Source organism: Castanea sativa, chromosome 6 (assembly GCF_040712315.1).
Source record: "Castanea sativa cultivar Marrone di Chiusa Pesio chromosome 6, ASM4071231v1".
Lineage (NCBI taxonomy): Eukaryota > Viridiplantae > Streptophyta > Magnoliopsida > Fagales > Fagaceae > Castanea > Castanea sativa.
The window spans coordinates 31,751,660-31,823,748 of record NC_134018.1 but is presented as its reverse complement, the minus strand read 5'-3'; the positions used below and the strand labels follow the sequence as shown (position 1 = coordinate 31,823,748).

Here is a 72,089-nt window from a genome sequence, read left to right as displayed (position 1 = left end):
GCAGGAGGAGGTGGAGGCGGTGGACTTGGTGGTGGTTCAGGGCATGGTGGAGGCTTTGGAGCTGGAGGTGGACTAGGTGGTGGTATTGGTGGAGGTGCAGGAGGAGGAGGTGGTGGTGGTGGTGGAGGTGGAGGTGGAGGTATTGGTGGAGGATGGGGCCATGGTGGTGGGTTTGGTGCAGGTGTTGGTGTAGGAGGTGGAGCTGATGGGGGTGTTGGAGGTGGATGAGGAGCTGGAGGGGGTGGTGGTGGAGGCATAGGTGGTGGGTTTGGTGTAGGTGGGGGTGTTGGAGGTGGTGCTGGTGGAGGCATAGGTGGAGGTGGTGGTGCAGGTGGCGGTGGTGGTGGTGGTGGACGTTAGAACTTAAAAGAGAACTCTATGTGATGAACTTATTTGTGAAGCTTCAATCCTTGCATTAAAATCGTCTTATTATTAATATATAGTATCTTAAACTGTGAAACTGTCATCTGTGAAACGAGAAATGTCATAATATTATAAATTCCCTCCTCCCCTTTTTTTTTCTTTACAAATACCAATATTCAGTGTCTAATTGCTCTCGTTAGTCTTCAATTACAAGTCTTACAAATACAAACGCAGTAAGGAATATGCAGCATGTAAATATTCATGTAAGACATATCCTACAACAAAAGAAAAAACAATCTCAGTCCCTAAATTCTTCTTGTGCTCTTTCTTCTGTCCAAAAATGAAATTGGATCTTTGTACTTCACATTCAGTCCATCATCATCTTTCTCATAAATTTGAAAGAAGGCCATTGTAACTTTACGTTAATGATTATCATCAGGATTTCCAAGACTGATATTGTTATACGTCAAAATTCATTTCCAGTGCCACCTTTATTTTATAATTGCAAAATCTATTCAAAAGATTATCATTCCTTCAAATAGTGTAAAAACTATGATAGTTGGAAAGCATATAATGTCATTTCCAATCTCATTTGAAAAGATTTACAACAGAAACTAACTAACATCTGGGCAACCATTCAAATGATCATATATGTTCAATCGAATAATACTAATACCACAATTTTTGTCATAACTTGCTTATGTGGCAAGTGGAGTTGTGAACCTATATTAACCCACCACTTTTATTTCATCACTCACAACTTGCAAGTTGTAACAAAAGTTATGATCTATGTTGAATATAGCCATTGAGAGTGTCAGATTGACCAGTGTTCTTGTGTTTCTCAAACTTGAATCTTACTTATTTTCCATAATAGGATAGATATTTCAGGCAGGAATTGAAAGCTTCATGTACCATTGAGAAGTACTTGTACATAATTCATTCTTTCAACATGCACGTCTGGTATTTATCAATTGTTAATACCGTCAGGAGTAGTCGGTGAAATATTGCATCCCCCGTATGAAGGGAGAGCCTTCCAAATAACTAAAATTGACTTGAAGGGCATGTTTTGGATTACATTTTTCATTTGGATAAATTATATAAACTTTCCTATAAAGTACTTATAAATTTTTTTTTTGAGAAGAAAAGTACTTCTAAACTAACATGAAAACCTTCTTTTAAAAAAAAAAAAAAAAAACCTAACATGAAAAGAATATGAATAATGTCACATTTATAACACAATATATAAATGTGTTAAAGTTTTTTTATTTATTTATTTCTAAAAAAAAGTATTTTATTTATTTATTTTGTATTTTAAAATTTATACATCGGTTTTGAAAGGTGCATGCAGTAATTAAAATTATTTTTAGTATCACTTTTTCTGCTTTACATAACATTCCAGGTTGTCATAAAGATCAGCCATGCTGCGATAATTAATGATGGGTATTATGTTTGAATGCCCAACTATAAAATTAAAACTTGTATAAAAAAAAAAACTATAAAATTAAAACTAAAACCCCATTTTATATTGATCGTTATCTATAAGATCGTGACCTAATTGCTAATTGGCGAGGAAAAGTCTCTGTGATAATCAAACATGAGAATTAATCTCTCCAGTCACCACAACCTAGATTTGTAATCAAGTCAAGCCTATTTTTCATGTTTTCTTGATTTCTATTCTAGATTGTTGTATGCCCCTCTAATGCAATCTTACACCTACATGAGGAGGTGTACACCAACATTCCCTCATTTATTTTCATAGGAGAGTGTCTGTTACATTCCCTCATTTATAAAAAAGGAGAGTGTCTATTACGCACATAAATTAACTTGCACACATAATACACACTCCTTAAAATCCTAGTCGCTTTAGTTGGATTAGGATAAGGATGATTTTGCCCGCCTAAGACTTTCCCCAAAATGCTCTCTAGGTCCTAGCCACCATAAAAAGAAAAAGAAAATCATTACTTTTTTCAATTGTTCTGGCAATAAGAAAGTTCTCTAAGATATTTATGTTGGTTTTCTTAAAGTATTAGAAACCTATTTTCTAGAGTTACGTTATGGTTCTTGAGGTCAAGCGTTCCCTTTGTTCGAGTCGATTATAAGAGCTTGGTTAAAAGTTATGAAGTACTCCGCTCTAAGAGTGGTTGCAATATAGTCATGTTTGGCGGGCCTAGCGTGAAAGCTGTTTTTGCCTATTTTTCATGGCACTAGAACTTTGTAGACTTGGATGCAAACGCATCCTGTGCTGTATGCCTAGTCATCCAAAGAGTTTAGAAATTAACTTGCGAATTTCAATTGGAAGCATAATTTTAGGTCACGTATGTAACATATGTAGCAACTAGATACCATAATTGTTAACGTGTATAGTGTTATGGGCTTTAGACTCAACTAGATTACTTGTATAGCACACATTCTTGTACTATACTTTTACTTGTACTGGACTCCTATGCCTCCTTTGCCTCCTATATAAAGGCACTCGTGTATATTCTTTTATTGAGGAATACAATACAATTATTTAGTATTTCTAACATGGTATCAGAGTTATTGCTCTAACTTTCTTGTGTCTTGAAGTCTTGTCTTCGTTGGTATTTTTCATTGCCTTGACTTCTTCGGTCGATAAACCTATTCTGTGCTCTTTCTTGACTGCTCCACCGCTGTCAGAGGTGCCCAAGGTTGAATCTTCACCGCCAGAAGCTCAATCACCGCCACCAAGATCACTGCCTCCATCGGATCTTCCATATAAGACCTCCGATTAGGACATAAGACATATCACCGTGTATATTTTCAACTCATCTACACAACGCCGCCGGAATCAGCATCATCTAACCCTCCACGCGTCGCCACACGCAGGTCAAAGATTCGGCAGTTTGTTCCATGCGTTTCACGCGCCTTCAGTATTGCTCCAATCATCTTACCACCGCCGTTATCTGAATCGTCTTTCTCCGATCTACATCATTGAAAAAGAATTGGCCTCATCAGACTGTCCACGTGCCCTTACATGCCGCTGAAGAATTCTTCCACATTGTCTACACGCCGTTGAAGAATTCTGCTACATTGTTTACGCGCCTCACGAGCTACACGCGCCGCCGTCCTTACTGCTGCTGACGTTATCTGTGACGTCACTCTACCACGTCAGCCCTAGTTAACGTCATCTTTCAGGTTGTTGATGACATCATCCTGACATCATCTGCTGACATCATCCTGACATCATCTGCTGACGTCATCCGTTGACTTTGACCGTTGACTTTTTGCAGTCTAGGTGCTCCTTATCCAGTTTTTCGCATAGATATCATTTTTGTAGTCCATTTTTGCATATTTTACTTCTAAATAAAGAATAAAGATAGGTGTTCTTCTTGTTGCAATAATCGTCACCGACAATCCAACAAACGTTTTGGCTACAATATTGAGACTTGCTATCATCGCAACAAATTAGCTGTTTTAATTTCTGCTGCTACTGTTGTTAACACTGATAGTGTCCAACTAATAGCTCCCATCTCTGCATAGTCTAAGTCTTTAGGATGCACTTTCACCATGTCTACAGATGACCTTAAAAACATTATTGCCAATGTTATTAGTATGGTTGGTAATGCATCTTATTCCTCTTCTCTCTTAGCTTTATCTGGTGTATCTCGTTCCTCTTGGCTTATGGTTTCCGCTTGTTGCAATCACATGACACCTCACTCGTCCTTATTTTCTGAACTCAAACCTGCACCACACCCTCTTAATATTCGCACAGCAAATGGTTCCACAATGTCTAGTCATAATATAGGTTCTGTTTCAACCTCTAACCTCTCGGTTCCTAAGGTCTTTAAGGTTCCTGACCTTTTTTACAAATTATTTTTTGTGGGACAATTAGCTGAGTTAGGTTATCGCATTATCTTTGATTATTCTAGGTGTATTGTGCAAGATTCGAGGATGGGACAGGAGCTTTAGACCGGTCCCAGAGTTGGGCGTATGTTTCCTGTGGACAACCTTCATCTTCCACTTGTTGCTCCTATTTTTATTGCTGTAGTTGCTGTTGTTTCTTCTATTCCTTCCCTTGCACTTTGGCATGCTCGACTTGGTCACGCATATTCTTCTCGAGTACAACAATTGGCTTCTAGAGGTTTGTTAGGTTCAGTGTCTATAAAAAATTTTGATTGTGTTTTATGTCAGTTAGGAAAACAACCAACTTTTCCTTTCAATACTAGTGAATCAATATCCACTGATATCTTTGACCTTATTCATTCTAATGTTTGGGGTCCTTCCTCTGTCTCTAGTATTGGTGGATCTCGATATTTTGTTGTCTTTGTTAATAATTATTCTCGCTATAGCTGGATTTTTAATATGAAACATTGTTCTAAATTATTGTAAGTATATTCTAATTTTGCAAAAATGGTTGAAACTTAATTTTCCAAATGTATCAAAATTTTTCGATTTGATAATGCTTTTGAGTACACTCAATATGCTTTCCAAGCTGTTTTGCATTCCTATGACACTATTCATCAACTAACTTGTCCAGGTACCTTTCAGCAAAATGGTAAAGCCGAACAAAAACTTTGTCATATTCTTGACATTGTTCGTGCTCTCCTTTTCTCTGCCAAAGTTCCTGCTCCTTTTGGGGGTGAAGCTGCTCTTCATACTGCTCATGCTATTAATCGCATTCGTAGTCCTGTTATCCAAAATCAAACTCCATATGAGCGCCTTTTTGGGTCACCTCCAGACTATCACCACCTTCGCTCCTTCGGTTTTGCTTGTTTTGTTCTTCTTCAGCCACATAAGCATAACAAACTTGAGCCTCGGTCAAGGTTTTGTTGTTTTCTTGGCTATGGCGAAACTCAAAAGGGGTATCGGTGTTATGATCCTATTTCTCATCGTCTTCGTATCTCTCATAATGTTGTCTTTTGGGAACATCACCTCTTTGTCGAGCTCTCTCACTTCCGTGCTTCCCTATCTTCCTCCTTTGGCTTAGATCTATTTCTAGATGAGGCACATATTCCTTCTGTAGCTGCTCCTGATCTTCCTGTAGACTTCTTTGTCTAACCACCAGATATCCTTGATCCCTTTCCTAGTTCACCCTTTAATGAACAGGTTGAAGATGAACAAGTCGAAGACGAGCTACCCAACCCTGAGCTTAGGTCCCCTGCTCTTGCTCCGCCTGAAGATCTTGCATAAGACATTCCACCTCGTCACTCAACTCGGGTAAGATCCATTCTTGCACATTTACTTGATTATTCTTGTTACACTGCTCTTGTTACACTGCACTTGCTACACTGCACGAGCCTCACACCTATCGTGAGGCTTCCACTAACCCTTTATGACAGATTGCAATGAAAGAGGAACTTGATGCATTATCTAAAAACCATACTTGGGATTTGGTCACTCTTCCCTCTAGGAAATCTGTGGTTGGTTGTAAGTGGATCTATAAGATTAAGACTCGCTTTGATGGGTCCATTGAGCGCTACAAAGCTCGTCTTATTGCAAAAGATTTTATACAGGAGTATGGGATTGATTATGAAGAGACATTTGCTTTGGTTGCTCGTATCTCATCTGTTCGTGCCCTCTTAACTGTTGCTACTGCCAGTAAATGGGATATTTTCCAAATAGATGTTAAAAATGCATTCTTTAATGGGGATTTAAGTGAAGAAGTTTATATGTAACCTCCTTCTGGTTTCTTTGTTGAATCAAACAAGGTTTGTCACTTTCGACATGCACTTTATGGCCTTAAATAAGTTCTACGAGCTTGGTTTGCCAAATTCAACTTTACTATCTCTTGCTTGGGTTACATGGCCAGTCATTATGATTCTGCCTTATTTCTTTGTCGCATTGACAAATGCACTATTTTACTTCTCGTGTATGTGGATGATATGATCATAACTAGTAATGACCTCAGTGGCATTCAAGAACTCTAGAATTTTCTCAGTCAGCAGTTTGAGATGAAAGATCTTGGACATCTCAGCTACTTCTTGGGTCTTGAAATCACTCATTCTACAGATGGACTTTACATTACTCAAGCCAAGTATGCCTCTAAACTCTTGTCTCGAGCTAGACTCACTGATAGCAAGACTGTTGATACTCCAGTTGAGCTTAATGCGCATCTGACTCCCTTAGGGGGGAAACCATTGTCTAATCCCTCTCTTTACAGACGCTTGGTTGGCAACCTAATTTATCTCACTGTTACTCGTCCAGACATTTCCTATGTTATTCACTAGGTGAGCCAGTATCTATCTACTCCACGATCGACTTACTATACTGTTGTTCTGCGCATTCTTCAAAACCTAAAGGGCACTCTCCTCCATGGTCTTTTCTACTCTACTCAGTCTCCTTTTATTCTCCATGCATTTTCTGACGCTGATTGGATAGGAGATTCCACTGATCACAGGTCCACCACTGGTTATTGCTTTCTTCTTGGTTCTTCTTTGATTTTTTGGCGAAGTAAGAAACAAACTCATGTGGCCCGCTCCAATACTGAAGCAGAATATCATGCCCTTGGTGATACCACATCTGAACTCCTTTGGCTACGATGACTTCTCAGAGACTTAGGTGTGTCTACATCTTCTGTTACTCCTCTTTATTGTGATAACAAGAGTGTCATTCGTATTGCTCACAATGATGTCTTCCATTAAGATCTATTGTCATTTTATTCATTATAATCTTGTCCATGGTGCTCTTAAGCTGATCTCAGTCTCCTCTACAAATCAACTTGCAGATATCTTCACCAAGTCACATCCTAAGGGACACCTTCGTACTTTGGTTGACAATCTCAAGTTGGTCTCACATCCACCTTGAGTTTGAGGAGGGCTATTAACGTGTATAGTGTTATGAGCTTTAGACCCAACTAGATTACTTGTATGGAACACATTCTTGTACTACACTCTTACTTGTACTAGACTCCTATGCCTCCTATATAAAGGCACTCATGTATATTCTTTCATTGAAAAATACAATACAATTATTCAGTATTTCTAACAATAATAATGGCCACCAAAATGGCCAAGTTTCAAAGAATGCTCTCACACAAGTCGCATAGGATTGTGAGAACCACGTACCAAAAATGGCCGAACAATCGAGTCTTTAAGGTTGTTACTCAACCAACAATGTCATATTTAGCTCCTAGATTGAATATTTTACAAATAGAGTTGTTACTCAATGTTAAATTAAGCATTATCCAAAAAATTTAAGTTATTGAAATATGATAAATTTAATAATTTAACCACATATTTCTAATACATAATTTAATTAAAAGAGGAAAATTGAGAAAATATCATTAACTTCTTTATTGCATGAAAATGAAATTTGCGTTATTGTTCAAGAAATTAACCAAAATAAAAATAACATGGATTTTCATCCTTGTCACCTTCTAAAAATGAAATATTACTTTGTTTTCCCAATTAAAATATAAAAATAAAAACTACATAACAATGACCCTTAATATAGAGGACCGGTTGCTGGAAATTTTCACCTATGATCTAATAATTAAAAACTCATGAATTGTAACAGGTAAAATTGGTACTCCGATCGCGCACAAGGTTACTTGCTTCCTTTTGCTAACAAGAATTAATGATAGAGAACGTAATAACGAATTGCAGGGTCAGAACTAACTTTAGCCAAGTCCTACATACAACTTGTTGAGTCTTCTTCTTTGACTTCCATTTCATATTCATTGTTCCCGCCAATCTCCCAACGGTTCCAACGCGTCACATTACATGCATCCATTAATGACTGTATAGTGGATTAGCGTAGAATTATTGGGTATGACTAGTCACCAGTGGGTGAATGAAGCCTAGCTATATGAGGAGAGCTTTCATGCAAAAGATGTATACACAGAAAAGTTAACTATATAAGCGCAATATCAAAGATCTAGCAATGGCTGTTTCTCCGAAATGGCTTTCTTTTAGCCTTCTTGTCCTATGCATTGCCCTCCGTTTGAGTGCAATGAGTACTCTTGGAGATGACAAGCTTGACAAAACTAGATTCCATGATGATGACGATTGTCCATTTGGAGGCCGCCAAAGATGTGGTGGCAAGTGGGGTGGTCGTGGAGGTGGAGGTGATTTAGGTGAAGGTAGAGGTGGTGGCATTGGAGGTGGGGGTGGTGTTGGTGGTAGTGTAGGTGGTGGAGATAGCTTTGGTGGTGGAGGAGGTGGAGGTGGTGGACTTGGTGGTGGTTTAGGGCATGGTAAAGGCTTTGGAGTTAGAGGTGGTGTTGATGGGGGTGCAGGAGGAGGTGGAGGTGGAGGAAGAGGTGGTGTTGGCAGAGGATCCAACCATGGTGGTGGGTTTGGTGAAGGTGGTGGTGTAGGAGGTGGAGTTAGTGGAAGTATTGGAGGAAGGAGGAGGAGCTGGAGGTGGTGGTGGTGGAGGAATTGGAATTGGAATTGGCATTGGCATAAGAGTTGGTGCTGGTGCTGGTGCTAGCTAAGGATCTGGTAGTGGGTCTGGCAGTAGTGGTGGAGGTGGGCGTTAGAACTTGAAAGAAAACTCATTCTCTCAAAACTTGTCTTTGGCATTGTTTAACTTGTCTTGCAAGTTGCAACACATAGAGAGTAAGGAAATTCTATACATCATGTAAATGTAGCCTTTTTTTTTTGTTGGTAAAATGGAAACTTCATTAAACAAAGAAACTAAGGGGGAGAAGAGAGCACAGAGAGCAGCTTGTTATGGTACAAGCCAATAGCATCCGAGCTTATAAGCTTTTCAAGATCCACAGGCGGATCGCTAAACAAAATAAATTCCCTAATCTGAACAAATCCCATTTTGGCCAAAAAAATCCGCACAAAAGTTTGCTTCACGGTAATAGTGGCCTATCCGGACTTGGGGAATCTGAGAAATTTACTGCCTACAGTCATCAATGATAGGCATGACAAAACTATTAGAATAAAAAGGCTTAGAAAGCAGACCCATAATAGTTTTTGCATCAATCTGAATATCAACAACACTATAGTTAAGATTATGGCAAAGACTAAGTCCATCACGGAAAGCCCACAATTCTGCCATAAAGCTGGTTGATAGCCCAATATTTCTTGAGAAACCCGCTATCCAACGCCCTTGATCATCCTGAAGAATGCCGCCCCTTCCAGCTCTGCCAGGATTCCCAGCTGCTGACCCATCAGTGTTAAGCCAAACCCACCTAACCTGAGGCTTCTCCTAACTCTCACCACGGTCTTGCTACCCAAACGATTTGCATTAAGGATGCAATGCTGAAATTTCGATGCTCTAAAAATAATGTCATGGTGGATCTTTGATTGAACAGACTTGTTTCGAAACACAAAATTGTTTCTGCCCTTCTAGATGCACCAAATGGCAAAGGGAAAAACAATCTTCCAAGGAGGGTGGTGCCGCACCTTGTGAGAGCCATCTTTTTACAGTTCATCTCCAGCCAAAGCAAAAGGTTATCCTCATAAAACCTGTTTGAAGGATTAATGCCCAGCTTAAACCATATATCCCTCGAGGCGGAGCAATCTCTAAGCCTATGAATGATTGTTTCAGGCTCTCTATTACACATGGGGCAGACATCGGAATCTTTGAGGCATCTCTGAACTAAACACTCTCCAACTCCAATACTATAGTGCATGCATTGCCATAAAAAAGTTTTTATTCTCGGTAAGTCTCAACTTTCCATATCCACCCCCAATAAATTTATCAACTTCATCCTTGAAACCCATGGCCAAATTGTATGCTGATTTGAGATCAAAATCACCCTTATTCTCACCATTCTAGACTAACCTATCACCCACATTCGGTGTAGTAATGGAGTAAGGGATAGCTCGAATCTCCATGAGGATTACCTTAGGAATTTGCAGAGAAATATCAGACCAATCCCACCCATCTGTCCAAAGCACATCTCTAACCTGTAACTGCTCTTCTTCAGCCGCAAAGGGCCTTGGATAAGAGACCTTAAGGGGCCTTTGCTTGTCCAATTGTCATGCCAAAGGCTGAGCTCACTGTTTTCGTTTGGAATCCACCAGATACCTTTCTTGAACACCTCCATTTCCATTCTCATAGCTTTCCAAAATCTAGAACACGGAAGCTTATCCTTATCCTTGGCACCTAATCTGCGTTGAGAGTAATATTTGCTTCTAAGGACTTTGCTCCAAATAGCATCTTTCTCCATATGGAATCGCCAATTGTGTTTGGCTAACAGGGCTATATTTTTCCCTTTGGTAGCTTGTATGCCCAACCCACCATTTGCTTTAGATTTTGTAACTTTATGCCACCCTACCCAATGAGTTTTCTTTGAAGTTTCCATAGATCCCCAAAGAAAATTCCGATTAACTCTGTCTATATTGTTGAGAGCGCCGTGCATTGATAACATAAGTAGGGATTGTGGATGTGGAGGCTTGAATGAGGACAGCCCTGCTTGCCAGCGACAATAGGTTGGCTTTCCATCCAGCTAATTTCTGCTTGACCCTATCCAAAATAAAGGTTAGGTCGTGATTGTTAGCTCCCCAATGCTTTATAAGAAAGCCAAGGTATCTTCCAAGATTGGGGGTAGACCGGAACGTTAACATATGCCACCACACACCGCCAAATTTGCTATTGTTACTATTATCCTATCTACTATCTCACTCTGCACAACAAAAACATAATATGCTATATATGGTTTGATTGGGGTTTGAGCATATGATTTTCCTATGGGTTTGAAGGGATTTTTGAGTTTGATGGTGTAGATAGTTTGGTGTATAGCATGATGTAAAGTTGTGATTTACAACTATGTTTTATGTTAGCTTTATTCCATGACAAAAAATGTTGTATTTGCTTTAAATTTATTCCTTGTAATTTGTGAGATTTTATTATATTGGGTTTAGTATTAATCTGGTGAAGAACGAAGCATGAAATGAAGAATCAGTGCAATTTCGCGACTATCTCGCGAGAAGAGTATCCCACGAAAAGGGCACGTGAGAAGCACATACTGGAAGCTGAAAAGTCATGCCAAACTATCAATTTCGCGAGTGTCTCGTGGGTAAGGCTTTTCCGCGAGATACTCGCGAAACATTCTGTTTAATGTTCATAAATTTGGATTTTTAAAAAAAATTAATAAATAAAAAATCATTGCTATACCCCTCTTTTAGTCCATTAAACCCACCAATTGGTGCCATATGGATAATAAACATTATAAAAAGCTTTTAGACGACTTTTGTTTTTACTAGTAAAAAACTAAAATAGAAGTATCAACAAAAATTAAGATAAAATAAATAAAGACAAAATTAAGGGTTTTTTTTTTCATTTAGTTTCTCATATTTTTTGGTATCTTATTTATTGATGTGAGAAAAAAGATAAATTTTACATTTTAACAAAAAAGAAAAGGTTAATTTTATTGTTTTCATAGGAAAATTTGAGGTAACAATGTTTTTTTTTTTTTTTGGAAAGAAGTTAGACAAAAAAAAAAAAAAAACAGATACCTTTGAAAAAAGATAAAAGTTACTTTTTTTTTTAACACTATATTTATTGTTTTTAAAGGAAAATGTAAGAGAAAAAAATGTTTTTTTGGGAAGAAATTTGACAAAGAGCAAAATGGACATCTTGGAATAAGTATTAAATACGTTACCTATAAGGCACTTTAGAAACCCCATAAATCAATAGTATGGTAGATGGAACTTTAAAACCTTCAAATTTATGATATGTCTTTCAGTGCAATTTCACGACTATCTCGCGAGAAGAGTATCCCACGAAAAGGGCACGTGAGAAGCACATACTGGAAGCTGAAAAGTCATGCCAGACTGTCAATTTCGCGAGTGTCTCGTGGGTAAGGCTTTTCCGCGAGATACTCGCGAAACATTCTGTTTAATGTTCATAAATTTGGATTTTTTTTAAAAATTAATAAATAAAAAATCATTGCTATACCCCTCTTTTAGTCCATTAAACCCACCAATTGGTGCCATATGGATAATAAACATTATAAAAAGCTTTTAGATGACTTTTGTTTTTACTAGTAAAAAACTAAAATAGAAGTATCAACAAAAATTAAGATAAAATAAATAAAGACAAAATTAAGGGTTTTTTTTTTCATTTAGTTTCTCATATTTTTTGGTATCTTATTTATTGATGTGAGAAAAAAAGATAAATTTTACATTTTAACAAAAAAGAAAAGGTTAATTTTATTGTTTTCATAGGAAAATTTGAGGTAACAATGTTTTTTTTTTTTTTTGGAAAGAAGTTAGACAAAAAAAAAAAAAAAAAAAACAGATACCTTTGAAAAAAGATAAAAGTTACTTTTTTTTTTTAACACTATATTTATTTTTTTTAAAGGAAAATGTAAGAGAAAAAAATGTTTTTTTGGGAAGAAATTTGACAAAGAGCAAAATGGACATCTTGGAATAAGTATTAAATACGTTACCTATAAGGCACTTTAGAAACCCCATAAATCAATAGTATGGTAGATGGAACTTAAAAACCTTCAAATTTATGATATGTCTTTCAATACCATTAAATCCATTACCGGGTGCCAAAGGGAAATACATTTTGTGGGGATAAAAGGCCTAAGATGCGTTTTTGGGCCATAGGCTGTGTCCGAGGATGCTTACCTGTTCGAGGACAGATTGATCGTAATAAGGATGTCAAACTTAAAGACCCACGAGCAAACTGTTGCGAAAAAGGTTAGTGGAAATAGTCCTAAGAGGGGTATCTCCTCGGCTAAGTCAAATGGTATGCCATGTTGACTAGAATGATATTTTAAAAGGTCTTGTGGATGAAGATATGTTTCACAAGGGCACAAAGAGGAAGAGCGGATGGGAAATATCTTAGAGAAAGCTGCTACCACCGCATTGAAAATGCTCTGTACCTAAGTCTCTAGCCGCATTAATGAGGAAGTGATATCTGAACAATGATTTTCAGTCTTACAACTATTACCTAAAGATTTCATAAAGGTACTGATGGGACAAGTATCCATGTTAGCCGCCTAGATCTACATGTGGAGAGCAAGAATGAAAGGAAGGAGGTATAAGAAGGAGGGAGGTCCCGGAGAAAAGGGGATCGAAGGAGAAGAAGAGAAAACACTGTAGACTGGATATTTGTAATCAATCTTTAATAGAGGAGAAAGATAAGAATCTGGTCCTCGGCTTGAGTCCGAGGATAAGTTTCAACATATAAACTCATCCATCTTTATCATTTTGTAATCTTGGGCCACTATTGTTACCGTTTAAGCTCATTAGAAGCAAGATTTCTGACCTACACTCTATAAATTTATTGTATTGGGCTCTTTGAGCCTATACCTTTCCTTTTGTTTGGGCTTAGGTTCAAATTACGACCTTACAATTGGCGCCGTTTGTGGGAATCTTTGGTTTTCAGTGAGTCTGAGGTTTGGTTATGGCGAATTCAGGTCCACACCAGGTGGAGTCCAGAAGGTCCCAGGGTCAAGATGATTTTCTCAATCTTGAATGAGGTAGAGACCGGGAGGGAAGTGTACATACCTCCCATACTAGTAGGGTTCAATCACAGGGTGGAAGCAGAGTATCCCATGAGGAGAATGCCTGAGCCATGCAGTTGGAAATTGACCGTTTAAATAGATAGTTACATCACTAGCGATGGAGTCGAGTTTCGCCCATTTCTGACTCTTCTTTTGGTGAGAATGAGGAGGGCAGCTATAGGCCTAGGTCAAGAACTCCTCTAGTGAGTCTTACACGTACGAAGAGCGTAACCCCCATAATCGTAGGAATGGGAGCTCATCCAATAAAGGCCTGAGAACTGATGCTATGAACAGGACACTGAATCAAATTTCTAAATCACCCTTCACACATAAAATTGAAAAGGGAAAACTTCCTCGACGTTTCACTCAGCCAACATTCACCATGTATAATGGTCGAACCGACCTTGTGAAGCATGTAAGCCATTTCAACCAGAGGATGGTTGTACACTCGAAGAATGAGACTTTGATGTGCAAGGTCTTCCCATCCAGCTTGGGGCCCACTGCAATGAGGTGGTTTGATGGCCTGGAATCAGGATCTATTAATTCCTTTAAGGAAGGGCGTTTGAGTCTCGTTTCATTACATGCAGTAGAGTCCTTCGGCTTTTGGACTCTTTGTTGCCTATGACCATGCAGGAGAGTGAAACCTTAAAAATGCACACAGATAGATATTGGGAGATGTTCAATGAGATTGATGGGGATTTTGATGATGTGGCCATTAGAACTTTCAAGGTCGGCTTACTAGCCGAGCATGGTTTGAGGAAGTCCTTAACTGGGAAACCAGCTAGTAGTGTGCGCTAGCTTATGGACCAGATTGATAAGTATAAGCGAGTTGAGGAGGACTAGCAATTAGGTATAGGAAAGGCGAATGTGGTCTCTCAAGATAGGAGGGACTTCAGGTTGGACAAATATAATGATAATCGTCCTCAGCGAGATTTCACCAGGTAGACTGAGGCTGGTATTGTGCCACAAGCTGTCAACACAGTGTTCCGAGAGCCAGTTCATTAGGTTCTGGAGAAGATTAAGAACGAACCATACTTCAAATGGCTTAACAAAATGAGTGGAGACCCCGCCAGACGTAACCACAATCTTCATTGTCAATATCACTAGGAGCGAGGACACACCACCGAGAATTGCAGAAACTTCTTGTATCATTTAGAGGAATTGGTTAGAGATGGAAGGTTGAAACAGTTCTTATATAGGCCCAATGGGCAAACTGGTCATACGAGCCCTAGCACTTAAGAGAACATCTCTCCATTGGGTACCATTAATGTCATTTTCGTGGCTCCTAGGAGGATGGGTTCGTGTCCCTCTTAGGTAATGACTGTGGTTCGGCCACTACTCGAGGACTCTAATCATGAGTCGAAGAGGGCTAAGGTTGCACTACAACTGGCATTGAGTTTTTTGGAGAAGGATAAGTTTGGAACTATACAACCACACGATGATGCTCTGATGGTCACGCTCAGGATAGGGGGCTATGACGTGAGGCGTGTAATGGTGGATCAAGGTAGTGGGACAAAAATTACGTACCCCAACTTGTGTAAAGGCTTAGGGTTAAAACCAGAGGATTTGTCTAGTTATGATTCACCTCTAGTAAGTTTCGATGGGAAAATGGTTATACCAATAGAAGTCAACTTCATAGTGGTGGATGCATATTCTCCATACACAGCCATGGTGGCGAGACCTTGGCTTCATGCCATGGGGGCTGTCCCTTCTACTTTGCATTTGAAGGTGAAATATCTATATGGGGATCGGGTTAAAGAGTTAATCGAAAGCCAGTCTATGACGAGGCAGTGTATGGTGGCTACAGTTAGACATCAAGCTAAAGGTGGGTCCTCGGCATTAAATGAGCATGGTTTGTAGCAATTAAAGGAGCCGGTGTTGTCAGGGGGCCTATCGATAGAAGCAGAATGTGAAACCTTAGAGCGAGTTTCTATAGGTGATGATAAAGAGAAGTATTTTCAGGTAAGCGCTCAGTTGCCTCCTCAGGAGAAAGAGGAATTGGTGAAGTTCCTTAAGGGAAACTTGGATGTTTTTGCTTGGAATGCTTACGAGGCTCCTAGGGTGGATCCGAACTTCATTTGTCATCATTTGAATGTCAACCCTGCTGTTGTACTGAGGAAACAACCACATTGGCGATTATCTAAGGAACATTTTGAGACTGTCAAAGAAGAAGTAATTAAGCTCAATCAGGCAGGAACTATCAAAGAGGTATTTTGTCCTGATTGGTTGGCCAATACGGTGGTGGTTAAGAAGAAGAATGGCAAGTGGCGAGTATGCATAGACTTTACTGATTTGAATAAAGCGTGTCCCAAAGATCCTTTCCCTATGCCTCGCATTGATCAATTGGTGGATGTCACGGCTGGGCATCCTCAGATGAGTTTTCCAAGATGCTTTTCAAGGTTATCACCAAATACCTTTGGCTTTGGATGATCAAGAGAAAACAGCCTTCGTCACTCTTACAAGAAACTACCATTATAAGGTAATGTCTTTCGGTTTGAAGAATGCAGGGGCTACTTACCAGAGGATGATGACCAGGATGTTCGAGTCGTAGTTGGGGAAAAGCATTGAAGTTTATGTGGATGACATGGTGGTAAAGAGTCAGGTGGTTTCTAAGCATGTTGGGAATCTTGAAAACGTCTTCGAGATACTAAAGAAGTATAAGTTACGCCTAAATGCATCCAAATGCTTTTTTGGCATGGGATCCGGTAAATTTTTAGGCTTCATGGTTACACATCGTGGAATCGAAGTTAATCATGATCAAGTTAAGGCAATTAAAAGCTTGCAGCCACCTCATAATCCTAAGGAAGTTCAAAGATTGACAAGAATGATGGCTGCTTTAAATCGGTTTATTTCTTGATCCGTGGACAAATGTAGGTCTTTCTTCTAGTTGCTAAATAAATGGAAGGCATTTGAATGGACTGAGGAGTGTGCTTTAGCTTTTTAACTACTTAAAGAATATCTTTCTCGGCCACCTATTATGTCTAGGCCTGAGGTAGATGAGGTATTGTTTGCTTATATCGCTGTAGTTTCTCATGCTGTCAGCTTGGTACTAATAAGGGTTGACAACGGTGTTCAGAGGCCGGTCTATTTTGTAAGTAAGTCATTGCACGAAACTGAGATCCACTACTTACCATTGGAAAAAGCCATTTTGGCAGTGGTGCATGCCATGTGAAAGCTTCCCCATTACTTCCAGTCTCACACAGTTGTGGTCCTAATCTAACTCCCACTCAAGTCTCTACTTCGAAGCGCTGATTACATAGGAAGGATTGCCAAGTGGGGAACAATTCTAGGGTTTTTGATATAAAGTACATGCCATGCACCTCTGTGAAAGGCCAAGTCTTTGCTGACTTAGTGGCTGAGTTCGCTAAGCCCTCATTAGAAGAACATACGAAGAGATCGAACATGGATGAAAAATCAGTTGGCATGATCTCCCTGAAGGAATCTTTATCGTGGAAGGTGTACGTGGATGGTGCAGCAAATCAAAGAGGATCTAGAGTGGGGCTAGTTATAATATTTCCAGATAAGATCGTCATTGAAAATTCATTATGAATGGGTTTTTCGGCCACGAATAATGAAGCCGAGTATGAAGCTCTACTAATAAGGATGACCATGGTTTGGAAAATGGGAAGGAAGAACATGGAGATGTTCTCGGACTTAAGGTTGATTGTAAGCTAGGTGGAAGGAGAACTAGAAGCCAGAGATCCGAGAATGCAGGAATATTTAAGTCAAGTTAGACGTTTGCAATCAAATTTTGAATCTTTCACTTTAGTGCAAATCTCTAGAAACAGGAACACTCATGTTGACTCTCTAGCCACCCTGGCAACGTCCTCAGCACAGAGTTTATCTCGGGTTATTTTAGTGAAGATTTGTGTATGCCTACTAAGATGAATGTAGATGTAGTCCGTGTTCATTAGATCAAAGTGGGACCTAATTGGATGGACCCTGTTGTGCTATATCTTAAAGAGAATATCTTACCTAAGGAAAAATCTAAAGCTGACAAAGTACGTAGGAAGACTCCTCGGTTTTGGCTGTCCGAGGATCAAAAGTTGTACAAACGCTCTTTTTTTAAACCATACCTGCTGTGTATACACCCTGACGTAACACAGCTGCTTTTAGAAGAATTGCATGAGGAGATTTGTGGAAGTCATACAGGGGGAAGATCCTTGCCTAATAAAGCCTTTACTCAAGGTTATTGGTGGCCTAATATGCAGGAGGAAACACTAGAGTATGTAAAAAAGTGTGACCAATGTCAGAGGTTTGCTTCCAACATTTATCGATTAGGAGAAGTTCTCAATCCTCTATCCAGTCCTTAGCTTTTCGCTCAATAGGGTTTGGACATTGTAGGGCCCTTCCCCAAGGCAACAGGGAATAAGAGATTTCTGCTGGTCAGTATGGATTATTTTACTAAATGGGTTGAAGCCAAACCACTATCAAATATCAAGGATCTGGACACAAGAAGATTTGTTTGGAAAAATATATTCACTCGGTTCAGAATTCCTTATACCCTTATCTCAGATAATGGCATTTAGTTTGATAGTAAGGCCTTTAGAAGATATTGCTACGATCTGGGTATTACAAACAGATATTCCACTCTAGCTTATCCGCAAGGAAATGGACAGACCGAGGCTGTTGATAAGGTAATAATTAATGGGCTTAAGAAGAGGTTGGACAATGCTAAGGGGAGATGGGTATGGGTGGAAAAGCTGTCACATGTCCTTTGGACCTACATGACTACACCCTGTAGGTCCACAGGAGAGATCCATTTTTCAATGACTTATGGGGTCGAGACAGTAATTCCTCTTGAGACTGGTTTCTCAACGCTGAGGACGAGCTCCTTTATTCCGAGCAACAATGACAGATTGTTAGAGAAAAGTCTGGACTTGGTTGAAGAACGAAGGGAAAATGCTATGGTTCAGCTAGCATACTATTAGCATAAGCTTAAATAGGGTTATAACTCAAATGTGAAACTAAGACCACTGGTGCCAGGGGATTTGGTGTTGAGGAAAGTTCTGGGTACTGCAAAAAATCCAGCTTGGGAAAAATTAGGGCCAAACTGGGAAGGGCCATATCGCATCACCTCAGTAGCTAGAATAGGAGCTTATTATCTTAAAGGTCTGGATGAAATTGTTGTACCACGTCCCTAGAATCTAAATAACCTACAAATGTATTATTATTAATGAAGGTTTTTCCAGTTATATATAGTCTATTACTTTACGCATTACGTTTATTGTCTCTAAGAATCAAATAGAACCTTGGCTATGCCTAGCTCCTCGGAACACATGCCTTGAAAAAATTGATATCTTTCATTATTTCTCTGAGAATCAAACAGAACATTGATCACGCCTGGCTCCTCATACCACATACCTTGGAAAAATTGATATCTTCTATTATTTATCTAAGAATCAAACAAAACCTTGGCTATGCTTGACTCCTCGGACCACATATCTTGGGAAAATTTATATCTTCCAATATTTTTCTAAGAATCAAGCAGAACATTGGCTATACTTGGCTCCTCAGACCACATATCTTGGGAAAATTGATATATTTTATTATTTCTCTAAGAATCAAACAGAACCTTGGTTATGCCTGGCTCCTCAGACCACATACCTTGGGAAAATTGATATCTTCCATTATTTCTCTAAGAATCAAACAGAACATTGGCTATGTCTGGCTCCTCGAACCACATACGTTGGAAAAATTGATATCTTCCATTATTTATCTAAGAATCAAACAGAATCTTGGCTATGCTTGGCTCCTCGAACCACATACCTTGGGAAAATTAATATCTTCCATTATTTCTCTAAGAATTAAATAGAACATTGACTATGATTGGCTCCTTGGACCACATACCTTGGGAAAATTGATATCTTCCATTATTTCTCTAAGTATCAAACAGAACATTGGCTATGCCTGGCTCCTCAGACCACATATCTTAGAAAAATTGATATCTTCTATTATATCTCTAAGAATCAAACAGAACTTTGGCTTTGCTTGGATTCTCAAACCACACGCCTTGGGAAAAATTGATATATTCTATTATTTTTCTAAGTGTGGAAATTGATTTTGGTTACATTTTGCTCCTGAACCACAATGATCTGGGTAAACTAGAGTTCATGAGCATCACTTAAAGCATTTGTAAGCACATTATATATGTGTGTGTGTGTGTGTGTGTGTGTGTGTGTGTGTGTGTGTGTGTGTGTGTGTGTGTGTGTGTGTTGTTTAGTCAATATTTGATTACATCCTAGAAGTCTTTAGGCTTAGAGGAAATGATGTGGATGATAGCCCTGATATGATGTATGGATCATTGAGTTGAAAGTGTTTTTTTTACTGAAATTATGGATTTAAAGATGTTTGTTTTAGTATTATTGTTTATGTAGATAATAAATGGGGTGTGTCTCACTATCCTCCTAAATGAATGCTAAGGAAAATAGAAATTACACAAGGGAAGAGTACAAGCATAAACAAACACCACGAAAAAAGAACTTGCAATTCTCATTAATTTAAGCCTCATGAAGGGGCAATTTGCTTTCAAAAAATCCCATTACATACAGGGGCAAAATGCCATCCTCAAGGCAAAGGTATAAAGATAAAATTATAAAAGAAAGGGAAAAATGGCCGTGAAAGAAATAAAACCCTAGGAGCTAGGCTTTGGTTGGAGGAGGAAGGTCTTGTTTTTTGCTTGGTTGAGAGGTAACAGCATACTTGCCTTGGGACCTAACCTCTTTAGATTTGGCCTCTACCTCCTTCACCTTGGCCGCTGCATTTTTGGCCTTGGCAGCCTCCATGGTCTCTAAGGGAGGCTTGACCTCCTTGCCCTTACTTTTATCCTTGTCCTCTCCCTTCTTTTGGCCCTGATTACCAGCTTGGTTGGATTCTTTTGAAGCCTCAGGGGGAGGAGGAAGGCCCTGCACAGCCAGAGGCTATTCAGAAATTCTTAAGTAATGGCAGAGGAAAGTGTAGAGGTAGCTGGGATTTCACGGATGTTGGGAGGATAGTATACACTCCTAGGCTGCCTCCACTCCAAGGAAGTAGGGACCCCTACAAGGTCAAGGGCTTTCTCCCAAGTTTCCTTGCAATAATCTCTGCATACCTAGGCCAGCTCCTCAGCTAACCGACCTCAGTTTCTTCTACTCCATGATTGTAGGATGCTTGCCGAGCGGCCTCCGTAGCTTCCTCGGCTGCCTGAACGGTGGCTTTGGCCTTCTTCAGATCGGCTTTGAGGTCCAGAACTAGCTGCTTCTGGGTGGCCAGATCTATCTCTTTAAGATGCAGCTGTTTATGTTGATCCTTAGCTTGTCTCTGAGCACTCTCTATACCAGATTCAACTCTCTTCCACGCCCTCTCCTCGGCAACCAGCTTATCAGCTAATTCTCGTTTTTCTTCCTTCACGGCCCTCAGGGCTTTGATGGTCTCAATGTGGGCTTGGATCTCAGCATTGGTCTCTTTCTTAGTGTCCTTGATCCACTCCTTAGCAATAATAACTTCCTAAACAACCTGTACAAGAATAGTAGAGCTTCCATATATATATATATATATATATATATATATATATATATATATATATATATATAAATGGGTCTTAGCTTTATATACTTAATGTGATGGAAAAAACTCACCATAGCAAGGTCCCTTTTCAGCGACATGAAGAGGTCCTGCTGCCTCATACGCTTCAGGGCGTCCATGTCTTTGGGTAAGAAAAGGGGTTGCTCTAGAGCTTCGACGAGGTACGCCGAATGCCCTCTCTAGAATTCCCTTATTAAGGCATTTAATGGGATAGCAGCCCCATCCAATTCCAACCGGGGGGCCCAAATGCGTTGTTGGCATCCCTTGGGAACAGTTGTCTCTTCCCTATTGTCTGTAGGAACAACCTGCTTGTCCTTGGCTATCTTTTGTTGCTTGGCCCCTTTTTGAGGGACAAGCTCACCTTCCTCTACATCTTGCTCCTTCTTTTTCTTCTTTAAATCTGCTATGGGAAGCAGGCTAGTGGTGGTTGTAGGAGGAAGAGGTTGAGGAGAAAAAATGAGGGGCAATTGGGATTTAGGGGCCTCTTTTGATGACGACCCTTTCTGCCTAGCAACCATTAGATCCTTCAAACCCTTCCTTGGATTCAAAACCATTGATTCTTCCTCGGTCTCTCTATCTACCTCGGCGATTATCAAAGGAGGAAAATGGGCTATTAATCTATCGGGTTCACTCTCGGAGTTTGAAAGGTCGATTGGATTGATTTGCTTCTCTTCTTCTTTCTCGAGTTGGAATTGGTCTATATCTTCCTCGAGAGACAAGCGTGAAGATGTAGATTCCTCCCTGGTAGTTGCTACTTTGGGATGTACAGGAGGGGGGATTGCTGCTATTGGGCATGCGAGAAAGAGGAGAGGAGGTTCGTCGAGTAGGTCTCGTGAGGCAAGAAATCCTGCTTTAGAGACGTCTATTCTTCAGCGCCTATGGTCGGCTGTTGTGATTGCGTTACCTACGTCTTGGAAGGTGGTCTATATTGGTTCAAAGTCCAAGATGAGATGGACCGCCCTCAACTATCCGTCTTCACTCACAAACACCTCGGACCTTAAAACTCTGTTGAGGTCTTTGATGTTGGTTAGGTTTAAGCGGGGCACTACGTATTACTTGTCTGCAAAAACATCCGAGAAGCCAATCATGGTCAGACCAATAAAATCCGCCACCAAAAAGAAACTAATATACAACAAAAATATGAATGATAAAGTTACAAGAACTAAACCCTGTGCCAAGGGGCCTAACCTTATGGAGTCACACCTGGTGTTCCCTCCTTGACTGGGTAGTGAAGACCGTCGTGCCACTCCCCGGAGGCAATTAGGTAGTCGTCCTTCATGCCCTTGTTAGATTTAGGAAGACACGATACAAGTCTAACAACACTAAACCTAGACTTGAGGTAATACCTCGAGTCAATAAATGAGTGGCACTCATACATATGGACAACGTCGTGCCATGTGAGTCTCAAACCCATCTGCCCTTAAGAGCATCGACACTACCTAAGATTTTAAATATATTAGGTGCACATTGGTGCGGGCATAACTTATGGTTATACAAGTAGTCTCGAGTCATGGGAAGCATCATTCCTCCTTCTATGAATGCGATTATAGGAATGAGGACTTCCCCTTCTTTCCTATGGGTAAGTATTTGGTCTGGGGCGCAATACCTCAAACCAACTCTCGGGGGGATGTGGTATTTGGCTTAAAAGCCCTCCATACCAGCAGGAGCATCTACTAGGTCTTTGAATCTACCCATTTAAACAAAATAAAAATGAAGATTTTGAAAAAGGGGAAAAGATTAAGAGGCCGAGGAGAAAAAAGAACTTAGGAGCGTGAAAACTTACGAGAGAAAGAACAGATGACTCTTTAGGAACTTCTTGAGAATTAGGAAAGTAAGGGATTCTTAAGGACTAACCAATTTGTGAAGTAATGGGAAAATTGTGACCTCCCAGAAATTTTATATGAGAGGCAAGATTGAGTGGGAGTTAACCCGCTCAAAATTCAAGGAGAAATGTTGATCGTGGGATTCGCATCGCACCGTTGAATGTGGAAGACAGGGCGCCGCATGGATTATTTAATGGGGCATCACGAGCTTCGAAGCGTCAGAAACAGTTACAGGAATGGGAAACAACATTCTCTCGTGTAGAGATTGGAGAAGCGTGTAGAAGCGGTTATGTTGGATCAAAACCCCAATTTTCTCCTCGGATGGGAGAGAAAAATGGAGTTTTTAGGGGCTATTGTGGGGATAAAAGGCCTAAGATGCATTTTTGGGCCATGGGCTGTGTCTGAGGATGTTTATCTGTCCGATGACGGATTGATGGTAATAAGGATGTCAAACTTAAAGGCCCACGAGCAAACTGTTGCGAAAGAGGTTAGTGGAAATAGTCCGAGGAGGGGTATCTCTTCGGCTAAGTGAAGTGAAGGTTAGATGGTACCCCATGTTAACTAAAATGATATTTTAGAAGGTCTTGTGGATGAAGATATGTTTCACAAGGGCATAGAGAGGAAGAACGGATGAGAAATATCTTAAAGAAAGCTGCTACCACTACATTAATGCTCTGTACCTAAGTCTCTGGCTGCATTAATGAGGAAGAGATATCTGAACAGTGATTTTTAACCTTACAGCTATTACCTAAAGACTTCAAGAAGGTGCTGATAGGACAAATATCCATGTTAGCCGCCTAGATCTACACGTGGAGAGCAAGAATGAAAGGGAGGAGGTATAAGAAGGAGGGAGGTCCCGGAGAAAAGGAGATTGAGGGAGAAGAAGAGAAAACACTGTAGATTGGATATTTGTAATCAATCTTTAAGAGGGGAGAAAGATAATAATCTGGTCCTCGGCTTGAGTTCGAGGATAAGTTTCAACATATAAACTCATCAATCTTTATCATTTTGTAATCTTGGGCCATTGTTATTACCATTTAAGCTCATTAGAAACAAGATTTCTGACTCACACTCTATAAATTTATTGTATTGGGCTCTTTGGGCATATACCCTTCCTTTTGTTTGGGCTTAGGTTCAAATTGCGACCTTACACATTACTAACTTTTTAACGGTAGTTTTTTTTTAATAAAAATAAAATAAAAGAATAGGCAACAAAGTTTTGTATAGAATAAACAAAGACAATTAAGTTTTTTATTTTTATTGTTTGGTATATCTTAGTTTTTGGTAGCTTATTTACTAAATATGAGACAAAAAAATATGAGACAAAAATGCTCTTTTGGGTAGAAATTAGACAAGAAGCAACAAGGTCGCCTTGAAAATACTATCACATCCATTATGGTATTACCTATGAGGTATTTTGGAAATCTCACAAATTGATAGTGTGACAGCTGAAATAGAAAAATGAGCAAAAAATATTGGGATAAAATAAACAAAGACAAACTTAAGGGTTTTTTTTTGGAATCTCGTAGTTTGCAGTAGCTTATTTACTGAATAAGAGATAAACAAAGACAAACTTAAGGGTTTTTTTTTGGAATCTCGTAGTTTGCAGTAGCTTATTTACTGAATAAGAGATAAGAATTATCTTATTTTTGAGAGAGGCAAAGTTTTTTGTTTTATGGGAAAGCATGGAAAAAGCACTTTTTAAAAGAAGTCAAACAAAAAGGAAAATGGTTGTCTTGGAAAAATCATTGCATCTGTTACGGTGTTATATGTGAGGCATTTTGGAAACCTTATAAATTGATATTGATTGCTAAAATTGAGACGTTCAAATTTATAATACCTTTTTTATATTAAAACTAAAACAGAAAAATGAGCAACAAAAATTGGGATAAAATAAACAAAGACAAAATTAAGGTTTTTTTTTTTTTGGTGGGGGGGGGGGGGGGGGGTTGGTATCTCATAGTATACAGTAGCTTATTTACTGAATATGAGAAAAAAAGGATTGAAGTTGTCTTATTTTCAAAAATAAGAAGCTAATTTATTGTTTTATGGGAAATTATGAGACAAAAAAGCATTTTTGGAAAGAAGTCACACAAAAAGTAAAACGGTCACTTTAAAAAGATTATTGCATTCGTTAGGGCGTTAACTGTGAGGCACCTTGGAAACCTCACAAATTGATACTATGATGGAGGGAATTTGCAGACTAGTAAAGTGAGAAGAAAGAATATCACAAGTTAACATGCTATTAGAAAAAAATTGTAAACTAACATCTCGAGTTTTATAGACTCGATTTCAGTCTAAAACTTGAAGATTAAAGACTCGATGCCTACTTGGTGAGTTGGAAATATGATGCCAGATAGATCTCAAGTCTTATAGACTCGAGTTCTAAAAAGCCAAACTCAGTCTCTAAGACTCGATTTTGGTACTTGAAGAACAATAGACCTGAAGAAGAACAGAGGAACGATCTAATGAAGAACAGAGGAAAAACCAAGAACGCTGGAGCTCCAATTAGATGATTGAACGCTGGGTAGGCGATTGGACGATTTGGTCTTCAGATTTACACGAAGAAGAACGCTGGGTCAGAACTCAGAAGAACGCGAGGAATAAGAAGTTAAAATGGTGAAACTCGAGTCTTAAAAATTCAAGTTCCATGTGGATTTTCTTCCATGTCAGCTTTCACCACTTACAAATCGAGATTTAAAAACTTGAGTTTTATCATGGAACTCGAGTTTTAGACACTCGAGATGCTAGTTTACAACATTATTTTAAAACGTGATAACTAACTAAATTTTTTGATATTTAATATTATTTGAAAAAAAAAAATTCTACTATGATGACTGAAACTTGAGATCTCCAAATTTTTTACATTTTTTTTTTAAGTCTATTAAACCCACCACTGTGCCAAAAAGATAAACATCATCAAAAACATTTTAAAACAACAGTTCTTTAAAAAAAAAAAAACTAGAGCAACGACTGGGTGTTCATTAAAAACAGAAAAAAAATCAAACGACGAATGGTTGCACGCGGGAATCCCAACACACCCAAGGCCGCTGTACGCACATGCCACAAATCACACCGATAATAAATTTAAGAATTCATGCAGGACCCACAAAAGGACGGCCCGGATTCGTTCAAAAGCAGTACAACCCCTGAAATAAACACCACCGAGATAAAAAGCAACCACTTATAAAAGGGGCTTTCCCGCCGATCTCTTCACATACTCCAAACTCCAAAGTCCAAACGCTACTCTCTCTCTCTCTCTCTCTCGCTAGAAAGAAAAGTAGAGAACCCCAAAAATTCTATCAGATTCATTCTATATCAAAATAAAATATTCTCAGAAAAACTAATGGAGCTTCGTTCTCGTAGGCAAATCTCTAACCCTCCTATCGATGGTAAACACACTCACTCTCTCTCTCTCTCTCAATTTTTTATTTTATTTTTTATTTTTATAATTTAAATTATCGAACATTTTTACCCTAAAAATTGGTCAAGTATTTGATTGATATAAACAATCTCTATATTTCTTTCTTACTTTTTTTTTTTCATCAGTATTTTTGTTTGGTTTTTCTTCGAATGAATCCCGTTTGGTTTTAAAAAAAAAAAAAAATCGAAATTTAGTTTCTTTAAATTAAACGGTATAAAAAAAAAGTTTAACTTTTAAAAAAAAAAAAAAGTTATGTATACTGAGTAATGTGAGTTTTGATGTGTAAATTAGAAGCAAGCAATGTGCAAGTTCAAAACATTAGTGATGATAGCTCTGACGAAGCAGGTTCTGACTCGACAGTTTATGTGCCCTCCAGTTCTGATCATAGTGATGAAGGTACTCTTTTTGTATTATTTATGGGGTTGATTTGTGATTAGAAGTTAATATTTTGTGGGGGTTTATTTATTAAAAAATCAATTATAACTTTTGAAGATTTTATGTATATGGGATGGTGGAGTTTTAAGTGAAATTTGTAGTGAAGTGTTAATTTAAGCAGATGAATTTTACTTATAAGAAATTGGGTCTGCGAAATGGAATGTTATTGTTTATTTTTTTTGGTGTTTTAGCATTGGCTTATATGCGATGATATATAGATGTAGATGAAGAGGATAGCGGTAGAGTGGAGTTTGATTTGAATGCCACACCAAAAGCTGCAGTTGAGGTTCATGATTGGGAAGGTAATGGTTATGATTATGGTAAGCCTTCGACGAAAAGGAAGAAGGCTGGACAAGAGAAGAAAACAGTGGAGCATGGAGAGTCTAGTCGGGAAGCGGATGTGGATGCTCAGCAAGCAGCAGTTGAGATTGATTTTCTTGGGCTGGCGAAGAATGATAATAACAACATTATTATTTATAATTTTAATAATAATAGTAATAGTAATAAAAAGAGGAAAAGAAAAGGAGGTCCAAAGCCAAGATTGTTGTGGAATGAATGGGAAGAAGAGCATGAGAAATGGATTGATGAGAATATAACAAAAGATTTTGATTTGGAACGTCAGGATCAAGAGATAACTGAAACTGCTGAGGAGCCATCGGAATTGATAATGCCTTTGTTAAGGTACCAAAAGGAGTGGTTGGCCTGGGCTTCAAAACAGGAGGAAAAGTCTGGAATTAGAGGGGGAATACTTGCTGATGAAATGGGAATGGGAAAAACCATTCAAGCAATTTCACTCGTCCTTGCCAGACGGGAAATCCGAAGAACGACTGATGATGATTCCTCAGTATTACCAGGTTCATCCAAAGGCTTGCCTGGAATTAAGGCCACCCTTGTAATTTGTCCTGTGGTTGCTGTAAAGCAGTGGGAGAGTGAGATTAAACGCTTTACTTCAGAGGGATGTGCCAAGGTGGTTATTTATCATGGGGCCAATAGAGCGAAGCATTCTAAAGAGATTAGAAAATGTGATTTTGTTCTAACAACATACTCTGTTGTCGAGGCTGAGTTCAGAAAATACATGATGCCTCCCAAGACGAAGTGTCCTTACTGTGGCAAAGCATATTATGAAAGTAAGCTTACTATTCACTTGAAATATTTTTGTGGGCCTGATGCTGTTAGAACAGAGAAGCAGTCTAAGCAAGCAAGGAAGAAATGGAGCCCTGCAATGTCAAAGCAGAAAACAGAGTCTGCTGAAGACGTGATGGATGAAAGTGATGGCAAGAAAAGTAAGGGAGCTCGTCGGAAGGCATCAAAGCAGCACAATGAAGAAGAGGACATGGGAATGGGAAGTAGATTTGGAAATGAAGGAGTTGACAGCTCTTCAAGAGGGAAATCACTTTTGCATGCTGTGAAGTGGGAGCGTGTAATTTTGGATGAGGTAAGGTGTCATATATTAGTTGTGGTAGGGGAATATCACTCCTGACTTTCTCATGAACTTGCTTGAGACCATTTTATGCCCTCTCTCTCTCCATCTGAACAAGCATCTGCTTGCACACTCACATTCACTGTTGTCTAATGTGGATCAATTTTTTGGATTTTTGTTCTTTATCTCAAACATTTTTAAAGTTTGAATGCCTAGAATGTGACTGTTATACTTGTACACTATATGGACATTTTCTTGTCAATTGCTAAAAGGCATTCATGTATCTGATGTATGTCTGACTCATTTTCATGATCCAGGTGATACTTGTAATCAGGGAATTGACACTGCACAGTTAAAAGTGTGATCACTGTTTTGATTCTGAAAATTTTAAATCAGATAATAACATACTAAACCTAGATAAAATATTTCCATGCTTGATGACCCCTTGGCGTTCTAACTCACAATCTTCCCTGTATGGAGTTTATAACAATGGACCATATTATTATTGGAGGGAATACAGTCCAAGTTTGTTTGATTTCATGATTGAAGCTATCAACCTTGGTTTTCCAGGTTTCACATTACATGTAAGCATAACTGTTAAGTACCATGACCTGAACATGAATATGTGCATGGGAACACAAGCACATATGATTGGAAAATTTGTACACGACCAGCTAGGATAGGAAAATGGTTTCAAATATCTAAATCTTTAAAGTTCTTGTTGGCTGAAATAAATTCTTGAATTTCATCTCTGTTAATGTCTCGCACTTCTTATGAAGATTAATGTTTTTAATTGATATTTTACTTCTTATTGCCTCCAAATTGTTTACTATTTCTTATCCTCCATTCTACTGGAGAATGTGGGCTTACCGCCCATAGGCTGGTGTCTCTCATTTCTTTTCTTGTTTTTGTGTTCTAACTTTATTGCTATCCATTTGTGTGTGCCCCTCTGGTTACTAAAAAATGGATTGAAGCTTTAATTTCTTACCAGGGTATATGCATTTCAGAATTAGTTTCACTAGTGTTCGTTCTAAAAATGTTTATGGTTCTCTTATTTGAAAATAGGCACATTATATAAAAGCTAGACATTGTAATACTGCAAAAGCCGTTCTTGCTTTAGATTCTTCATACAAATGGGCTTTAAGTGGCACTCCCCTTCAGAATCGTGTTGGAGAACTTTACTCTTTGGTAAGTTTAATGCACGTTATAAATATTTTCGATAATGATGCAACTGTTTCTATCAAACTTACTAGTTGCAATGCTGTTTGCACAGGTTCGCTTCCTGCAAATAACTCCATACTCTTATTATCTGTGCAAGGACTGTGATTGCAAAACACTTGATCACAGGTATGGTTTGAGATCCAAGATTGTTCTTTACAGCAATCTACAACTATGAAAAATTATGTACATTTAGCAGTGGTGTCTAGTTGATTGACTTGATCTACTAATATGACATAAAATTATTAGTGGGTGAATTGAAAATTTTTACTTTTCATGCTTCTTTCTAGTTTACAAATTGAAGAAGTGGTAATTATTATTATATTTGCCATGTTTCAACCATGAGCACACCTATCGTTTTCACTGGGTTATAGAAAATATTGTGTACCACAAACTTCTTACCATTGGGAGGTTTTTGGGAAATTTCTGGATTTTCTTCTCCTTTGTGCTCAAGAGGGTCTGTAGTTGCATAAATTTTGCTAAAATAAAAAGAGTTTAATTTAGATTTGAAGATGCAGAGGTGGAAAGAGAGAGATCAATAGTAAATAAACTCTTAGGCTTTGGGCTTTCAATGGGAAACAAAGAAGAGTCTAAGGGATCCAAAATCAAATTAATATATATATATATATATATATATATATATATATATATTAGTGATGATGTGGAAAATTGTGACTACTCAGTGGCAACTGTGGCAACATTAGAATTATAAATAATAAAAAAAAAAAATCAAAGGCTTCCAGTATATATATATACAAGTTTATGTTATGGAACATCTCTACTTTGTTATGTGATAACAAGGTAATGTTGTCCAGAATCAGTAGCTGTTCAAACTGAACTTTTAGTTTTCTTTTCCTGAGTTTTATCTTATTCTTCATTCTGCACAATTATGCCATCATATTTTGGATTACATTTTCTTTGGTTTAATTGTTATTTATCTTTATCAACCCTCTTGGTTACCTGCAGCTCCTTAAAGGAATGTCAGAACTGTCATCATAGTTCTGTGAGGCATTTTTGTTGGTGGAATAAAGTGAGTCCTGAAATATGTTTCTCTCATTTTCCTGTTGTTGTTTATTGTTCTAGGTATCTATTTTTCATAGAAATACTCTTTTCTTGCATATCATTTAATCCTTGAACCTTTTTAGTATGTTGCTACACCAATACAATCATATGGAAAGAGTGATGAGGGGCGACGAGCAATGATATTGCTCAAACACAAAATATTAAAGAACATAGTTCTAAGACGCACAAAGAAAGGCAGGGCTGCTGATCTGGCACTTCCTCCTAGAGTTGTAAGTTTTTGTTTGTTTGTTTATTTATTTATTATTTGATATTATACTTTATGGCGCTAAGATTTTTCTCCATTATTCCTTTTTTAATTCCTCCCTAATTTTTTGTAGGTTTTATTGAGGCGGGATACCTTGGATATCAAAGAACAAGATTATTATGAATCATTGTACAATGACAGTCAGTCACAGTTTAATACGTATGTCACCTTCATTTTCTTTTATTTTGTGTTTCAGCTTTGAAATTCCTCTTATTTATGTATAAGTTATCATTAACATGATTCGTTATTTGAATTAATTTTTGTTCTCTCTGAAACTTCCTTGCTTTATATTCCACATTATTTCCATTGTATATTTATACTCATAATAATCATGCATGCACATGGACACAGCACAAAAAATTACTTCATTTGTTTTATGAAATTATTTCAGCATGTTTGTATAAATTTCTTTTATTCTTTACAGATATGTTCAATCGGGAACTGTGATGAATAATTACGCTCACATTTTTGACCTCCTCACAAGGTTGCGGCAGGTGAATGATAATTTTTTAGAAAAAACCATTGTAGTAGTTTGTTACCATTTTAAAAGTGTATTAATTTCACTTATAAAAAAAAAAAGTATTAATTTTAGAGCTTTACTGTGTTGTTTTGTTAGTATACTTCCAGTGTACTTGCAGTTAATTTTTATTATCTATATAAAAAAAAAAGTATATATTCAATGGACAAATATATTAAGAAAGGACCATGCATTAATTACGTGTACCCTTGATTGAGAAACCTGACTCCTCCTCCCTATTTTGAGCTTCAGATTTTTTAATCAGAAAAAAGGAAAATAGCTCCTCATTATGATAGTATCGAGAATCTGTTGATGAGTTAGGCTCGACTGACCAAGTTTAGAGTTCCACCCATCTATATTGTTCTCTTAGAGTGTAGTCTGCATATTGTTTTTTGATAAGTAGTCTGCATATTATAGTCAGCAGCAGAAAATTAACACTATAAAAGTAAAAACTATTAATGATGTGCTAGTGGTTTAGTGCCTCTAATTGCATTGTGTAAAACTGCAGGCGGTTGATCATCCTTACCTTGTGGTATGTTCTAGAGCTGCTGCATTAAGAAGAGAAAACATGATTAGTAATGATAATGGTGAACAAGTGTGTGGCATCTGTCATGACCCAGCTGAAGATCCTGCTGTAAGTTCATCTTTTTGGGTTTTTCTTTTTTATTTTTCTGGATATAGTTTCATCTTTATTTATCCCCACACCAAAGTTTGGAAATTTGGCATAAAAGTTGGTTATAACCAACATTATATTTCTTTAATACTTTAAGTTGGTTCCTTTAAACCTGCCTAATAGCTAATGTTATGTTTTTGTTAGTGAAAAATAAGAAGAAAATGTGAAAAGGATGAGCTGTTTTCTATCTCTGCCCTCAGCCAATCCATTATATTGGAGAAGAATTTACAAATATGACAGAATATTCTGATGGTGATAGTTGATAAGGACATTGATGTAGGACAATTAGGAATTGATGTTGTACTTGTCTAAGGGGGGTCGATTGATGTTACTCAAGAGCACGCTATCTAGTCTTCCTACTTATTTTCTATTGTTATTCACCATTCCTACTCATGTGGCCAATAAAATTGAAAGTTGCAAAGGGATTTTCTATGGGGTGTTAGCAAGTCCCATCTGATAGGTTGGGATAAAGTTTGTGCGCCTATAGCCAATGGTGGCTTGGGGTTAAGGAAACTTACTACTTTCAGTAAGGCCTTACTGGGAAAAGGGTTGGTTTGGAAAGGAGGAGGATCAGTAATAGAGGAGGGTGGTAGCTTCAAAATTTGGGGAAGATTGGGGGGGGGGGGGGGGGTTGGATGTCAAAGCTGGGTAGGGGAGTTCATGGGTGTGGTTTGTGGAGAGGTATTCACATGGGTTGGGAGGATTTTAGAAAAAATTGTCAATTTGTTGTTGGGTTGGGGAATAGAATGAGGTTTTAGCAAGATGGGTGGTATGGGGATCAACCCTTTCAATTGGCCTTCCCAAGGTTGTATGGTATTGCCATTGATAAGGAGATTTTTGTAGAAGCTTCTTTGTCTAGGCAGGGAGTGGAGGAGAGAAGAATTTGGGATGTTCATTTTATTAGAGAATTTGAGGATTGGGAGATGGATGAAGGGCTGCATTTCCTTCGTTTATTGGGAGCTAATACTCCTCCGAGGATGTTGGAGACCGGATGAGATGGAAGTTAAAGCCTAATGGGGAATTTGACATCCGATCGTTCTATAAAAAATTAAGAGATTGTCTCTCAATTGTCTTTCCTTGGAAAGCTATATGGAGAGTAAAGGCCCCATGGAGAGTAAAGGACCCTAGGTGAGTTTCTTTCTTTGTTTGGTGTGCAGCTTGAAATGAGATTCTAACGGGTGATAACTTGAGATTGAGGAGATTGAATTTTGTGGATTGGTGCATTACGTGCCATCACTATGAAGAGACGGTAGACCACTTACTTCTTCATTGTGAGATGACTTATCAGTTATGGAGCTTCGTCTTTAGAACTTTTGGCTTGTCTTAGGTTACACCTCAATCGATACCAGATTTGCTTTTTGGCTGGTGGAATTGGTTGGGGAAGCACTCGTCTCAGATTTGGAATTTAGTTCCATTGGGCATCCTATGGTGTGTTTGGAAGGAGCGGAATCGGCGGACTTTTGAGGATTTGGAAAGCACCGGTGATCAGTTGCTTACTTCTTTTAGTGGGACTCTTTTTGATTGGTCTAGGGCTTGGGGACTCAAGACTAGTGACTCTCTCCCTTCATTTTTTAGCTCCCTTTTTCTTTTGTAGTTTTTCTGTTGTTTGGTTTTTTTTTTTTTTGGTTCTGTTTTCTTCCTCTTGTTTTTTCTAGGTTTACTCTGTGTTCTTCATGCATAGAGTAGCCTTTCGTATATATATATATATATAACTCTTACTTATCAAAAAAGAAGAAGGGATTTTTCTAACATTTGGTTGTGGTGGGTTTAGGGTTGGGAAAGAAGAAGAATTAGAGAGAAGTTAGGACTGATTAGGGGCTGTGTGAACAGTACTACATGAACAGTAACTTTAGAAATAAAGAAGAGAAAATAAGGAGAAGAGAGAAGAAGAAAGAAACAAAAAGTGCCAACGTGCCTATTGCTCAAAACTCTCAATTTTATTAATCAACTCATTCTACTCCTTATATACATTGAGCACAATATTTATATATAAAGACTTGTAGTAGTAGTAGTATTAGAATTCCCACTAGTACACTTAAAAAAAAAAAAAAAGAATTCCCACTAGTACTAGGATTACTATTTAAACCTAATAAATTAAACTAAAGCCCATACATAAAGTCCCATAATTAAATAAGACTAATTAATAAAACCGATGGCCTCTAACTATGGCCCATACCCAACAATTGTAAAATTACTAAAATACCCTTGACTCAAGAATAACCAAATAAAATATAAAAACTTAATTAACTACCTTTGACACTTATTCTTGGGCTTTGCCTTAGCCGTAGGCTTCCAAAGAGAATATCCTTTCTTTAACCATGTTATGATTCCACCATCAGACATTGCCCCAATGTTATCTTCTAAAGAATATTCTGATGGTGATAGTTGATGGGGACATCTCACCAATGGTGTCTTCTAAAAGAGTCTAGATTAGGATCACTCACTAGGGGCACCACTCCAATGGTAGCTTCTAGAAGGTATCGCATAAAGTTCTCTCTAATACTTCCCCTTAAGGTAGAGCATATATGTCAATATAAACCCAGCTTGGAACATATATTCTAATTGACTCCTACATATTTTGTAAAGATATTATCAAGTTGGTCTTCAATTCACAAATGGTGTAGCTATTTCTCCATTTAGTATACTATCTCATATGAAACGGCATTCCATTTCAAAGTGCTTGGTCCTTTCATGGAACACAAGAATGTAAGCAATGCGTATAGCGGCTTGGTTATCTTAGGGTAGTGGAATAGGAGTATGCGTTGAGAAGCTGAACTTCTAAAGAAATCTCACTCGAAGTATGTGTCATTGCTCTGCACTTGACCAAGCAACTAAATTGTGCATCTTAATGTTACAAGCTTTCCTCCCAAGGTGCAATACCCTATGTTGGACCTTCTATTTGAAGGTGATCCTATCCAATCTTCATTAGTGAAGCCTTCCATCCTAAGATGACCATTCTTTCAAAACAATATACCTCATCCTGGATCTCTCTTTAGGTATCAAAGTATCCAGATAGTAGCGTCCCAATGTGATGGTCTTAGGGCTTTTAAGAACTTACCCATTGTACTATGTATGAGATATTTGGCATTGTGTTAGAGAGATAATTGAGCTTCCCAAGTCCCAACCAATCAACAATATTGGCTAGGACCTGAAAATAAGTCAGCTTCATCTCTCAACCATGGTTTTTTTTTCAAAAATGTTGGAGTGTTATGGAAAAGGATGTCATGGATTTTTTTGATTACTTTCATTGGCACTCTGTGATTGAACGGTCTATGAATGCTTCTTTTCTCACTTTAATTCCTAAGAAGTGTAATGCCGTTAACATTAAAGATTTTCACCCTATCAATGGTGGGTAGTGTGTACAAGCTATTGTCCAAGGTGTTGGCTAACAGATTGAGGGCGGTTTTGGATAATCTCATTTCTGAGTCTCAAAATTCCTTTGTTGGCAGAAGGAAAATTCTGGATTCAATGCTCATTGCAAATGAATGCCTGGATAGTAGGTTGAAGAGCTGGCTACCGGGTGTAGTTTGCAAGCTTGATATTAAAAAAGCATACGACCATGTGAGCTAGGAAGCCTTGTTTTATTTGTTGGGCCGGATGGGTTTTGGGGTGAAATGGAGGGGGTGGATTAAGGCTTGTATCACTTTTGTCCGTTTTTCAATCCTGGTAAATGGATCCCTGAAGGTTTTTTTAGAAGCTCTCGTGGTTTGAGACAAGGTGATCCATTATCCCCACTCTTGTTTCTTTTGATAATGGAGGTTTTAAGCAGAATTTTGAGGAAGACATAGGAGAGTAATCTTATCTGGGGCTTTTATGTGGGAGGAGTGAATTCTGTCGGTGTGCGTATTTCCCATTTGTTGTTTGCTGATGATACTATCTTATTTTGTGATGCTTCTAAGGAACAACCGTTGTCCATAAGGTTGGCTTTGTCTTGTTTCCAAGCTTTTACAGGGTTAAAGGTTAATGCTGAGAAAAGTGAGATTGTCCCTGTTGGGGAGGTGAATAATCTAGAAGTTCTGGCCAATATTCTTCATTGTAGAATGGGCAGTTTGCCTATGAAATATTTGGGGATGCCGTTGGGAACTTCGTTTAAGACAACTTCCATTTGGAATTCTATTTTGGGGAAAATGGAGAAGAAATTATGAGGGTGGAAGCGTCTCTATTTATCTAAGGATGGTAGGCTCACATTATTGAAAAGTACTCTCTCAAGTCTCCCAACATATTTTTTTTCTCTTTTTATTATTCCTAAAGCTTTGGCTGCAAGATTGGAAAGTATTCAGAGGAATTTTCTTTGGGGGTCTTCTGAGGGGAGTTTCAAGTATCCTTTGGTGGCTTGGGAAAAAGGTGTGTTTACCCATTGAGTTGGGTGGTTTGGGGATAAGAAGTGTGGTGTCTTTTAATCAAGCTTTATTAGGAAAATGGTTGTGGAGGTATGGTCATGAAGCTACCCGTCTTTGGCGGAGGGTTATCTCCACAAAATATGGCTAGGGTGAAGGGGGGTGGAGTACTAAAGCATGCAGGAGAGCTCATGGATGTGGTTTTTGGCGAAGTATTCATGAAGGGTAGGGGAGCTTTTCTAAGCATTTGTCGTTTGTAGTAGCTGAGGGTACTCGTATCCGGTTCTGGCATGATAGGTGGATTGGTGATAATACCCTAAAATCTCTCTATCCTAACCTCTACTTGTGTTCAGCTAACAAGGATGCTTGTATTTTTGAGGTGTTATGGCTTCCGGAGGGGGGTACCATTAGAGTTTGGGATTTAAGGTTTTATAGAGAATTCGAAAACTGGGAGCTAGCTGCATCTCATTCTCTCCTTGAGTTTATCCAATCGCATATTCCTCGGGGTGAAAGGAGTGATACTCTTTATTGACGGCTCAAAGGAGATGGTAAGTTTGACACCTGGTCTTTCTATCATGCGATTCAGGGAACTCAGGATTCTTTGGTTCCTTGGAAGGGTGTGTGGAAACCAAAGGTTCCTAAGTGAGTCGCTTTCTTTTTGCGGACAGCTGTTCATGGTCAGATTCTTAATTTTGATAATCTCATGATTAGGGGCCACCCTTTGGCAAATCAGTGTTGTATGTGTTGTTGTGATGGGGTGTTAGTGGACCACCTTCTTCTTCATTGTCCTATTACATATACCTTATGGACTTTTATGCTTCAGGCTTTCGGTATTCATTGGGTTATGCCAAGACCAGTGGCAGGATTTTTATTTTGTTGTCATCAATGGCTTGGGAATAATACTTCAAATATTTGGAATTGGATTCCAGGTTGCTTGATGTGGATTGCTTGGTTGGAACGAAATTGTCGTTCCTTTGAGGACGCTGAGAAGACTTTGGAAGAGTTAAAAAGGTTTTATGCCAGCATAGTCTGTTTAAGTGGTCTTGTTGTTTGGGTTTTACTGATTATTCCTCTCTCTCTGAGTTTATGTTTTCTCTTAGATTAGAGTTCTAATGTCCCTCTTCTCTGATGTTTGATTTATCCTTTTCTTGTTGCTCATCAACATGAACAATTTGTATTTTTACTTTCTATTTTCATTTTTTAATTATCTTTGATTACCTATCAAGAGAGTTTCTAATTTGGATCCATTGGAGTATTAACCAGATAAGAAACCAGCAATCCAATCTCTTCGATTATATCAAGTATGTACTTCCTTTGAGATAACTCTATGCCTTGCTTAGATCTTGCAACTTTAATTCCCATGAACTACCAAAGTTTGCCAAGATTTTCGATGTTATAGTGTTTTTGTAATGCCATCAAAATCATCCCAGTAAATACTATGTCATCCACATAAACAAGTATATATCCAGCATCAGTCTGCATGTGGAAAACTTAATGATCCATTTGACAATGGTGGAGACCAAAATACGTGAAAACCTTATAAAACTTTCCATGATCTTGATGACTGCTTAAGACATTAGAATACTTTCTTCAGCTTGCAAACATTGTTCCGATATTACCCCTAAGAATTAAACTTAGGTGGCTGCTTCATAGATAGTTCCTCAAATAGGTCACCATAGTGAAATTCATTCTTGACATAGATAGAGGCCAGTCAAAATTCACCGCAAGTGATCAGGATTTGAATATAAGAGATCTTGCTATAGGAGATGATGTTTCATGATAGTCAATACCATAAGTTTAAGTGTTGCCTTGCACAGCCAATTAAGCCTTAAAAGGATGGAACAATAGGGGCATAAGTAGCCAAATTATCTATTCTTATTCAGGATAGGGAACAACACCACCAAGAACTAAACGTGGGTCTTCCATGTCAACTTCAACAACCAACGCTGCTGGTGACTTAGAAACTTCTGATGACCACTGTACTAGCATAGACTTAGGCCACTGATGACCGATAAAACATGAAACTCGCAACCATTCACATGGGAACCACCATGATAGAGCTGGAAATGTCAGAATTGACTGAAACCTGCCGTGAACATCCACAATCCACCAGAAATCCCCACAAACAATGCCGACCAACCATGAAGAACATTCTGAAAATCAGAGAGCAACAAACACAGCAGCTAATGACATAGTTTGCTGTTTGACTATCGGACTTTCACGGTGACGATCACAATGGTGATGAAGGCAGCAGTGCTCTCCAACATCTTCATACACCTCTCAACATCATTCAAACCAATTCAAACCAACAAATGAAAAGCATGAGTTATTTTTTATCTCAACCATTAGCCAGTCATTCCTTATGTATTGGAGAAGGATTTAAAAATATGACAATATTCTGATGCTGACAGCTAGTATTTACACCTCACTAGGGACACCACCCCAACATCTAGAGAAGCCTATAATTGTTACAGACACCAGTGGTATCTTATAGAAGGGTGTAACACTCTCTTTAACAGTTTTTAAAGCCTTTTAATATAGTTCTTGATTGATAATACATTGGATAAAATATATCCGATTAAGTTAATGCAAATGTATCTTGTTAAGTTATTAATGCAAATTGGCCATTGTTGAATATGTGATTCACTAACATGTCTATTAAGGAGTGAAGGATCACATTCATGGTTAGCTGATGGATATGATATTTAAATGCAAAGTTGCAATTGTGACGAAGGCTACGTAACTCAAATGAACATGAATTTATGCTTTGACTTAGTCTTCTGGGGATTGGAAAGTGATATTTGCCTAAATGCAGTACCCTAGATGGAGGACATAAATTTTATTTTTTTTCATTGATTTTGTATTATATTACCTTTAGCAACTTCCTACTGGGAAGTAAATGACCAAGTTTACAAACATTTTGTATTTTTCTATTTAGTCTGGAAATAATGCACTCGCTTTGTGGATACCTGTGCTAAGCTTTTTATAAGTAAATTCATTTTACACCAAGTCCTGGATTTTTTTTCCATCTAAAAGCTTTTGCTCATTTTTACAGGTCACCTCTTGTGAGCATGTTTTTTGTAAGGCTTGTTTGCTTAATTACTGTGCTTCATTCGGACAAGCCTCCTGCCCTACATGTTCCAAATTACTTACTGTCGATTTGACTAAAAATGTGGACAATGGAGATCAGACTTCTAAAACTACCATTAAGGGTTTCAGATCCTCAAGTATTCTGAACAGAATTCAACTTGACGATTTTCAGACAAGCACAAAAATAGAGGCTTTGGTATGTGTCAGTGAAACTGTTACATATGTTTTTTGGAACTTTTCCCTTCATATTGCAACCCTGATAATTCTTTAAAAAATCATTAGCATACCATGTGTACCATTTCTTGCGATTTTACTTGACATGATTTCTCCAGCATGTAATGTCCCTATTTTTACATAAACATGAGAGAGAACTAATAAAGATCTTTCTTCTGAATTAAGAAACCCTTTACACATATATTAATTGTCTTAAAAGAAACCTCCTCTTCAACTTCCATAGCAGTAAAATTAATCTTAAAATCCATTTCAAATGGTGAAGTGCATGCCGCCGTGGGGGGGGGGGGGGGGGGGGGGTGTGGGAATGGATCAGTCATAATATCAGGTTGATCTAGGAAGTTGGATATCAGACTTCAGAGTTAACTAAAACGTAATCAATGGAGCAGTGATAAAAATGATGACTTGACAGATCTGTTTCCCGCATTGCTATGGTCATTGAAAATTGTCCTCTTCTTTAGCACACGTCCCTTCCAAGAATTTAATAAAAAAAGGGTGGTAAGGTAAAACTTGATGTCATATTCTGGGCAAGGTAAATTTATAGTGTTCTGTTGGGTTGCTTCTATATTTTCTACTGTGTTCATATCTACTGCAATGGTTTATATATTTCCACATGGCCTAAACCATTTTTTGATGGTTCTGTGTTCATTTGATAATTCTGTTTTGTGGATCATATGGTTATATAAGAAAACTATCTTCCCTTCTCTAGCAAAAATCTCCTTAATAATTTTAAGTAATTGGATTTTAAGAAAAAAAATTTGATCTCACTTTTTGGGTAAGGTAAATCTATAAATTTGGTTACTTTGCCTGCATTTTCCTGTGGATCCATAAATATTGCAATTGTTGTATTTTTCCACTTGATTCTGACTGGTTTGAATGGTTCTAGAGGGAAGAAATTAGGTTCATGGTTGAAAGGGATGGTTCTGCAAAAGGAATTGTTTTCAGCCAGTTCACATCATTCTTGGATCTCATAAATTATTCCCTCCACAAGGTAATATAAAATCTGCATCTCAGTCTTTTTTTCTCCCCACATTGTGAAAGGGTAGGAAAGTAATTTTCTGAACCTGTTGCAGTCTGGTATAAAGTGTGTTCAACTAGTTGGAAGCATGACCATGTCTGCAAGAGATGCCTCTATCAAGAGATTTACTGAGGACCCAGATTGTAGGATTTTCCTTATGAGCTTGAAAGCTGGTGGTGTCGCTCTGAATCTTGCAGTTGCATCACATGTAAGCAATTCATTTTTTCTTAGTTTTGTTTAATTGAATCTCTACTATTCTTTAGGCTTACATTTGCAGTAATAAAGCATGCATTTGTACCTGTTTTTCTTAAATTAAGTTTTTTTTTTTAGTTGGCTTTTCAATAAAGAGAGATGTGCAGTATAAATTTCCTGAGGCTCCTTGTTGGTCAAGGGAACACTTATTTAATAAGGAACTCATGTTGAAGACTATCAGTTGATTTTTGTATTGGGAAAGTGGATCTCGTGGCATTGAAGAAGCTTATCTTAGACAATACTTATCATGCTTTATCTATTTAATTTGTTCAGATTTTTCTACTGATGACTTTTCACCTGTATTTGCAAAAGGATGCAGGCCAGATACTTTTAATTATTATACATATAGGGTTTTAGTTTTTAATTTGATTTTCTTGTACCTCTTTGGCACACATTCCTCTTCTTACTTGGCTTATACCACAAAAACGATAGACGCATGCTCTGGCTTGTTCATTTATTGTGGACGTGTAAATGTAAATTCCTTGCTAGTTTTATTGTTAGTGTTGGTATGCTTCATGTGTCGTTCCTGTGTCTAGGTCTTTTTGATGGATCCTTGGTGGAACCCAGCAGTGGAGCGGCAAGCACAGGATAGAATCCATCGAATAGGGCAGTATAAACCAATCAGGTGCTGTTTTTTACTTGCTAGCTTGCCCAATTCTTATATATGCTAGTTGCCCCTTTCTTTGAAGATTTTGACTTTGCCTTTACATTTACAGAATTGTGAGATTTGTTATTGAGAATACAATTGAAGAGAGGATTTTGAAGCTACAAGAAAAGAAGGAACTAGTGTTTGAAGGGTGTGTGATCTTTCTGCCATTTAGATTGTATTGTCCAAATGGTTTCCACATATTGGTACTGACCTCACCAATTTTGTCTCTTGCAGGACTATAGGTGGCTCTACAGAGGCCCTTGGAAAATTGACTGAGGAAGACTTGAGATTTCTTTTTGTCACCTGAGCAGGATAAAACATGTAAATGGGTGCTTTAGACCTCACATTGCTAAACATCAGCTAATTCCTTTTAAAGGCTACGTTTTAATTCATCTTACAATTTTACATATATTTTGCTGCCTTCGGCTTTAGCCTTTAGGAGATGAGCAGTGAACTGCTTTTGTATAAATTTTGGGTAATATCTGGTGACATTTCAATTAATACTCCTAATTTACAATTAAACAAGTTTTGTCTGCCCACCACCTCTAGTTTTAATGAAGAAGATTCTTAAATCTTTTCCAAATTTCGGATAGATATTGTGATAATATTGGGGTAGAGTTTCCTAAAGTATGTGACATCAAATTCAAGATTAGCAGAGTTGAAATTTATGACTCAGCATTATGCTAACTCTTGTTATGGCATTCTCTCTCTTCAACCACACAATCTTCAGGCTACGGTATATGTGAAATCTTCGCTGGTGCGACAAAAAGTTGAAATAGTATGAACATTCTGTAGTAAAGGAACAGCATACTGAGAGAAACCAAAGGAGCGGGAGTTGGTCAATGGAAAGAGGAGGTGCCGATTTACGTCAACTTAAAAAGACTACAAAATAATATGAACAGAATAATAATAAAAGACAACAATCAACAAACGTGTATTATAATCCACAGAGAGAGAGAGAGAGAGAGAGCGACAAGGAAAATCACATATTGAGGCAACTTCCATGAGTATCAATTATTCTAAGAAAGCCTTCAAATATGATGCTTCATATTATATGCTTCATATCAATTATTTAGTAGACAAAGTTTTGTTCCTAAGGTTGCAACTTTTACTGAAAAAATTAGTATGACTATATATTTTGAAAAACTGATAAAGTTTGGTTACAAATTTAGTTGTAGTTTGAAATTACAACTCTCACTGAAAAAATTAGCATGACTTTATATTTTGAGAATCTAACTGCTAAATTGCATGTTTTTTATGTTTCATGTTCTTAACACACGTGACAAATCTAATACCAATTTAATGTTATTTACTATTTGATTCATAAACTTATTTTTAATGCACACTTGGATTATAAAAACTTGAAATTTAAATATTTGATTGATGACATAACTATTGATATTTAATTTTCTAAAATTTTGCAAACATTAAAGATATAAAAAGAAAATGTAATCCAATTGTAAATTTTTCAAAATTCACATCTAATAAAAAGATATTGAGTGGACTTATAAGTTTAGACTATAACCAAGTTTGTTGTCAAATTTTGTTCTTATTTAGTTACATGATTTTTTTAATTGGTAATGTGACTTGTTTAAATACTACACATAAAAAATCAAATTAGTAGATTAGAAGAGATAGGTCCAAACTGGTTCGAAACTAAACTTTTTCCATCTAAATAAACACTATAACTTAAATGTTTTTACCAAATCTATACTCATAATTAATAACTACATTACAATCGAATTTATATTGAGTTATTTAGATAGAATGATTGCGTCTATCAACTTATAATAATATTCTAAAAACTATGCAATTTAAACCTAAATCTATATTTAATTTTTAGTTTTTTACTATAAATAGACTATTTATAATTTCAATAAATTCAAATAATATTTTGATATAATTATGAACTCAACTACAAACATATACAATCAAATCTCTAGTTTATATTCTTCTTTAAAAAAAATCTCCTCTTTTTTTTTTTGCCTCAAAGAAAGTTTAGATGAAGGAAGGCTACCCCATACCAAAGCTAGGGTAAGCCGCAAGACTCACTTATAGATCGCCCACCAAAGGAAACTGCTAGTAGCAGAACTCGAACCTTGGCCTTTTGGGCGAAGCGTTCGAGCCCTACCAACTAAACCAACTCCTATTGGCCAAAAAGAAATCTCTATTTTATTTAAATATATGCTTTGTACATATATACATATAAACATATAATATTATATATACTTAAGAGCTTGTTCATAATTGCATCATCATCTTTAAACTTAGTAACTTAGTTCTTTTAATAACTGAACCTAAACTAACTTAAACTTGATTAGTTTGTTAAATAAACAAACTTAAATAAGCTCTTTCTCCAGTCAAGCCACAACACTAAAACCCTAGGCACCTTAAGGTAGTGGAGTGAGTGATAGTGGGTTAAAGTCTGGTTCAAATAAAGCTATGACACTAAAACAAGATACAGAGAAGTTTTAACAATTCCTAAGTTTTGTGATTTTTTTTTGTCTGTAAACTCATTATTGGAATAACAGTCACTTCTTTTGGGTAGCAATGGTACACAATCACAGCTCACACATGATCCTGAAAAGAATTGAAGAAACTTCAACCATATAACATTTTTTAAAAAGAAAAAACCCCAACAATATAATATTAGAACATGTGAAAATAATTAGGTCTGCAAATGCACAACCCAAGCCTGAGAACTTATTGTGTCGAGGATCAATAAAGAGTCAAAGACGTCATTTTTAAATCCCAGATATTATTCTGGGCTATACTGACTGGCATCAGCGTTTAGGTGAGAGCAATCACCCCCCACTTAAGTTCAAAACAAACAGAAACGTCCACATAAAACTCAAGTATTTTTAGTATATTTTCTTCAACTGCACACCCATTGAACGTTTTAAGAAAGAGTTTGTAGGATCAATGTGATAAAATAATTGTAAGGTGTTTTACAAGTCTAGGATCTGCACAATTCCAATAGGCAGCACAATTGGCACCTTCTTGTGCTTAATAAAATTACCTTATAATAGAAATTGTGGGGGAAAAGGAAATCTTCACCTTTATTTCTAATCTTCTTCACAAGAACCAAATTGGACGTTGATAGAAAATTTTCAACTCTGCCCAATTGCATGTGTACCAGCACATCAGGTATTCAGCAGAGACTTCATATATCAAGGAGAAGCCTCCGAGGGTCCTCCACAACGTCTTTGATACGGCGCAAGAAAAACACAGCCTCCCTCCCATCAATCAGCCGATGATCGTATGTCAATGCAATATACATCATAGGCCTTGGAACAATATTTCCCCCAACAACCATTGGACGGGTCACAATTGAGTGCATGCCTAATATAGCCGACTGCCAAGTAAGTAATAGAGTCAATAGGTGGGGAGAATACCAATGCATAACAAAAATATAATTTTGCTAAAAAAAAAGAAATTATTAAACCAAAAAGACACTAAGAATAATTAACTATAAAATGATTTAAAAAATTGTGAAGGTGTTTTCAATCATTTATGATATAAAACTACTGACATGCATTGAGAATAATAACATTAAAAAAAACTGCCAAGAGAAAATTGTATAGAGAAGTACCTGTGGTGGGTTGATGATTGGTGTACTTAAAAGACTTCCATAGACTCCACCATTTGATATTGTGAACGTACCTCCAGCCATCTCATCAATTGATATGGAACCATCATTTGCCTTCTTAGCTAGAGTATTGATCTCCTTCTCTATCTCAGCGAAGTTCATATTCTCAGCATTGCGTATAACTGGGACAACGAGGCCCTTGAATAAGGAATTTGATAATGGTCAGTTGAACGTGGATAATTTATTTAATGTGAAACTGAATTTCATCCAACTAAAAGCTCATGTCATTTAGTTGAATTATACAGCTCAAATAAGTTGAACAACACACAATAGCAATAGCTGCCTACTTCACTAAGGGCTCTCAATGCATGCCTAACAAAAGAAAAGGGTATTTGAACAAAGCATAAAAGCAATAGCTGCCTACTTCACTAAGGGCTCTTAATGCATGTCTAACAAGAGAAAAGGGAACACACATTAATACCTTTAATAATCCACACTGTTCGTTACTTGAATGCCAGCAGATCTCCAGAATACCAATAAAATACATTCTAGAATCCACACCGTACCATTAATTGTCTTCCAGTATCTCCAGGCATGCTTGCACATGCCAAACCATCTAATCAAATCTTAGGGCATGGCAAAATTGCCAAAATGTTCAGTTACCATACTTCAATATCAGGGGAGAATTTAAATAATCCACGCTACGTTAATTATAACTTCACTTAGATACAGTTATTTAAAGACTATACTTTAAGTTTCCCAATTAAATTCAATCATGCAGACAATTAAATTCAACTTTGTGGACCCATTGGAAGAATTAAATAGAGCATTTTCAGCCACATTGGAAGAATTAAATTTAATTAGGGAACTAAAGTATAGCACATAAAGAATTGTACTGAAGTTTGGCCCTCAAACTAGCATCTTGAATTTTTCAAACTAAGAATGAGGCCTTTTCAATTAAACATATGGAAGCATATATGATCATAGCTATTATCCAATCATTTCTATCACCTCTCATAATTTTATTTTGGGCGAATTACACTAACCTCCCTTGAGTTTTCATGAAATTACAGCCCCCCCACCCCAAACCTTTCAGTAAATTACACTCCTACGCTTGATGTTTTAAAAATGCAACAAATAAGCACATACCCTCTGACATTGACACTCCCATCTAATGGAATATTCTGTTAGGAAAGTACTAATGTGGAGGAGATGGACTATTTGTTTTATAAAACCTCAACAGTGAATGTTATTTCATGAAACGTTTGTGGGGAGTGACATTTTATGAAATCTCAAGGGAGGTTGGTGTAATTTACCCTTTCATCTTTTTGATTAGTAAATTACACAAGCACCCTAGAAAGTCTCCATTCCATTATTATGAAATGACTATGGTGCAGACACTAGACTAGATATAGGCTCCTGATCACATGTTTGTGAACACCAACGTAGGAGGACAGTCTAACCAATGACTTTATGAATAGACAATGGAAGCTTGCTACCTGTTAGACCCGATTATTACTGAATGATAGAGACTTTTTAGGATTTTATTGTCAACTGATTTATCCATATTTGATTGAGCTTATTTTCTATCCATATTTTATAAAAATGAGAACCCTAAATCTCCAGCATTCACCATTGGGTAAACTTGATTATAATTGTAATCGGAATTGTTTTCCACTCTACTTGGTGCTGAGTCCGGCCAACACTAGGTGCTAAAACCTACGCCTTTTTTTATTGGTCATTTTTCCTCCCATAAACGTGTTCCCCATGAAAAATATTTGTGTTGCATATGATTGAGTGCCATTTGAGCTAAAGCTCATTGACAATCCAGGACTAATTTTTAAAATACATTACAAACAAAAAAGATATTATTGGCAGTCTAGATAACCAGAGCAGTTGGTGCTTGGTAATACCAGGTGCCTTAATTAACTTGGAAGGAAAAACATTAAAAGCCTTGCTTATTAAAAAAAAAAAAAAAAGGTCATTTGACAAACAAAAGGAAAAAGTCACTTGTATCCTTTTTATTATTATTATTTTAATAATGAGTAACAATTTACTTATATCCATCTCTTCCTTAAGTATCTCCTACATTGAGAGCTTCTATTTATTCAGAATTAAAATTATTTTTTTAAAAAAACCACCTATTATCCTCAGGATTTGAAAAATTAAATAAAGCTAATTTTCTGAAATAAAGGAGTTCACATTAGTTAAAAGCTCGACAATACATGGATAAACCATAAATTGGGCATACCTTAGGAGTGCCTACAGCAATGCTGATATCAATGTAATCTCGATATATGATATCTTCACCATCAATTACAGCATTGACAACTGGCTGACTCTGAAGTGCACTAACAGCAGCCTGAAACAAATTAAAATGATATTATGAACACGAACAAACAGCACACATTGTCCAAAATCATCTAAAATGCAAAGGTACTTTACTCGAGTGACATACTACTTATACATACTTTCACGAAGCCTGACATAAGTCCTAATTTGACCCCATGCTTTTCCACAAAGGCATCTTTATAATCTGAACGGAGCTTCATCAAGTTAGTCCTGCATTATACAGAAAATCAACCAGGGGGGAGAGAGAGAGAGAGCTGTTTAACGGACATTTGACAAACAAAAAGGAAACAATGACATCATGAAAAGGAAAATTGAAAGAGCTACTCATGATATTTATTAGTTTATCCCCTTTTCCTTTTCCCGGAGGCATGCATTACATTCAGTAATCATAGGGCAGTTGTTGAATTCAGAGTGCTCATAATTAACATATTATACAACACAAAGCCTGATAATGAGATTACACAAGTTTTAAAAGCAAGAACAGTCATCGTTACTCCTTGTTTGAGGTGGAAAGTAAGATGATTCAAACTTACATATCAACCTCATTAAATGTGCTCAGCAAAGCAAATGTATTCTGAGAATCTTTCAATCGTGTTGCAACCCGTTTCCTGAGTCTTGTCATGGGAACCTAGACAGGATAGATAAGATAATATTTTCAGTACTTGCTTACCATAATAAACTCAGAAAGATATATTTTCTTACATGAAGAAGAAATCCTAAAACGTACTCGTCTTTCCCTATCCTTAGGAGGAAGCTGGGTTTCCGAAGCTGTGGCTTTAGGAGGAGGAGAAGTTCCTTTTGCCTTGGGTTGTGATGGAGGTGGTTCTTTAATCTTCTCCTTGACAGGGGCAGTTTCGGCCTTGGGGATTTGCTTCTCAACACTTTCCTTCTGTTCAGGAGGCGGTGGCTGAGCAGCAGCATTTTCTGATGGCGCTTGTGTTACACCTTCACCTGATTTTGAGATGAAAGCAATCTTGGTACCTGGTTCCACAGTGTCACCTTCCTTGGCCACAAACTACTATCAATTACATTTACAATACAGGAAAGAGAAGAGGATCAGCACAACAACATACTCAAATCCATTTTCAAAGAGGTATTGCAATGAAAATTCAACTAATTCATATTGCCACATTACAGAAATATTACCTCTTGAATGATGCCAGCTTCCGGACTAACTACATCAATTGTCACCTATTTATGGGAAAAGAAAAAAAAAAAAAAACAGCAGTGACTCTTCTTTATACTTCAGAATCACGAGATCTATAAATTGGGGGGGGGGGGGGGGGGGAGAAGTTACCTTATCAGTTTCAATTTGAGCAATAGGCTCATCGACTGCAACTCTGTCACCAGGCTCTGTTCATAGGGTAACGTACACATGAGTTTCAGAAGGCATTAAATTCATATATATGTATGCTCACGAATAATTAGACAACGCAAATATTAAGCATTGAAAGCATACAATTCACAATGCAGCTGTGAGTATAACATACTCTTTAGGAATGTTGCCAAAGTGCCATCAGTTATAGATTCGCCCATGAAAGGAACGACAGCTGCAACTATGTCTCCTGCAAGGAAATTCCAATATGTATAAACATGTGTGTGCACACACACAAATCAGCATGTCCATATATTGAGCTACATCTGCAAGGCACATAAACAATAAATTACCGCTATCTGAAGAGAATGATCTATTCTTCAATCGAACAGAGTGCTCTGTTTGAAATAGCGCAGTAACTTCTCTGCATGCAGAAGGAAAAGGGGAAGTAAATAAGGAAGAAACCAAAGGAAGAGAAGAGTTTATAAGAACTAACACCCACCCCCCCCCCTCCCCCATACACCCTCTCTCCTCTTTTTTCCCCTTTCAATCATTAATTTCTTGGAAGACTCAGATTCTCTTCTCAGATTGAGGATGTCAGAGGCAGTAACAGAACAATTTCAATTCTCAAGAAAAAAGTTTGCAAACATCAAAGAAGTATCCTAACTATTAGATGTCTTGGACCTGCTGTTTTCTCAAGTTGTATGACATGATTAATTTAGTGAGATATTCCAAAAGGATTTTTTCAAATAAAATTATCCAAATCAGTTCAGAAACATTTAAGTCAGATTTGTCTGAAATGTAACATATGTCATATTATTTAAGAGACCCTCAAAGTAGGCAGCTAAATAAAGTTCTTTGCAACCAGCCAATACCCACCCCCCAAGAAAAGATTTGAAAAACTTAAATAGAAACTACAGTTGGAAACAGATTTTCTTGGTAGCTTTAGGGTGAGGGAGGGCTGCATAAAACATAAAAGCTTGAGCTTACTAACCTCCGCATTGAATAGGCATGACCTCCTAAAACAAAGGAATTTAAAGAAAATCAAACACTGTGAAGGAAAACAGAAGCACACATATAAAATAAGTTCCTAACAAGAAGCATGTTCAATAAAAAAAAATTCCACGAGATTACCTAACAAAATGTGGTAGCCAGATCTCTGGACATACTCAAATCCTTGTCCAATAAGCAAAGCCTGCATGGATAAAAGGCCATAATATTGGAAGCTTTCTACAATGGTGTGCCAAGGAGCTGATATACAAGGAGAGAAACTTTTCTTAATTTCCAACACCGGAAATACGAGGAGAGGATTATATATATTAAAAACTCTGATGAGCACAACATCAACATGCCTTGTTAAACTTTTAAGCTTATAAATTGCTCACTCTCTCTCTCTCTCTTCCTACTTTTCAATGATGCTCTTTTTTCTGGTGATAAGTAAAGAGAACTTTATTACACTGAGACATGAGATACAAAAGGAATGAAAGGGCCTTTAGCATCTTCAGCTTCAGAAAACAAAACAGAGGGAGGGAGATTGGAGATGGGAAAAGGCCCCTCTTAAGAGCACTCAAAACCCAGGAAGTTAAGTTACCGCGGGGGGGGGGGGGTGGGGGGTGGGGGGTGGTTAAAATTAGCATCTTGTTTTACAATTGAAAAAGAAAAGGAAAGTTATTAACCCAAAAAAGAATGACTTCTATTATGGGAGGCCAAAAATGAATGTCTTCAATTATGGAAGCACTCAGCCAGCAAGGGGTAGAAGCAAATTCCTTGAGGGGCATTAAGACATTGGCTGCATCACCTTTGATGATGATGATTCGGGAATAACCAGCTTCTGAAGCACAAGAGATTGCAAACAGGGCAGACATGACTTCTCCCCACAAAGCATCTCCTTTAAAGAATAACTTGGTCCAAGCTTTGAGGATTTGAGCTTGGTTGTTACAGCTTACTACTACTGCCATTGTACCTTGATTTTTGAAAGCATCAAAATTCAATTTATTCCTATCAGAGGGAGGGTCTGGCTCCATTTGCATGTAAGGGGCAGGGTATTTTAATGTATTCCAAGCTGCCAAGTGAGATAAGAAAGCAGCATTAATCTCCCCGAACAAATCTGTAGAGTCAATTTGAGCATTTTGAAAAACCAAATTGTTCCTTTCTTCCAATAAGTGATCACAGAGAATTGGAGAGAATAGTATAACTGCTTTTAATTGTTCTCTGGTGAGCTACAGGTTTTTTTTTTCTAAATATATGATAAATCTGATCCGATGAGCCATCGTTGGAAAATCCATTTGAGCAAAGCGGCAGGGACCATAATGAACTCGACCACACTCCACACCTGTGAAGAATGGGGCATTTGAGGAAGAGGTGTATGGTTGATTCACTTGGGTATTGGCATGCGGAATATTGCTCTTCTATAGCTGGGATTCTAAATTTTAAGACAGCTCTGGTTGAAAGGGTATCCCAGGCTAGCTTCCGCAGGAGTTTAAGCCACTCATGAATTTTTAGTTTTCAAAGCAAGGTCCGATCTTGCTTGGTAAGGACCTCATGACTAAGAAATCGATGGAACTGGTCAAGGCGATAGGCAGCCTGCACACAGATTGAGCCTACCTTGATCCCACTGTCTTGATTCTCAAATAATTAAATTAGCTACTACATGCAACTCAGCTATTGTGGAGAAGTTTCAGTTGGCCTGAAGTTTGGGAGTTTGGGAATCCATGGGTCATCCCATTGTGATATGCTACAGCCACTACCAACCTTGTAACAGATTCCCTTTGAGAGGAGATCTCTACATTGGAAAATTCCTTGGCATGACCAAGATTCTTGTTTAGGCTTGTTTGCTATTAGGAACAAGGCACCACGAAGATATTTGGATTTGAAAATCTAGACCCACAGGCTTTGAGGATTGGCGAAGACCTCCAAAGCAAGTTGGTTATTAATGCACAATTAGTCATGTATTCTGCGGAGGCCAATGCCTCTTACTGATTTGGGTAAATAAATACCACCCCAAGCTCTGAGATAGCACAGTTTTGAAGAAGTTTTCTTAGGTAGAACAAAGGAGGACATAATATATGATGGAATAGCTGAGGCCACATACCTAATAAATGTTGTTCTCCCCGCATTGGATAGGGTCTTACTTTTCCATCGTTGCAATTTTGATTCAGCTTTGATGATCACATCCTCAAAAGCTATGGATTCTGAGATGCAACTTTTGAGAGGGAGTCCAAGTTAGTTTGCTTTTTGCCGTGGTTGCTTCAGGTTTAAGGTGTTGGCCAAAGTGATTCTCTGTTGGTTGGAGAATTTTTTACTGAAGAAAACAATAGACTTTGCTTGGTTCATTTTTTGTAGGACCAGGAGCAATATTTGGAGACGCATTCTTGGATGCTTTGTAGATTTTGTGCTTTGGTTTGTGAGGAAATGAATAGATTATCTGCAAATTATGGGTGTATTAAAGATGGGGAGCCACGGTTGATTTTGACCCTTGATTAGTCCAATTTGATCACTTTGTTGAAGAAGTCTTGAAGTTGAGTCACCAGCAAGAATGAAGAGGAAAGAGGGTAAAGGATCCCCTTGTCTAATCCCTCAAGTGGGTTTGAAGAAACCAAAAGGGCCACCATTGATTAGTATTGAATATGAGTGAGTGGAGATAAATTGCTGCACCCATTGGATCCATTTATATATATATATATATATATATATATATATATATATATATATATATATATATATTTATTTATTTATTTATTTATTTATTTATCTCTAAGATACTATTGTCTTGGCTTTTCATCCCAGGCACAAAGGTTGCTAGCCATTGAGATATGAGTTTAGGTTGTAGGAACTGGAATCGGTTTGCAAGTACTCTAGATATAGCTTTGCAAATGACATTGCAAAGGCTAATTGGTCTTAATTAAAAGACATTGGCTGCAATTGGGGATGAGGGTGATGAAGTGTGATTGAATTACCAACAAATACTCCTTTAAAAAGAAATCTTGGATGGCAACAGTTACATTACCCCCAATGATGTGCCAATAATGCTTATAGAAAAGTGGGAGAGAAACCATGGTCCAAGGGCTTTGTTGGAGGCCATGCTAAAGAAGGACTTTCCTACTTTATCTGGGGTGCGGATGGCTGTTAGGGACTTGTTTTCCTCAACAAAGATGCAAGGTGGGAGAAGGGTTTCAAGGTTAGCTAGAGTGTTAGGGGTTGATGAAATAATTGACAAAGCAGTACCCGATATTTTTTCACCTGAGAGCCATACAACATTTCTCATTTTTGAGGAAGTCTATGGAGTTTTTCTTGCTATGAATAACAGTAGACACGAGAAAGAACTTAGTGTTATGGTTAGAACTCATAAGCCACTGCATTTGAGAATTTTGGCTTCATCGGATTTCCTCTCTTTTTAGCAATCTTGAGTTTCTTGCGTGTAGGCCTCCTTTGTAGATTAGAGGTCTAGGGTTAAGAGATTAGATTACCTTTAGGTCTACTTTGGTTTGCTGAATGTGGGTCTGGACTTGGCCAAAGGATTCTTTGTTCCATCTCTTTAGTGCAAATTTGGTCTCTTGGATTTTCTTATTGAGTCTGAAAACCGGGAACCCTGGTGAGTTGAGTCTCCAAGCTTGCTCGACAAAATTTTGAAAGGACAAGGGAAATTTTGAAGCTCTTGTCTAGTGACAATTGGCCTTGACTAGAAGATGAAAGGAAGGTGCTTTATGAGGGCAAGAGGAAAGATTAGTTGCCATCTCTAATTTGCATATGCACTGTAAGTCTCTCCTTGATGTTTGATAGACCTACCCTATTGTTTGTCCAAGGATAGTGGTTGCCTACAGAGCCAAGATCTTTATGGCCGTTTGAGTTAATCAGTAATCACCCTTCCCAAACCCCCATTAGATGAGGTAGCAACTGGCCTTCCTTCTTTATTGCCTACTTGATGGATGATTTAGATGGAATCCCCCCGAACATAACCACCTGCCATTGAAGGAGCTGCCCACCAAGTCTAAAGATGCCTAAAAACACTCCTTTTTTGCTCTTATGTAGGACCAATATGTGAGCAAGACCATCTAAAGTTCATAAGTGGGGCCAGAGAAAATTAAGCAATTGATTTGATAGAGTGATCTCCACATCAAGACCAATTTTCAAACATAAGTATAGCCCCTTTGGTGTCAATTGGTTCCACAGCAACACGATTGTAAAACCTAAAGATAGAAGTTTGTGCTTATACTGGGAAGAATGAATTTTGAATTCCATAAAAAATTTAAAAGTACACCATCAGGGCACAAGTATGGTACCCTCAGAGCTTTGCATATCAGTCACATATAACACTAAAACAAAAAACAAAAGTGTACTAATTCAGCTATTACAACCATTGATTAACCTGCCAAAGCAATGGCTTCCATAGACCAAATTTGGACACTGTTTGTCATATTCAATCCATACTCCACTAATCAAGAAATTTTTCTGGTTAAAATATTTTTTTTACCATCCCAAATCGCTTCTTCTCTCTTGCTAGGCAAATATCCTCATTTCTTAAACTAGACAATGTAATGATGCTATGAAGGAAATAAAGAGAACCCGTTTCATCACTATCAAAATTTATAAGAGAAATCCAACCAAAAATACACAATAGCAACCAACAACAATCATCATAAGTACCTCTTTCCGCATAGTCCTGTAACATTGTGGCCCCGACACCGACACTGCAGGCCTAATTCTCTGTATTGACTCTCCCAAAACCTTCGGCTATCGATTAAAAACAAACACACACACAAAACCACTAATAAAAACCAATTAAATTAAAAAATTAATTCAGAAACTAGAACTAGAATTGCATGCATGATGTAGCCACTAGCCACTAGCCACTAGCCACTAACTAATTTATTATCAATACCAATATCAAAAACAGTAACTAGAGCAAGATTTTTGATCCATACCGAAATGACTTTGCGGCGAATAATCCCCCAAATCATTTCTTCAACACTTAGCAAGCTGACCTGATCACTGAAAATTCGGTTTCAAATTAACAAAGAAAATAACTCAAAAAAAAAAAAAAATGTCTAACACTACCTCGCCTCATAGCTCTCTGTTTGGTTCCAAGGAAAATGTTACGTATTGATTACTAGTTTATTAACTTAAAGTTTAGTTTCGCTAAAATGCGAGAGTGAATTGAAATTCGAAATTCAAGTTTTGGTTATACTGTTATACACATATATTCGAGTGAGTGAATAAATGAAACGTAGATCTTATTGAAAAATAAAGAATTTGGAAGAGTGAAGTAGTACCTGATATAAGAATTAAAGAAGAAGAGGATCAGAGAGTGAGAGCAAAGTATGGATCAAAACGATGCGCAATGACACAGAAGAAATAGAATACTACTAATAAAGAAGAAAGAAGAAGAAGACGACGACGGAGTAGGAAGAAAAGTATATATTCGAAAGGGAGGGAGAGAGAGAGAGATGCGTTTTAGTAGGACGTAGGAAACATCAAGGGGTGTTTGGTGGTTGTTTTCAAACATTTAGTTTTTAAAAATATTTTACGTATTTTTATAAATATTTTCGAACAATTTTTAATTTTTAAATGTTACCAAACGAATATGTGCGTTTCAAATTTTTGTTTTTCCTTCTTCTTTCTCTCTTCTTCAAATTTTTGTTTTGAGAGGTGGCGAATAGAAGAGAAGCACGTCATGTGAGCAGAAGGTTCGGCAGGGCTCCCGAGATCCAGCATGTCAATTTTCTAGAAAGACTGATGGTGCACAAATGGGTCCGCGTCATCTATTTTTAAAAATATTTTATGAAAAATTAAAAAATTTGTAATATTTTGTCAATTATTTTCAATAATTTTTTTTTAAAAAAATAATATATTATTGTGTGTCTTAGAAGCACACGTTAGTAAAATCTATAAAACAATATCTATATATAGTATCAGCTCGAAAATTTCTTTGTGGGGTATGCGGCTTGAAGAAGGCATGTTGGACTTTTTCTTGGTTTTGGATTCAATAATGCAAATAAATAATATTCTCTCTATCCCAATTTATTTGTTCTCAATAATGCAAAAAAGATTCCACTTCGACATGTTCCAAATATTGTCTAGTTTCTAAAATTAAAAATCATTCATTTTCTAATATTCCTATTATACTTCTACTTTATTTCCAAAACCATTTTTGATAAATTTATTTAAGAATATTTTTGAAAACTTATACATTTTTATACAATTGACAAAATAATAAGGGGGCATTTAGTTGACCGTGATCTTACATTACGCCGTAATATTTTCAATAATTTTTTTTTCAAAAATAGTATACTATTGTATGCTCTAAGGGCACACGTTAGTAAAATCCATAAAACAATATCTATACATCGTATCAGCTCGAAAAATTCTTTGTGGGGTATGCGGCTTGAAGAAAGCATGTTGGACTTTTTCTTGGTTTTGGATCAATAATGCAAATAGATAATATTCTTTCTATCCCAATTTGTTTGTTCTCAATTCTATTTCGAAATGTTTCAAATATTGTCATGTTTCTAAAATTAAAAACCATTCATTTTCTAATGGTCCTATTATACCTCTATTTTATTTCCAAAACCATTTTTGATAAACTTATTTAAGAATAGTTTTGAAAAATTATACATTTTTATACAATAGACAAAATAATAAAGGAGTGTTTAGTTCACCGCGATCATACATTACGCCGCAGTATTACGTTATTATAATCTTATATTAATGTAATCTCAATACAATAATACAACATTAAATTATGGTAATGAGATTAAGACGATGTGATATATTTTATAATTTTTTTTATGGGATATATTTTATAATTTTAAATTATAGTAATGTTAAAAAAAAATAAAATAAATCAATAACGTTAATGTCACATCATCGTAATGTGTATCACATCAAAATCACTTCACAGCGAACTAAACGTCGCCTAAACGATGTTCCCCTAAAATGATGGATTTTTAAAACAGAACAAACAAATTTGAGACAAAAGAAGTACCATTTTTTTAATTTATGTATACAAATAAGGGTAATGTCCTATATAATAAAAAAAAGGTAATGCTTGTTACACACAAACTTAGATATAGTACCTTATCTATTGTTCGTCAAATACCTCATTTATAGCCACCTATCTATTCAATTAACAAAACAAACGTCATTAACATGTAACATCCTCTTTCTCTTTTATTATTGAAATTGAGTTAAGTGTAAACTTTCCGAGGATATCTCACCTACATTTCTTGAGGTTTACCTCCATATGAACTTCGTCAGCCATTTGGATCCTTGTCCCCCCACAAATACTAAAACTAATTTTATTATTGAAATTGACCCTAATGAATGTGGTTGGTTAGTTTGTGTCATGTAAATAGTATAATAAATATATATATTTTTTATTATGTTTAAAGAGTTGACACATTAGTTATATGACCTATATAAAAATCTTATAGATATGCGTCCCGTTAGAAATCATTTCACAAATTTTTTTTTTTTTTAATTTTCATGTATCCAAATGTGTAAATGGTGTAATATTATTTAAAATTTTATTACACCATATATGGGATGATAACTCATTTTAAATTACATAATACTTCTTTTTTAAAATTTTAGATTTATTAACTACCACAAGAATTATCAGTATTTTAGAACAAATTGAGATGACTATTTTGATTTTATAACACTAATTATTGATGCCATTTTGAGATTTTGTACATATTATGCGATGGGAATGAATTACTGAAAGGAAAAACTTTTTGATTGAAGCATCGATATGCTCTTTACTCTGCTTCTCTCGGACATATTATTGCAAGTTTTGAAAGGAGATCAAGGGAGCATATGAAATAAGGGCAAATTTTTTGCAAAAAAAAAATGCAGTGCAGATGACTCAGAATGATACTCATCCAACACTCTGCATCCTAGAGTTGACAAGAATATTAATGGATGTAAAAGGTTTGAGCTGAAAAGAAGCTTAAGATATTACTTAATTTTCAAAATTTGATTAGTATGGAATATAAATAAAATATGAGATAGAAAGAACGGAAGAGATTAACATGGTTCAGTCAGTAAGACCTATATCCATACCATTAAAGGCCAAATGACTATATCTTGAATTCGCTTAATTGATAACACATTACAAAAGATCCCATATTTATAATAAGATTTATAGAATTGAAAAAAAATGTCAACTATCAATTTATTACATGGATATTTTGATTTTAATTCTATATGGTTGCTCCATACCTTCCTTTACTCTTAAGCAATCAATTCCTTGATTTTTGTCATCCATTTGTAGAAAGTAAATCATACTTATCAACACAAATTGCCTTTTCACAATATTTAAACATGTATGTTCTATGTTGTGATTAATCATATTTTAACTTACTTCAATCTGCCCCCTCCATCACTCATCCTTTTCAGTCTCTACATTCTTTCACATAAAATATTAGAGATTATTTTAAAGCATAAACAAAAAATTATGGAAATTAAAAAAATGTCAACATTGTAGGAAGTACAATTTGGTTAAAATTTTCACCACAACTTGCCGACATCTTGCTGTGGTGTAAAAAAAAAGTGACGAATTTCCACTTATAAGTTGCCAGCAAATTGATGCAGAAATTGTGTAATTTTGTATGGTGAAAGGCTTCTTCTAAAATTTTAAGAGGGAGTGGGACGAAAGTTATGGGGAGTCATGAGTTTTCAGTTAAGTGGTTATGGGCAGCCATGTGTAGTGATATTTTGGGCAATTAAAAAACTGCGCGTGCCGACACTTTCACCGAGTTGGCTGCTGCCTAGCCCAGCCCAGAAGGCGAGAAGGACATATCTCTGCACACGTGGCGTGTCCATTGCGCGTCCAGCCGGACCAACTTCCACCCGTCCCCTTAAAATTCCATCACTATATAATACTAGTACTAGTTTATATCTAATTCAAACTTTTATTAGAAACTTGAAAGTTGAAATTGAAACTTGAAACACTTTTACCAGTCTCTTCTTTTTGCACTCTCGTCTAAAAACCTCAACAAGGACATAGAGAAGAGAGAGAGAGAATGATACAGCTACTCTATGGCGTGATCTTGGCCGAAATGGTTCTGATCCTAACCCTCCTCTTCAAGACTCCATTGCGAAAGCTCGTCATCATAACCTTGGATCGCCTCAAGCGCGGCCGGGGTCCTGTCACGGTCAAGACCATCGGCGCCACCGTCTTCGTCGTCCTCATGTCCAACGTCTATAGCATGATCAAAATTCAGAAACGGACGATCGAGGCTGGCGTCGCCAATCCCACGGACCAGGTCCTCATGTCCAAGCTCATGCTCGAAGCTTCTCTTATGGGTAATTACTAATTACTCATCTCAGTACTAATTCCTCGCTCACCCTAACTTTACTTTACTTTTTTTTTTTTTTTAATTATATATATATTTTTTGGTTATTCAGAAATTAGGGCAAAAGAAAAAAAAAAGATGTTTAGTTAAATTTGAATGAGTGTAGCCAATGAGCCAAATACTAAGGTGTAAGAACAAAATTTAACTTATTGAATTAAACTAAAGATTTTATTGACAGAGAAAATATAATGTAAATGTAAGTGATAATTTGTGTTTTTGTGCTTGGTTTCAATTTATTCTTTTGAGCCTGTGGTGGTAGAATTATTACATTCATTGTTATGTTTAAGCTACTTCATTCAATTTAAGCTACCTATAAATATATATTTCAAACATGTAAAAGGTATTAAATGAAAACAATCAATATTTTTTTTTTTTTGAAATATAATATCTTCAAACAAATCATTTTATAACTAATAAGTAAAATGAAATGATGACAATTTGATCACTTACTAAAAAAATTTAAAATTCTACGTATGCCTTGGTTTCCTAAAGAGATTGTATTGTACGAAATTATCTGACCACTAAGTGCCAGGTAAATGGCTCCATAAGATATGTAACTCATATAATGCCAGGTGTCACTAAATTATTGAAAGGAAATGGATGGCAAAATTGAATCAGGGGCAAAATGAAAATTTTGTAATGTAAAGGGCCAACATGAAAATAACCCCAAACTTTGAGAGCCAATTGTAGACCTTTTTAAAATAACTTAGAAGTTTTAATATTTATTCTTTCTATTTTAGATTTCATATCTAGTTATTAAAAGGTGGTGGAATGGCAGATTGAGGGGTGGTTCAGTTCACATCATCAATTGGATGAGCGTGTTAGGCTTGGTTTAGTGAAGGTTTTGAACTTTTTGTGTTCTTGGGATTCCTAATAATTGAAAATTTGCACATAAATTTTTTTAAAATTTATATTTATTGTTTTAATTTTTTCTCTATATATTTTGGGCCATTACAAACAAGAATTCCTTAGGTGCTTGCTATGAGCTCTGTCTTCAATTGGTACAGTTTTGTTACATGTTGATACTGTTTTGCTCTATGCCCCATAGTTTTCTCACTAACCAATGCACTGGAGCAAATGCTAAGGCCCTCAGTGCATCTAAAGCGCTAAGCTTGGCCAACTTTGTCTAGGGAGAAGGGATTGAACTTAGAAGCATAATTCTAAGGCCTTTTGTGCTCTGTTTTAGTAGTGTCGCCCAACAATGGCCTGATATAAATGGATTGCAGATGCATACGAGAAATGGATGGGAATCAACTAATTGAAGGGAGAGTTCATAGCAAGCATATGAGGATGCCTCACTTGGTCATCTCAAGCACTTTTATGGGCCTGCACAGACACACATAAGAGCGTTTATTTATAATAGCTATTTACTAATCTTTTCTAGTGGCTTTGTAGCATATGTTGCCCTGTGGTTTATGCATAATGACCTTTTACAGTCTTGGGCAAGACAATCTAAATTCTAGCCACCTAAAACATAACGAAGGAAAAGGATGCATGAGGAGGATGTGAAATTGCTGTTCATCTAAGACCCGTTTATTACCAGAGATTTAGACAGTATTAGTTACGATGGCATAGATTAAGAATTGTTGATATTTCAGGGTAGCAAATGATATAGAATATTTTCAGTACACAAGAATTAACATTTGAGGGTGATTTTCTATTATAAGCTCCAGCAGAACATATTTTTTATTGTTTCAAGTGTTTTATTTTCAAGGCTAGGCTCAGTTATATATATATATATATAATGGTTTTTCTATGGTACATAAAATTTTAGAATGTTTAACAATTTTCCCAGGGCAACAGGTAAGTGCTTAGGTAGAGGATTTCTGGATATTTGCTATAAAAATTTTCAGTTTTCTCTGTTTGAAAGTCAGTGTTTGTCTGGTTTTATTCTAGGTCCCCTACAGTATGCTTAGACGCTGTTTTCTCATTGTGGATATTCATTGCTTCATGTCCCTACACGACTCATCTTGTTTGTTGATTTATTAATTATTATTTTTTTTTTATCTTTGCTATCTCTTCTACTATTAGGAGTAATTGGTCAAAATGTTTTATTGATCCAGCCATTTAGTTTAGTTTTAAACAGTGAGGCTTTTCTCTAGTTATTATGCTTGTTGGTTGGCTCTATTGTTAGTGGTCGCTTGTCAGTTGCCATATCTAAATAATGCATTTTGGAATTTGTTTCTAACCCTTGGTTTAAGGGCTCTAATTTTCACAGGGCCAGCCTGCAGTTTCTCTGCCCTCTGATAACTTAAGAGATTGGCATTCCACTTTATTTTCTTAGTCAATTGGATTTAGTCACTGTACAAGGAGTCATAAAATGCTTGAAGCGTTCCAAGGAGAGAACTGCTGGTGTCAAAAATTGCTTGATAGGCATGTCCACATTTATTGAAATTTCTTTGGTATCATGTATCCATTTTTATTCTGCTTTAAGAAATTTGGATTCATAAACACTTAGGGGTACAATTTAAGTCAGGTCCCTATATTTTGAACTTACAGATTAATGGAGAATTAAATCATTCCCCCATAAAAGCAAATAATAATGAAGAAGAAACCCTAAATGTATAATAGATTTAAGTTTGCAAGGGTGGAAAATTTTCTATACATTTTTATTTCTTTTTCCTTTTTTTAGTGGAATTTTTTATTGTTTTCCTTGGCAAGTGGGGTTCTGTAATGTTTCATTCATCTTATGGGTTAAAGGACCTGCCTTGTCCTTTTTCACTTCTGAATCTGTGTGTTGGTTATTAAAATTTTTATTACTGTTATTTGCTAAATAAATGCTTTTGGGATTACTATTGTGCTGAGCATCTTTCAGATGACATAAAAGACTTGCCTTCCCAATTTGCTGGCTTCCTCATTTGCTCGAATGCTATTGTTTTTATTTTTTGGCTGAATGAGTGCTATTGTTATATGTTGAGTTTAGTAAATTGCATGATGTGTTACATGCAGGATTCATGCTCTTCCTCTCACTGATGATAGATAGATTACATTATTACATTAGAGAACTTCGTCTACTTAGGAAAACCATGGAGGCTGCAAAGAAACAAAATCGTAATTTTGAGGATGGGAAGAATGGCAGTGCAGAGGAGCTTAAAGCCATGGGAGAAGAGATTGCTACATTGAGGGCAAAGATCAAGAAGCTGGAATCTGAATGTGAGACAAAAGCAAAGGAGTCAAAGACAGCAGAAGCTGAAGCTGAAGCTTTAAGAAAGCAATCTGAGGGATTCCTTCTGGAGTATGACCGATTGCTGGAAGACAATCAAAACCTTCGCAACCAGTTAGAGTCAATTGACCAAAGTTTGACACAGCCCGATAACAAAAAGAGTATGTGAGGGAGCACATACCTAGTAAGGAACAATTTTCTGGGTCTATATCTATGTGTATGAGTACTTTAGAATTGCATTTAGGAGAGGAAAGAAAATGCAGGGGTGCAGTTGTTGCAATTGGTCTAATTATGTTTATATGCAAGGCATGGTGAAAGGGGAGAATGCAATATCCAGATCCAAAAAATGAAAAAAAGAACTAGGGGTTTTAATATTAAAGTGCAGTTTGGTAATTTACTTTGGCATTAGAATATATATATATACACACACACTGGGTCAAAAGCCTAAAACCTTAGCCACAATAGACTCAATAGACCTATAGAGAAGGTGGCCTAAGGTCAACTTGGCAAACGGGTCAAGTTGGGCCAATTGGGTTCGGGTTAAAATGGGTTTGAGTTGTAATCGGGCTGGAAATAGGCTGTGTCAATCAGGTTTAAAAAAAAAAAAATGGTTTTAGTTGTAATCGGGCTAGAAATAGGTTGTGTCAATCAGGTTTTAAAAAAAAAGTGGAAAAAATGTATTTGTGGTAAATCATGCACAAATTACTTGGTGTGACAATAAAATGATTTAATAGTAATTGAGTGCATAATAGGTAAATATACAATTTTCAAAAATGTCATTTAAATACCAAGATTGGCCCATGACAGGTAGATACACAAACCCTTGACACAAAAGTATAATTCAGAATTTCAATATTATGGACTAAGTACAAATTTTAGTTTGCACAACAGTTTGTATAAAACTAAGCCCAAATATTAGTTTGCACAACAATTTGTATAAAAACATTAAGCCCATTAATTGTTGTATAAAACATTAGCCTATTAATTGTTGTACAGCATTGTACACTCTTGGTGCGATGGTCACTCCACAAGTATAAGTGTTTGTAGGGTGCGGGGGGTAAAGGCCGGGGTTCAAGTTTCCAAGAGAGAGCTTTACACACATTTATACTTAGATTATTCTAAAGTAGAATTCTTTCTTGTATCAAAAAAAAAAAAAAAAAAGAAGAAGAAGAAATTATTCATTTTGAGGCCGTTTGATTAACTATGATGAATGTGAGGATGTTATTAAAGATGCATGTCAAAACGATAATAAAGGTGGGTTGAAGGTCTAAAGAATAAGATTCTAGACTGTGGTTCCCACTCGCAAGCTTGGAGAGAAACTATTAGTTACTGATGGGGGCATTTTTTGACATATAAACGAAAGGCTAAGAGAGCAGACGGACTCTATAAGGTCGTTGGCTTTAAAATGACGAAAGATCCATAATAAGCTGACAGCACTTGCAAAACAAACGATGACAAGGCTGACGGCTATGCCTTGTATTGACGGGAAGAAATGAGGTGATGACAGACCATAAGATTGACGAGCTAGAGAGGCTGACGGTTCTAATATAATTGCACGTGGTCTCCACGCGTGCTCGTATATGGGAATGTCTTTCGCATCACGTACCAAGGCCTTATCACGCGCCTTTTGACGCCCTATAATTACAGAAACCCTAACACCAAATACAATCTGCAAGGAAAGATCCCTACTTTTGGAGAATTTCAATTCACTACTCACCACTATATAAGCATTAGACCTCCTCTTTTCTTAGGTACGCAAGAAATCCCTAACTCTCTCACTATAGAGTTCTTAGAGATTTTTCATTCATTAACTTGGGTTTCGGAGAGTTTTTGACTAATACCACACCGGTATCTTCTGTTTGATCCATTTGTTCTTATTTCAGCACATCATCAGTTACATTCTAAGGAGAGTAATAAAATTACATTAGTTTCAACAACTTACATAAGCTCATCAAGTGGGGTCTATGAATCCGGAGCTTTAGGTGGTCAAGAACGAGCTGAGTGATTTGTTGTTGGAAAAGGAAGAAGTTTTTTGGAGACAGCGTAATCTTGTATAGTGGCTCCAAGAAGGGGATAGAAATACTATCCATTTTGGACATATCTATGAGCATCTGGCTTAAAAAATAGGTCAGAATTTTATTTAAAAAACAGTTTTAAAAAATGGGTTGGGTCAAAGGTCAGATTAATTAATCCATTCGATCTTAAAAAAGAGTTGAGTCACATTTCAATACATTTTTACTTTGATTTTTTTAAAAAAAAATTCAAGTTTTGGTCAGAATATTTGATTGGAGTCTAATTTTGTCCAATCTACTTAAGAATTTCAAGAAGGAGAGGTTAAAGATTTTTTATTCTTGAAGTAAGGACCTTAGAAAACCCAAAATTTTGTTGATACCCAAAATTTAAAAGAAAAAAAGAGAGAAAAAGGGAAACCTACCCCCAAATCAAGTAAACTCGTATCCTCAAGTAAGTGCAGGGGACCAATAGATCAAGCAAAGTAAACCCATGAAAGCCTATGCCAAGGCCTACATATGGGTGCCATGGCCCAAGAATGGGTGCAGAGAGAAGGCCTCGAACCTAAGAATAGATGTAAATAAAGGACCTTGAACCCAAAGGCAATAACTGCAGAAGTTCAATGGAAAAATTGAATTGACCCACCGAAGGCCAGCGTCCTTGTAAAGGGATTTATGGAAGAAAAAAGACAAGATAATAACAGTTCAACAAAAAGCAAGCTGTGGCATTGCAGAACATACAAAATCTCTTAAAAGCATATTGCAGACCTCCAGGAGGAAAATGTCATCCAGGATGTGGCGCCTCTGGGTGCAAGTTGACCAATAAAGCATTGGAAAGGTGAAAATAACATATAATATAACATGTAATATAACATCAAGGGAACCAAATGTCTATTAAAAGTAGAAGATTAGTCCCCTTCAAAGATCAAAGAGTAAAGGAGTCCCCTTCAAAGATCAAAGATTAAAGGAGTCTCCTTCAAAGATCAAGAAAGGACAATACAGCAGAAAAGAAGCCCCAAAAGTAGCAAAATCACCCAATCTTTAAAGGGATGCTCGACTGATGGGACATCTATGCCATCTAGGTGAAAATAACATAGACTTGCTAAGCCACATTTACAAACCAGAAGCTTCACATAGTCATCCCTATGGTTCTGCAGATGGACCCATACCCACAACATCCACCGTGTTTTTTGATCTACTTAAGGGAGGAATTTTCTGTAATAGGAAGGGACCAAGACACTTCTGGGACCTGGTTCACTTGGAGAGTCAAGAGTGAAATATGACCAAATAAGGAAAAAACCGTTTAGGGACCGCCACTCCTCAAGGAAGAACAGTAGAACCAAGAAAATTGCAGAATAGAGTTACCTCAAAGCCATGGGTATATAAAGGAAGCACTCCATAAGGTTCAGGGCATCATCACACTACTTAGCAACTCAATATAACAAACAGCTCAGAATTCCCATTTTCCAATATATAGGAAGAAAATAATGCCTGATATCACAATTCAGTATCACCAGTTTTGTGGGGTTTTAAGCCCAACATACAAGAAGTTGGGGCCCAAGGTCTTGTAACCCAATCTCTGGTGAGAAACTAGTAATAGTTTCTGTGGTTGGACACTTGCTAATATTATTGGGCATTATTATTGCATAACCCGATATACTATTTCATGCTCCTATATTTCTGCTGGTTTCTTGGATTGGTTTCAGTAAAAACAAATCCAGTTTTCTGCTTTGGAACTAAGCATGACCCCCCAAATCCTCAACGTCTTTCTCGGCCCAGATAAGCCCGAACTCTAGCAGACCCATAGTTGCATTGGGCTTCGCCTGTCACGAAAAAAGGGCCCACAACCTGCCTAGTTCCATGACTTCTCGACGTGTCTACTAATTGTTTCACGCCTATAATAAGGTACATGTAGCAGGTTTCCAAAGTAACAACCTGGTGGAATGAAGCTTTAGGCCAATTTAATTTGTTCTTCCTGCAACTACGATGCCGAAAAGTTTCTATCTTTTCCTATATAAAAGAAATAGTAATAGAAATTTTATAATAATAAAATAGTTATAAACTGATGTAGATGCTGAGTTGTCAAAGGCATGCATCACTCTTATCAATCCTCTGGTGAATTTGGAGTGGTTTATAGTTGTAGAGACATGCATACATATCACCCTTCTGCATCTTCGAAGAATCTGGAAACTAATTTCACCATGAAGTTCTTAAAAATTAAAACTTAAAAACTCTATTACTCTGAAAAAAAAAAAATTTAATGGATTATATTGTACTATGACATCACTATTTGAACAAATATTGACTAGCATTTTTTAATCCTTTTAAATTATTCATAATATAATAAAATCTAATTCATTCATCATGAAATGAATAGGTTGAGTTTTAAAAGCATTATTATCAAATGACCTAACAACTTTTGAGGGTTTTAATTTGATACAAGACCAGAGGTGGCTCCCCATCAAAGCTACGGTAGACACCGGACCCCTGGGAAAAAAAAAATTATTAAATATAAATTTTAAAATTTTATGATTTTTTTTTCTTTAAAAAAAAATTGTGACTACCCTAAATTCTTTTAGGCCCAACATAATAAAATTTTGGATAAAGTTTGGTAACAAATTTAGTTATAGACTAAAACTACAACTTCACTTTTTTTTTTTTTTATTGGATGTGAATTTTGACAAATTCATTATTGGGTTATATTTTCTTCTTACATCTTCCCTACTTACAAAATTTCAATAAGATAAATTATCAATAGCAATGTTATCAATTAAATGTTTAAATTTCGAAATTTTTGTAGTCTAAAATTATACATAAAAAATAAATTTATTAATCGAATAATAAGTAATATCCGATTGGTGTAAAATTTGACATGTGTTTTAAAAATATAAAGAACATGCAATTCAACGGTTAGATTTTTAAAATATGTAGTTATGCTAATATGTTTAGTGAGAGCAGTGGCGGCGCCACATATAGGTCAGGGTGGTCCCAGGACCACCCTGACCTGAATTCTTTTTCTTTTTTTTATATATATATAATAAAAAAAATTATTTATTTACTTTTTAAAAAAATTAGGAACACCCTAAAAAAAATTAGGAACACTCTCAAAAAAATTTTATGCCAATAAAATTAAATTTTGGTAAATTATTTGTTACATTTTAGCTGGTACTAGTTTTTAGAAGAAAAAAAGAAAAACTCGTAAACTGACAAACTCGTCAGCACAATATGTCATTACTTGCGTCGAATGCCTAAAAAACAAATCCAGCTATTGCAAAAGTCGCCCTTTCTTCTTCTTCCTTTTCGTCTTCTTTGCTTCGTCTCAGACGTTCTGCTAGTCTACCTCTTCTTTCTTTTTTTACTCTAGTTTTTGTTTTGTCAAGTTTTATCTTTAGTTTGTTTTTTAGACTTTTAGCTTGCTAACTCTATCCACGTGACAAAACTCAAAAAGCTAACAAAATATTTTGATTTCAAACTTATTTATTGAGTTTTAATATGATATACATATATACACTCTTATTGTACTATTTTTTGTTGTTGTTTTTCATTATTTAATTACATATTTATGTTTTAATATTCTAAAACAGTAATTGTTATGTAATAACTAAATGATTTTAGTGTCAAAAAAGAAAAACTAAATGATTTATTTTATTTGAGGTTTACTTATTTAGATCAATAATTTTATGTTGTATAAGAAAATATAAATATATATTATTTTTAATTTTTTTTAGAAACCCTGAAACACCCTGAAACGGTACGTCGAAATAAATCTGTACCAAAATATTCTATTTTACTAAACAAACCGAAATATGGTCCAAAACGGTATTCATGACATTACTTTCAAGCAAAAAGAAAAAGCTAAAAAAAATTCGAACTTAAATCTAAAAAAGGAAAAATTGTAACAGAGAATCTGAAAAAAAAAAAAAAAAAATTATAACAAAGCAAGTCCACCGAGAAACACCCTGATAAATAATCCTGGAGCCGCCACTGAGTGAGAGTTGTAACCTTAAACTACAACTAAATTTGTAGCCAAATTTTGTCCTTAAACTTTAGTCACCTTAACAATATATTAGATCTTTACAAACAAAAAGAAAAGCCCAAGAAAGAGTTTGTTGAATTAAAATTTTGAAAGATATGTTGTTTGTAACATTGATAATAAAACTATCATGTAACGATTTTAAAGTAAGAAAACTAGTAGAAAAGAATGGTAAGATTTTATGCATTTGCATGTTTTTTTATTTTAAATATCATAATAACCATCCTAAAAAAAAAAAATTTAGAGCAACAACAAAAGTGTGACATAAATTATGTCATTTTACGTGGTTTTAGCGTTATTTTAGGTGTGTAGGTTAGTTTTCAAATACAATAATCATATTGGTACGAACTTGTTGCCATTCACTCCCATGAAAAACACGAGAGAGAGAGAGAGAGAGAGAGAGAGAGAGAGAGAGAGAGAGAGAGAGAGAGAGAGAATAATACCATAGCCTTCATGATAACAAAGGGAATCCAATTATTGTACCGTCTCTTGACTATGACCCAATAATTGTACTTATTCTGGACTAAAGTAATTTGTCCCGTTTCTTGCCATAATATTAGTCGCATTCCCATCACTTGACCTTATTAGCCATCTCTTCCGTCCAAATCAAGATTGAATCTGAATATTTGAGATTACCACCTACCCACTAATCACTATCTCTACAAACTAGTTTACTAAAAAATTCTTCAATTTCATCTTATATTTTTTTAATAGATGTGAATTTTAAAAATTTAATCTTGAATTGCATGTTCTTATTATAATATTCATACTTGTAAAATTTAAAAAAAATTAAAGATTAATAGATATGTCATCAATTAAATGCTTAAATTTCAAGTTTATGTTCTAAAGTTATACATAAAAATAAGTATATTGATCAAATAGTAAATAACATCTGATTTGAATTAAATTTGACATGTGTTTTATTAACATAAAGAACATGCAACCCAACAGTTAAATTTTCAAAATTCATATCTAATAAAAAAAATATAAGATGAATTTGAATGGTTTCTCTTTAAATTAGTTTAGAGATAAACTTTGTCAATTAATTATTGATATAACCCAAAAGGAATAAACAAACCTTACTTTAAATATAGACCTCATATTTGAGATCAACATATATAATTCATCTTTTATGTAAAAAAGTGCAATGTACTCGAAATAATTACATTTATTATGGGCCCTATTAGACTGAGTTTGGATAGTGTTTACGTCCACGTTTTGCGTGTTTTGATGCGTGTCCCAACTACTGTTCATGGCCCCCAGAATAGTAAAAAATGCAGATGTAAGTTTAATAAGCAAAATGATGCGTTTTGAGTTCTAAATGGCTATTGTTCATGGCCCCAAACAACACAAAAACGTAGACAAAAAAAAAAAAAATCAGCTAACTTGTAAATTATTTTGCTAAAGTGTTTTCAGTTTTCAGTTTTCAGTTTTCAACAAAATAAGCTGTATCCAAACTGACACTTACTTTAACAATTTTTTGCTTAGAGATTAATTTTTTATTAAATTTAATCTCTTATTAATGTTATGCAACTAACTCCAAGTATAACTTTAGGTGAAGGTCCAATTCGAAGTGAGATCTGACTTCATGGATAGAGTGGGGGTCAAAAATGCCAAAAAATGGAATTGGATGGAAGTTCTTGATCAACCCAACTAATTTATGAGATATGGGAAATGGAAATCTACAATGGGAAGATTAGTAAGTTGGTTGAAGGTAAAAAGCAACGAAATCAAGTCTTCATATAAAAAAAAATGTGTTCCCGAGATACAAAGAGGGGTATTAAAGGTTGAATACAAGTGAAGACTTCATAACTTTCTCTCTCTTTGTCATGACCCAAATCCATGGAACATGAATTTAGATGCATGACTAACTTGCTGATCTTACATAACATCATTAAACATAATTAATTTAAACATAATTCAGTAACCTTCAAATAAACAATGCTCTTAATAAATCTCTTACAATACTAAAATCCACAATTTAGAAATAATCTCCAAACTATAACATTTTAAGTGAAATAAAAATAACTAAAAATCCATAAAAGCTTGAAGTATTATTGACATCGCCTAAAAACTCCCACGCTTTACCTTGCACTTTATGAAGAATCCAAAGTTTATGTTTCCTTACTAAACTTTAATATGAAAATTGTAATTGATGGGGTGAACCACACATCTAGTAAGCAATTATACACAAAACACAGTAGAATAGAGTCAAGCAAAGCACAAGTATTTTAATTTCACAAATTCACTCAAGGATATCAAATATAGTTTTCCAAAATATATAATGAGCCACTTAATACATATGTAATAAAATCTTAAAATCATTCGAAAGTACATACATATAATTAATTAGAGCACAGTATCACATATACACATATCACATATTCTCACATACAATCCTGTGAGGGGATACCAACATCTAACCCTTGCTGATGAGGGATCAACACTTATTCTCACATACAACCCTGTGAGCGAGCTTACACATATACTTGATTAATTTTAAAGACACTTATTTTGAGTCACATATCACAAAAACATAATTTATACAAAATAGAATAATTTTCATGATATTAACAATTATTCCAAATATAAAGGTATATTGAATATCACAATATCGAATTTGAAACATAAATCAAATGATGCTTGACTCTCTTAAGGAACCAATAGGAACTGAAGAGTTTATATAAATATTTTTACAATTCTTGAGTAAGTCTGAAAGCTCAATTTGCTAAAAGAAACTTTTTAAATTCCATTGGGACAAATAGGAATATGACTTTGAAATCACTTGGTTTTAAACAAATTTAATGAACAAGAACCTTATTAGAAAACTTACTTTGAAACTCAATTATTTTCTGAAAATAGTTTAGTTTAGAATTCATTTTTTAAATAAGATTTCGACGTTCAAAACGTTATTTAGAATTCAAAATTTCTCTTTAAAACATTATTTAAAGGTCGAAGTTTCTCTTTCAATGATATAAAAATGCTTTTGATAAACTTTAGAAAACGTAAGCTTAAAAAAACATAAATTTTGAAAACCTTTGACTTCTAAGAACCTAAAGAACAAAATTGTGCATATTATGCATAATTACTTCCCTCACTTGCTAATATATCCGAACACAGCCGAGCACTTTTAGTCTTCTGTAAGCTCTAAACAGAAAATTACTTTAATCAATAAGCATGAAATTTCATGATCATAAACTACTTCCTAAAAACACTATAATATCCTCCACAACCTTCTCTTTTTCCTAGAGTCATAATATAGGCAGAACTATTTCCCATTCGTAGAAACATCAAATCCAAATATACCTATTGGTTTTTCTAAAACAATCAACCAATATATCAAATTAAAATAACTACATGACTTAATGTTATTATTGAATGCCACCTTGTGAAGATTCTCTTTAGGGTCAATCCTAAACTAGTAATATAACCTTTTTTTTTTTTTTTTTTGAGATAACTGATAGAAATATTTTATTGATAGTAATATCATTTGTATACAGAGTAAAGGGAAAATGGGCACACTTGTCCCATACTACATGTTCCATATACCAG

At 36.3% G+C, this 72,089-nt stretch overlaps 4 protein-coding genes and 1 pseudogene across 8 annotated transcripts in view; 4 read left to right on the top strand and 1 right to left on the bottom strand.

Annotated features, from left to right (window-relative positions):
• Positions 1-727, top strand: part of LOC142641460 (uncharacterized) — a 3,403-nt gene extending 2,676 nt beyond the window's left edge. The window contains exon 2 of the mRNA XM_075815903.1: positions 1-727. This exon is cut by the window's left edge and continues 586 nt beyond it. Within this exon, the coding sequence (XP_075672018.1) occupies positions 1-228 (228 nt within the window). The 3' untranslated portion in view covers positions 229-727.
• Positions 728-8,205: 7,478 nt separating this feature from the next.
• LOC142639798 (uncharacterized) lies at positions 8,206-8,806 on the top strand (annotated as a pseudogene).
• A 17,484-nt stretch (positions 8,807-26,290) lies between these two features.
• Positions 26,291-42,389, top strand: LOC142640900 (DNA repair protein RAD16). The gene is made up of 16 exons (XM_075815216.1): positions 26,291-26,522; positions 26,846-26,950; positions 27,208-28,424; positions 29,475-29,597; positions 29,683-29,756; positions 30,594-30,657; positions 30,773-30,919; positions 31,028-31,113; positions 31,379-31,448; positions 31,980-32,105; positions 39,537-39,767; positions 40,689-40,793; positions 40,876-41,028; positions 41,609-41,697; positions 41,789-41,869; positions 41,956-42,389. The coding sequence occupies exons 1-16, from the start codon at positions 26,477-26,479 to the stop codon at positions 42,026-42,028; spliced, it is 2,790 nt and encodes a 929-aa protein (XP_075671331.1). The 5' UTR covers positions 26,291-26,476; the 3' UTR covers positions 42,029-42,389.
• Positions 42,390-44,611: 2,222 nt separating this feature from the next.
• LOC142637964 (dihydrolipoyllysine-residue succinyltransferase component of 2-oxoglutarate dehydrogenase complex 2, mitochondrial-like) lies at positions 44,612-55,416 on the bottom strand. Of its 5 annotated transcripts, XM_075811951.1 has the most exons (15): positions 55,247-55,416; positions 54,899-54,965; positions 54,621-54,707; positions 50,112-50,172; positions 49,972-49,996; positions 49,331-49,401; positions 49,153-49,227; positions 48,960-49,015; positions 48,809-48,853; positions 48,390-48,677; positions 48,196-48,290; positions 47,782-47,872; positions 47,562-47,672; positions 45,314-45,508; positions 44,612-45,076 (listed from the first exon to the last, which is right to left on the bottom strand). In XM_075811951.1, the coding sequence occupies exons 2-15, from the start codon at positions 54,932-54,934 to the stop codon at positions 44,885-44,887; spliced, it is 1,428 nt and encodes a 475-aa protein (XP_075668066.1). In that variant the 5' UTR covers positions 54,935-54,965; positions 55,247-55,416; the 3' UTR covers positions 44,612-44,884. The 5 variants fall into 5 exon arrangements, with proteins under 5 accessions (XP_075668066.1, XP_075668068.1, XP_075668069.1 ...); XM_075811953.1 differs by lacking the exon at positions 55,247-55,416 and having other exon boundaries at positions 50,112-50,228; positions 54,899-54,969; XM_075811954.1 differs by lacking the exons at positions 54,621-54,707; positions 54,899-54,965; positions 55,247-55,416 and adding an exon at positions 52,069-52,609 and having other exon boundaries at positions 50,112-50,228.
• Positions 55,417-58,877: 3,461 nt separating this feature from the next.
• LOC142640501 (uncharacterized) lies at positions 58,878-62,888 on the top strand. Its single transcript, XM_075814625.1, has 2 exons — positions 58,878-59,282; positions 62,282-62,888. The coding sequence occupies exons 1-2, from the start codon at positions 59,000-59,002 to the stop codon at positions 62,662-62,664; spliced, it is 666 nt and encodes a 221-aa protein (XP_075670740.1). The 5' UTR covers positions 58,878-58,999; the 3' UTR covers positions 62,665-62,888.
• Positions 62,889-72,089: the final 9,201 nt, after the last annotated feature.

Coding starts and splice junctions, on each gene's coding strand:
- LOC142640900 (XM_075815216.1), top strand. CDS start 26,477: ATGGAGCTTCGTTCTCGTAGGCAAATCTCTAACCCTCCTATCGATG. Junction 31,449..31,979: donor TCCTCACAAGGTTGCGGCAG/GTGAATGATAAT, acceptor GTAAAACTGCAG/GCGGTTGATCATCCTTACCT. Junction 40,794..40,875: donor TAAATTATTCCCTCCACAAG/GTAATATAAAAT, acceptor AACCTGTTGCAG/TCTGGTATAAAGTGTGTTCA.
- LOC142637964 (XM_075811951.1), bottom strand. CDS start 54,934: ATGATTTGGGGGATTATTCGCCGCAAAGTCATTTCG. Junction 49,997..50,111: donor TGGCTACCACATTTTGTTAG/GTAATCTCGTGG, acceptor CCTTTGTTTTAG/GAGGTCATGCCTATTCAATG. Junction 47,673..47,781: donor TTATGTCAGGCTTCGTGAAA/GTATGTATAAGT, acceptor AATTTGTTTCAG/GCTGCTGTTAGTGCACTTCA.
- LOC142640501 (XM_075814625.1), top strand. CDS start 59,000: ATGATACAGCTACTCTATGGCGTGATCTTGGCCGAAATGGTTCTGATC. Junction 59,283..62,281: donor GCTCGAAGCTTCTCTTATGG/GTAATTACTAAT, acceptor TGTTACATGCAG/GATTCATGCTCTTCCTCTCA.